Raw genomic sequence first — 72,089 nt, 5'->3', positions numbered from 1 at the left:
TTTAATTCTCTTATTTATCAATCTAACAAAGTTGTTTTTCTTGTTGCGGTGCTTACTTTGTCAAATGTTTGTCTAACAATTACCTCTGGTATGTGATTCTGTAACAGGCATATGTTCAACAACTATAGTCGAGTAGAATAGAGGTAACTCAACTTGAACAAGAACTTTAGAGAGCACGATCTCAGGTTATTATTTTTTCTTTATTATATTGATTACGATTTATATATATTTATATATATTTCTTTCTTCCGTTGTTCTATCTGTTTCAATCGACCCGACTTTGGACTTCTCATATATTTGCTTCCCTACCCTTGATCATTTTCATAACCGAGTTTTGCCTCTATGGGCTTTGAATTACGAGCATTTTATGCGAATTTGATTTTTGTTTTGTTTTATATTTATTTAGCTAAATAAATAATTATGAAAATATTTCTTTTACATCGATAGATCTTTTATATTTCATTCTTTTATATAATGCATGTAAAAGTTGGAATTAAGACAACTGTTTTAAATATTTGTTTTCGTAAATTAACTTTCAATCTTTCAATTCATATTAATATAGATAACATTTTGATGGTAAAAAAATATAATATTTTAAGTCATTATGATAGAAATATAAACTAAATACAATTATATTGATAACTTTAATAGAAATTAATAAAAGGTTTAAAAGCGGATTAGTTATATTGTAATGTTTTAGTAATTGGACGGACATTAAATTGGTGAGCTTTAATCGATTGGTTGTGTTAATAATAATTTAAATATAAAATAAGTAATTTTAATATTAAATGAGTATTGAATATAACAAATATTAAATAAAGAATATTTTCGATTAAATAGTAGAAATTTTGCTGTATCTTCCAAAATACGTATTAACGGTAAAAAGAAACAATTTTCTAAGACCCCAAAATGAAATCATTTAATATATGCCTTTGTTAATTAATGCTTCAGTAATCAATTTGATAGCAGTTTTTTTCCATCAAATTAACTCTTTCTTGTGTTATCTATTACAAATTAATTAAATAATATTATTTTGCCTTGAATAATAAAATGCTATTTCTTTTGTTATCTATTACAAATCAAACTGCTTTTATGAAAAACTAATTTAAATTAAAGAAACAAAGAAAATTGAATACCTCCTAAGTTATTCCACTCTAAATATAATTTATTTATATTCTGAATTATAAAATGCTATTTCTTTTCTCCCATCCGTCAAACCACCGCCAAATTGCAACACATTCCATTCCTTCTTACACTTTCATATATGTCTACTGTTTTAGTTTATTTATATTAAATAATAATATTTAATTTGTTTTTATATTCAATTAAAATTATCACAAATAATTTGGATGAATTTATTTAAATATTATTTAATTAAAATAATTTTTAAAGGAAATAATATTTATCTTAATGTTAAATATATATCATATAATAATTTACAAAACTAACATAATACATAAATATATATCATATAATAACTTACAAAATTTACATAATACATAAATATATATATCATATAATAACTTACATAACTTACAAAACTTACATAATACATAAATATATATCATATAATAATTTACAAGACTTACATAATACATAAATAATATATATCATACAATAACTTACAAAACTTACATAATACATACCTTATATAAATTTATATCATATCATAACTTGCATAACATACAAAACTTACTTAACTTACGTAATACATAAATATGCACTTGAAAATCCCGCAACTTACCTGAAGTAGTTTACATCCATTAGATACTTGATACTTGATATGTATTATCTATTTTAGTAACCGTAATTGATTGTTAACTTTAGAATTCAAGAACTATGAAATGGATAGGAGTTGGATGAATTTGTCAAGGGTAAGCAATGCCTATCGAAATGGAGTACAAACTTTTCTAAATTTTGCATTTCAAAATGCAAGCCAAGAGAATATGATTCTTTGCCCGTGTAAGAAGTGTGGCAACATCAATTGGCATTTTCGTGAAGTTGTCTACGAACATCTAATTGTTGATGGCTTTATTCGGGGGTATAAAAAATAGATTTTTCATGGAGAGTGTACATCTAGTGGAACTTCTTCAATGATTAATCCGACTTATCCTGATACTGCTTACCATCAGAATGTTAGAAAAGATGACATGGAAGGTATGTTGCGGGATGCATTTAATATGCACAGTCATGGTGAGCAATCGTTTCCACCTGACTTTATTGCATCCGATGACTGTAATATTGGTGGGAATGTTTTTGGCAAAACGAGAACAAGTGCACCTTATGAGGAGCCAAATGAAGAAGCGGCGAAGTTCTACAATTTTCTTAATGAAATGAATGAAGAACTTTACGAGGGATCAAAATATTCGAAATTGTCCTTCTGCATTCGTCTATTTCACTTAAAATGTTTGGGAGGGTGGACTGGAAACTCTTTTACAATGCTGCTAGAGTTTCTGAAAGAGATGTTTCCATTTGCAAAAATCCCCCAATCTTGTCAAGATATGAAGAGACTAATAAAAGATTTAGGCCTTGGGTACGATAAAATTCATAGTTGCCCAAATGACTGCATGTTGTACTGGGGTGATCAGAAGAACCAACAGTGTTGTAATGTTTGCGGCAAGTCTAGTTGGATGAATGGGAATACAGAAGATGTGAATGCGGATGAAGGTGAGGCACAGTTAAGAAAGAAGCCAGTCAAGGTTTTGCGATACTTTCCCCTAATACCAAGACTTCAAAGGCTTTTCATGTCGTCAAAGACGGTCGAATTTATAAGGTGGCATAATGATCAACGGACCGATGATGGATTATTAAGACATTCTGCGGATTCTTTAGCGTGGAAATCATTTGACATGAAATTTCCAAGCTTTGCAAGCGATCCTCAAAATGTGAGGCTTGGGCTAGCAGCTGACGGCTTTAATCTATTTAAAATCATGAGTACTTCGTACAGTACTTGGCCTGTGGTACTTGTTCCTTACAATTTGCCTCCATGGATTTGCATGAAGCAATCTTCGTTTATTTTATCAATGGTTATTCCTGGAGAGAAAGGTCCCGGAAATGATATTGACATCTATTTGCAGCCACTTATTGAAGAGTTAAAACAATTATGGTCGGGTGTTGAGACATATGATGTATTCAGAAATAAGAACTTTTATTTATGTGCAACTTTATTGTGGACAATTAATGATTTCTCGGCTTATGCTAATTTATCGGGTTGGAGTACTAAAGGACGTTATGATTGTCCTTGTTGTGCTGCGCAAACTTGTTCGAAGTGGTTGTACAATGGGAAGAAGTTTTCTTACATGGGTCATCGTCGGTGGTTAAATGGAAATCATAAATCTAGATTTCAGAGGACTCTATTTGACGGTACTGAAGAGTACAGAGGAGCTCCTGAGTAGAACGTTGGATCTGAAATCTTGTTTATGTTAAAAGATATCAACTTCAGTTATGGGAAGATGAATCAACCACCTAACACGCAATCAAAGAGAAGATCGAGGGATGAATCTAATGATGAATCTGACGAAGAGGATGATCCTAATAAGGCAGACTTGTGGAAAAAAAGAAGTATTTTTTTTTTAGTTGCCTTATTGGGAGCATAACATTTTACGCCACAATCTTGATGTCATGCATATTGAGAAGAATGTCTGCGAGAACATAATTGGGACAATTTTGAATGTCGATGGAAAATCAAAAGACAATCTTCAGAGTCGAATTGATTAAGTTGACATGAGAATTCGGCGTGATCTTCATCCTCAAGTACTTCCGAATGGGAAATACCTGTTGCCGCTTTCTATTTTTTCAATGTCAATGGAAGAGAAAGAGGTGTTTTGTATGGTGTTGAAGGATATAAAGGTCTCAGATGCATATGCGTCAAATATATCTCGATGTGTGAGTCTTAAAGATCGAAGATTATATTCATTAAAATCACATGATTATCACATCTTGATGCAAGATTTACTCCCAGTTGCTTTACGGTGCTGCATGTCAAAAAATATGACGTCCTGTATAATTGAACTATCCAATATAATGAAAACTATTTGTGGCAAAGTTTTGGATGTTGAAGAACTTAAGAAAGTACAGGATCGAGCTGCTTTGACTTTATGCAATTTGGAGAAGATCTTTCCACCTTCCTTCTTCACTATTATGGTGCACTTGGTAATCCATCTCCCTTACGAAGCAATACTTGGTGGACCGATTTTTTATCGATGGATGTATCCTATAGAAAGGTGCTAATTTATTTGTCAAGTATTTATTTATTCGCGTCTATACATTTAGTTACAACTTTTGATAAATATTGTATATCGTGTTTAGGTTCCTAAGAAAATTGAAATCTTATTGTAGCAATAAGCGTTATCCAGAAGGATTAATTGCTGAAGGCTACTTGGCAGAGGAGTGCATGACATTCTGTTCTAGATATTTAGAAGATGTTGAAACACGATTGAATAGACCAAATAGAAATGCTGGGCTCAATGATCATAACTTGGCCGAAACTTATTTATTCCAAAGTTATGGAGAACCAATCAGCAAAGTTGAAATTGCAGAATTAGATGATATATCGTGGATACAAGCACATCGATATGTACTTTTTCACCACGATTTAGTTGAACCGTTACGCAAGTAAGTTCTAAAATTTCCTCACATATTCGTCGTTTTGATTTGTTTATCTTCTAACCAATTACAATTGTTTTTAACATAGTGAGTACAAACAAATTTTGAGATCTCGTGCACGCTCTCAAAGATTGCAACATCGAGAGATTAATAAGTTGTTCACGGAATCTTTTCATGAATGGTTAAGTCAAACGGTATGTAACTAAAGTTAATAAGTTACATATAATTGCGAAATTTAGTTAATTATTCAATTTACTTTCGATTCAATAGGTTTGGAGTGGAAAGGACGTTAATGACGAAGTTAAACGGCTTTCCCAAGGTCCGAACAGAGTAATAAAAAGATATAGTGCCTTCCTCATCAATGGATACAGATTTCATACAAAGTATCGTGAGAGAATGAGGAGAACTCAAAATTGTGGAGTTGTTGTTAATTCTTCAATTACAAGTTATGCTAGTGCTAGGGACAGTAATCCGGTTGAGGGTAATGTGGAGTATTACGGACTTCTTACCGACATTATTGAGTTAGATTACTATGGCAGATGGAAAGTTGCCTTATTTCGGTGTGATTGGGCTGATGTTAATACTGCTCGAGGAATTAAAGAAGATCAATTTGGTTTTACAATGTTGAATTTCTCTCGCTTGATTCACACTGGACAACAATTGATGGACGAGCCATATGTATTTTCCTCTCAAGTGAAACAAGTTTTTTATTCGAAAGATCCAACTGATGAGGGTTGGTATGTTGTACTCCGGAACACCCCTAGAGACTTGTTTGACATGGGTAATGGAAGTAGAGATGACATCGTCAAAAGATCAGAAACATTACCTTTTCCAGAACAAAACTTAGATGAAAATATCCCTAGTACTAGTACACAACATCAATGGGTTCGACATGATGTGGATGAAGATATTTACGAATAATGATGTAGTAAGATTTTATGATTTTTTAATTATATGTAATATTATAATTTTAATCTTTGTCATGTTATATAATTTAACTATTTTATATGTACTACTATTGTTGTAATTTGTTACTAAAACTTTAACTATTTTATGTGTATTGCAGGAAAAATGCGTAGAAGAAGATTACGATATTTAAGTATTATCCAGAATACTCCAAATTCGGAAGAAAGAAATAGTGAACAGCAGACAGTTGTTGGATCTTCGAATGTGCCGGAGACACTTGATGAGCCTGAAGAATTTCAAAGTAATGTTATGTTCATTTTACATGTGTTGACTTTTATTATTGAATTATTTGTCAATTTTAATATAATAATAGTATATCATTTTTTAGCTGAAAGTGGTGGGACGCGCAGAGTTCGAGGACGTACATTGCTTAGAGATTTATACGACTTAGATCCTGTCGAGCGTGTTAAAGTAAGTATAAATACTCATGGTCAGCCTATTGGATCTGAAGCTCGACTTTTAGCAGGCTATTGGGGCATTTTAGCACGAAATGCAAATATGTTGCCCATCAACTACGAATCATGGCATTACATGCCTGATAGCAACAAAAATCAGGCTCTCGCTAATATTAAGGTAACAAAATGGGAATGTAATTTATAATACTTTGGTTTAAGTTTTATTTATATTTACATTCTAAACTTGTGTTTTTTTAGGAAAGATTTGCTTTAGAAGTCTCCGATGATTATATCAAGAAGGCATTGGGTAAAAGATGGAGAGACAATAAAAGCACTTTAAAGAAACAATATTTTAAGAAAGACATAAGCCTCGAGGAAAAATTGAGAAATGTCCCGCCGGGAATGCTGAGGTATCAACGGAAAGATGCGGTTAGATTTTGGAATTCAAAGAAAGGAGAGGTATTGCGTATTTCCAAACTCTTATATATAGTTTTTACTATATACGTAATAATAATTTTATTATGTAGGACCGTGAGCGAGTTGGAACAAGCAGCAGGCAAAAACAAAAATTCATGCACACGGCAGGGTCGAGAAGTTTTGCTTCTGTAGCTGAGGCCGAGGTATTATGAATTTATTAATTCTTTCAAATATTAATAACTTTCTATTATTAAATAATATTTTTACTACTATATTGTAGGAGGTCAAATCCGGACAAAAAGTTGGACGCCTTCAGCTTTTTGAGATTATGCATAGGAAGAAAGATGGATCTCCTATGACATCCGAAGCTGGAGAAATTATGGTATATTTACTTAATAATATTTGATTTATTCTAAATAATTATAATCTTTAATTATAATTGTTTAATTCAATTCATCATTAGTAGTTTTAAATAGTGTTAAGTTATGTTGCATTCCTTTTTATTATATATTTCGTTTCTAACTCTTTAATTGATTTTTTAGGAGAAACTAAAGGAGAAGAAGGCGGAATATGAAACGATTGCTTCGTCTGATAGTTCTGTTAATCTTGAGAACATTGATAACAGAATTATCACTGAAGTTTTGGGTCCTAAAAGGTACGGTCGTGTTCGATTTCAAGGATTTGGTGTTACCCCGACCCAATATTTTGGATCCGGCTCCCAACAATACATGCCTTCCGGAAGTCAAGCTCAAGCTGAAGTTCAGAGGTTAGGAGACCAGATAGCTCAGATGCAAGCGAACACGGTTGAGCAAATTGCCGAGGTTCAACGAAAATATGAAGAACTCCAGCAACAACTTAGAGCGGAGGCAGCAGTAGCAGCGAGAGAGGCAGAGGCACGAGCGATGGTAGAAGAGTATAGCAAAAAGTACGATGACCTCCAACTACAGCTTCAGCAGATGATGCAGATGTTTCAGCAATCGCAAAAGCCACCATCTTAGACATTAGTTTTCTCATTGTAAGAATGTTTTTAACTTTGTCACGCTTAACATTATTGTAAGAATATTTAAAATTATACTTTATTTATTAATTATATCATATATCTTTAGTTAAATTTGAAGTTTCATTTAGAATTAATGTTTTTGGTTGTATTTTTTATGCTAAATTTGCTGTTTTTGGTTGTATTTTATACTATATTTATTGTATTTGGTTAGATTTTAATGCAGGAAGGGCTAGATATTGGTGAAATAAAATATTGCAAATCTTCCAAAATTAGCGGCGTTTGTGGGAAAAGCGTCGCTAAAAGCCAGAACTTTTAGCGGCGCTTTTTAAACAAACGCCGCTAAAAGCCAGCACTTTTAGCGGCATTTTTTTTCAATAAACGCCACAAATTTTTGTGGCGTTACCTATAATGGCATTTTTTGCAGCGTTTTAAAAAGCGCCGCTAAAAGTTTTAGTGGCGCTTAAAAGCGTCGCTAAAGGCTAAAAAAGCGCCGCTAAAAGTCTATTTTCTTGTAGTGAAAATATTTGGGCATACGCCACATATGTGGTCAATAATATTTCATATCACATTGATAACATAAGTTATCTTTACCCTTTGAAAAGTTATCTTGAGAACTCTCATTGTTATCTTATTTATTATTATGTTCCCACTTTTAGTGGTCCATGAGTATATCTTTTATTTTCTTTATGTTTACATTCACTTCGAGGAATGCAACCAATCTAGTAGGACGGACTTATAAACATCTCAATAGATTCTTTATTTCATAATCACCGTCGCAAACATACGTGAGATTTCAAATCAAAATCCATATATGCATGTTGTCATGATTAGTCTCCAATTATAGTAAACAATAAATACAATATAGTAAAATATACCTGAAGATTTTTAACATCATCGTCATCACTAGAAGGTATGAGATAGTTTGAAAATATTCTTGATTTCATATAGATAACGGTATCAAATCTTTCACCATCCTTAAGAACAAAAAGTAAAATAAGTTAATAATGAAAAATAATAATCAAATATGAAATATTAAATAAAAGAAACTTCCTGTAAAAACTTTGCATCTTACCGTCAAAGAAATTGAAAATCATGGAGGATAATTTTGATCTTCGATAAAAGAAACTATCACTTTAAGCAAGATCGTGCTGATAACGTGTTATAAAATAAAAAGAGATGGAGAAAATAAAGAATAAAGAAAATATGAAAGCAATAGAGAATGTACTTTATTGATCAAAAGGATGATTATAATACTTCATCGAGTCTCTATTTATAAGTATAAGAAGTATAAAAGAAGTATAGATCTAATTCTAATAACTATTAAAATTTAAAGTACATTAAAACTTTATCTTAATCATGATGGACATCCACTTAATAAGATATTCATAATATAAAGAAGTATTTTGAAACTAAAAAACTAACCTAAAACTCAAAATTTATTAAAATACTCATGCTTGTTACTTTATATTACATATATATTAAATTATACATATTAAATTATTAATTAAAGATAAAAATTAGATATATTTATTAAGATGTATTAAGAAAGTATAAAAATAAGGATAGACATTATATAAAGTATATATATGTTTAAAAATATATTAAATTATTAATTAAGGATAAAAAGTTAAGATAAATTATTGATTTTAATTAAGAATAAAAATTACATGATAATAATTAAAGAAATTATATGATTTGTAATCGAAAGTTTTGGGATACTTTTGCTAAATTGATCAATAACTTTATAAGGAATGAAAAATCATATTTTTTTCTTAATTTTCAGTTTTGCTTTCGAATAGATTTAAATCTAACTAAAATGTTGAAAATTAAAAGGAAAAATCTGATTTTTTTTTATTAGATATCATATACAAACAAAATGATATAATAGTGAACTGAGAATATCAGCTACAATTATGGTTTACAAAAGTACACATTAATAGAAAATTTAAATAAAATGTTACACTAAAAAGTGAAATATAAAAGGAAAAACGGCCTTAAGAAACAAGTAGGTCCTCAATATAGCATTGTTTAAGCTAAAGCTAAGCTTGGTCCTCTCTAGTTTGTTTTTTTTTCCCAAGGGAATTGGCCCTCTCTACTTCACAATCACTGTTATATATTTTAATGAAAATAAAAATTTGTAAGAATGTATTAGGGTTCCAAAATTTACATATTAGAATATAATACTTTTGGTTTGTGTTTCAAAGTAAACAAGTTGGAACATTAAAAAATAGAATTGACTAATGATTTGAACTACCTCATCTCAGATTCTCTTTTCTTCACAACCACTAAAACAATCAATACCCTTTTTTTTTCCCGGATAAACCCAAAACATATATATATGATGGAGAATAAGTTTACATATATAATTTCTGAAAATTGAAAAAAGAAGTTTTAGAAATTTATACAGAATTAAGGTTGGTTTGGTTTTAGTTGGTTGGTGCATGAAATTAAGGTTTGGTTCATGCAATTCGATTGTTTATTAGCATGCCCCCTGTTCTCAGCTGTAGCATTCATAAGCCTCTTAATGAAGTGCTTCATATCAAGATAATCTCTTTATTCCTAGTCTATATTCTTGTTATTTTGGTTTGGATTTTAGCTTACAAATGTGATTCTCATGCTACTTTCTTCCAAACAAACCAATATGTCTAAAGTTTCAGGTATTAATAGTGTATATATTTTGATGATGATTATGGGGTGATGAAAATGATATTAGGCATCTTTTATGTTCTTAAACTTTATGTCAATATTACCTTTCTTGAGAACAAGCCACGCACATGTAATATATATCGACATTCTAATTTAATTGACTCCATTAAAGCATGACTTGGACAGTGGGAATGCTTTCAATATTCTTATTTAACTCTTTCTATGTCGACACTATTTCGACATCTCTCAGCATCTCCAAGTCTTCACCGTAATCTCTCATTTCACCCTTTTTATTAGGAAACCCTTTTCTTTTTTTTTAATTATTGAATATTAAGTCCTTGATTTACGATTTCATTGCCATCATAAATTTAATCTTCATTTCTGCTCTCATCCTACCATCAACTATTACCTTCAAATTTGCAATTAATTGTTTCTTCAAATTAAGAAAATAATCTTTTATTCTGTTTTTTACTATTTATCTTTTAGCGTTTATTTAAGAAAGAAAAAAAAAGAGTTTTTAGTTGTAATATTGCATTTATATTTCTTTAGTTGACTTTTCCAAATCAGACTTTTATGTAGCCAAACCAAAACCTGCTGTTTGGAAGTCCATATCATGGGGCCTTAATGATTTCAGATTTCATGTTTTCTTTTCCCTAAACTAGGTATCAAATCTTTACAGGTTTCGGCTTCCATCTCTAAACAATCTCTATCCTCTCCATTATCAGATATATATATATATATATTCACTCCCTCTGCCATCTTCAATATTCAAATTTTGAAACTCTTCACTGAGCTTCTCAATTGAGTTGGGCTCTGTTTTCAGCTGCAGCCATGATCAACTTCAAACAACCTCAGCTTATGACCTTTTTTTGCTGCTTTTTAATCCTGATTCCTTCCCTAGTACAAGGGGAATGTACCTGTGAACCAGAAGATGAAGATCGCAATAAGTCTCTAGCGCTTAAATATAAGATAGCTGCCATAGCCTCCATCCTCGTTGCGGGAGCCATCGGTGTTTGCTTCCCTCTGTTAGGGAAAGTCATCGAGGCTTTACGTCCCGATAAAAATCTTTTTTTCTTAATCAAAGCTTTCGCCGCCGGTGTGATCTTGTCCACCGGCTTCATCCATGTTCTTCCGGATGCCACTGAAAGCTTAACATCTCCTTGCCTCAATGAGAATCCTTGGGGAAAGTTTCCGTTCGCCGGACTGTTGGCTATGACGGCGGCCATTGGCACATTGATGGTTGATGTGTTTGCTACATCTCATTACACCAAATCTCACCTTCACAAAACCCAACAGAACCACGAGGGTGATGAAGAGAAAACAGAGCAAACCGAAAATCATCTGCATGTTCATACTCATGCCACCCATGGCCATTCTCATGGTTCTGTTTCTATGCTTGAGCGTGCAGATTCAGCTCAGCTCCTTCGGCATCGAGTAGTCTCTCAGGTAAATTTTATTTCATCAATCGTGATTTTGGTTTTTGTTATTTTTTTCTATATTTTCTGTAACTGTTTGTCTGATTGATGTTCAAAGGTATTGGAATTGGGCATAGTGGTGCACTCTGTGATCATAGGGATATCATTGGGTGCTTCAGAAAGTCCAAAGACTATAAAACCTTTGGTGGCAGCACTCACCTTTCATCAGTTCTTCGAAGGCATGGGACTTGGTGGATGCATTTCTCAGGTAAATTCAAACCCATGCTTAAGACCTACTCTTCGTCAGGAGTTTGTTGTATTCATTAGCATTGAATGGTTTTTTAAAGGCTAAATTCAAGGGTCGATCGGTTGCAATCATGTCACTGTTTTTCTCGCTGACAACACCAGTAGGAATCGCTATAGGAATAGCAATAACAAATGCATACGATGAGAACAGCCCAACGGCACTGATTGTGGAAGGGTTATTGAACGCGGCATCATCTGGGATCTTAATATACATGGCGTTGGTGGATCTTCTAGCCGCTGATTTCATGAACCCAAAGTTACAAAGCAATGGAATACTTCAAGTTGGAGCCAGTGTTTCTCTTCTCCTTGGGGCTGGTCTTATGTCTCTCTTGGCTATTTGGGCTTAAATTCGGGGTTTTTTTTTTGGTTGCTTTTACATAAAAACATAGTATTGATTAAAAAGTTTGAGTATATGAAAGCAAGAAGTTTATATTTATGTTAATAGAATCACAAGCTTTTCTATTTTTAATTGCAATATTAGCTTCGTATGCACTAACCAAATACCAGGAATTTTGAAACGTGTTTGTTAGGGCGAGTTGGGGCATCCCAAGAGGCATGATGTAATTTTCTATGTCCTCGTTAACTAAAAGTCTCCGCACAGAAAATTATAAGAATGTCAATTTCTAAAATCCAAATAAAAAATTCTGCTGCCTTATACAGTTAGAAACTTGGTACATTTCCATTATCATATTTAGATTCATCCATCAAGTTAATACCCAATCCAATTTTAGTTTCTTCTTTTTATATATCTCAACCTTCATTCTTCTTTGTATAATAAAATTGTAATTTTAAAAAGTTATCTGATTATTTGGGAGTAATTAAAATCAGTTGAAAAGATTTCAACGCAATCTTTTTTCACTTTAGTCCACATGTTATTGTTAATAAACAAAATTAGTAGGTGAATGACGAATATCTTTTGTTAAGTTTAAAGTTAGATATTTTTGTATAAAACTCAAGTTGTGATCTATTAGCCCATGATCACCTTCTTTAAGATTAGTGTAAGTCTGAATTTTCATTTTACCAAAAAATTTACATTATTTTTCTTTAATTACTAAATTATTATACGTTAACGATGTGAGTGAAAAAAAATTATATAATAAAAATATTTATAAAATAATTGAATAAAGAAAAAAAGGAGTGAGGCTTTAGTTAAAATATTAAATCATATTGTTTTAAGTTTAATCTATGTTGCCTCTAATTTTTAAATTTTGTATAATAATATAAAATAAATAAACACCCTTATAATAATATTTTTTTTACTTTAAAAATAATAAATTTTTGGTAATTTTATAGAAAATAAATATCCTTATAATAATATATTTACTAAAGAATAAATAACTGTCAGACACGTCCTAGCTGTACGCCACATCAGGTGGGACCTTAATATTTATTATATGAGTGTCATAATAAATAATTATTTTATTTATTATTTACATAAAATAAATTATGAAAGTCAACATTTGAATTTATAGTAAAGTAAAAAGAAATAGCTTCTATATATCATTAATAATAGGAATTCCCTATTTAAGCTAGTCGTGGAGAAGACGAAAGCCTTTCAGCCTCTTTTTCTTAATTTGTATATGTTTACATTCTTTCATCGGTTTCATACATTAAAAAAGGAAAATTATGGTTTTAAATCCTTATAAAGAAATTCAGGTATCCTTTCATATTAAAATATATATATTTGTAATTAGTTAGTCAGGATAAATTTCAAAACTATGTATGAATTATGATTTAATATATAATTGTATATATGAATTTTGATTTTATACAATTTTTTCATAAAATTTTGATTTGATTCAATTCGATAAATTATTAACACAATTATTATTATAACATCATTTTATTAATTATATTTATCTAATATAAAAATAAATTGATATATTTATTTTTTAAATGTATAATGATTAAACCAAAATTAAAGTTTCAAGTATATATTTGAACCATAATTAGAATTTCACGTTTATAATTACACCAAATTAAAATTTATATATACAATTGCACATTAAATCAAAATTTATGAGTAATTTTAAAATTTATCCCTATTAAAAATCTCTTTAATCACATTGCCCGTAGATTGGGTTATACATTCAATTCCACATGTACTCCCACTTGAAATTAAATTTAAGATTAGCACCTATAAGTGACTTAACTTTTTTTAATGTGGTACTTGTATTTGATAAAATTTATACATTTTGATATTTAAAAGTAACAATGTTAATTTTTAGTAATTAATTCAAGTTCTAGAGTTGATTTGATAAAAATCATTATTAGCTAACAATATTAACAATTAACTTTTATCAAATCCAGATAAAACCCAATTAAATTACATTGACCGGACTATTATTTGACAAAATAAATGTAAATTTAAACGAATTTACAATTAACACTAAATTTATTCTATTAATAAAAATGATGAAAAATTCAAACCTAATAATGTTGGCAATTAATTTTCATCAAAATCAACCTTAAAATCTGAACTAAACACTAAAACATTAACACGAATACCTTTGAATACAAAAATATATAATATTTATCAAATATAAATATCATTTTAAACCAAAAAATGAAACAAATACGATATTAGAAAAAAATGTCAAACTTAAAAGTAGTAAATGATATATTAAACCTTAAAAGCATTTAAATTTAAAGTAAAAATATGTTGAGTTTGTGGGATTCAGTTTCCAAATAGATAAGACGGGAGATAAACTTTAGAAAGAATAGAGATATTTGGGAGCATGTGAAAGTCCAGGGGACATTTGGCAAGTTGTACGAGGGTGGATGCTAATTTGCTAAGCCCATGTTTTGTGTCTAAAATTTAGGATAAGGAATCCCCAATCTAATGCCAATCCCATTTTTGTAAGTGTGTTTTCAGACGGAATTAACATTCATTCTGGTCCGGGAAGGGAAAACAGGTAACTGTCAAACCATTCATTTCCAGTCCACTTTTCTTTCGTATAGGTCTCTCTTAAAAATCATGAAGATGGGTAGTGCTTGTGGAGTGTTATAAACTTGTAACTGTAACCCTTTAAAAGCATTGATGGCTTTCCTCTTATTTCTAGGATCCATGAGCAGTGTGCAGTGTACAATGTCAAAAAGTGGCGTCTCTGAGTTTGTCAGCGCAATTTCATTGTTTATTTAAAAAAGAAAAATTGGAATTTCATTGAAAACTATTGTAAAAAATTATAAATTATAGTGAAATGAAAGGTGGAGGAGAGCAGAGAAAGACAAGTTTGAAAACCTGAGAAAGTAGACAGATGCAGAGATGCAAATTCCTGAAATGGATGATGGCTTGTTCTCCAATTATTTTGTTAATAATTTTTATTATTGCAAAATGAATTTAGAAATTTTATTTACGAGGACAGATAAAATTATACAATTTTGGAAGGGTTAAAAGTTATTATTTTTGTGTTAAAATGTTAAAATTACATATTACTTTTTTTATATTTAGAGAGGAGTTAAATAAAAAGTTTTCATTTAATTAAGGGTAAAACTTTATCTATCTTCTTGACTTTACCAATAACAATAAAGAGTATGCAATTTAAATATATTTAAACGTGTATTCCTTCAATATGAGAATTGAGGGTTATAAGTAAAAGTAAGCATTATATGAAAAATAAATATATATACGAGATGTGTATATATAAATCATTAAATAATATATATTTTCTATCTAAACAATAAATATAAGGAATAACTTACATAAGGATGATCCTAAAATTAAGGTTTTAGGCACTAATAAAATTTTTCCATATCATCAAATTTTAAAGACATGAAATTATTATTATACATCCATCTATAGAGAAATTATTTTATGGACCCTTCTCACCCCATTATTCATGGTCCATTTCTAATTATTTAATTACATTTAACCAATTTTTTTCATGTCATTGACACTTGATTTTGATAATCTCGAACCTTGAATCAAAAATATAAAACCCTAAACCTAAACGTCGAACTCATAATCCAAAACCCTTGAACCTTGAACTCAAACCCTAAACTCTTAAACCATAAACTTGAACCCTAAACTCTAAATTCATGAACCCTAAATTCTAAATCTTAAACCTTAATCCTTAAATCTCAAATCTAAACCCTAAATCTCAGGATTTAATGTTTGAGGTTCAAGCTCAAATCCAAACCCTAAATCTCGGGATTTAATGTTTAAGGTTCAAGGTAAAACAATTGCCTAAATTATGTGTCAATGACATTAAAAAATTGCACAAAAATAAAAAATATTAACTTATGGAAAAAATAAAATGATTAAAATTTGTAAAAGAAGAAAAGATTTGTTTATAATTTAAAAATTAATTATTTTAAATAATTTAATTAAAGTTAAATTAAGTTGGAGAAGACATTAGATACATATGAGTGTATAATAATATTTTATCTTTAAAATTTAATGACATGGCATTATTTTTTAGCGCCTAAAAACTATACTTTTAAGATGATCTTAATATAATATATTCTCTGAATATAAATGTGAAACTTGTAGATTAAAAGGTGCGATTTTATTTTTACTCGTGTAAAAATAGTTCCAATTGTTTAGTTTTTTCGGGAAAGAAAATGCAGCAAAACATGAGCATCTAAGAGTAAAATTAAATTATCTGAAAAGTTAGATATTGTTTAATAAATTAAAAGAATAATTATTTGAGAAATATGATGAAAATTTAAGATAGTTACGAAATATAATTAAATTATTTGATAAATATAAGATATTTTAGTTTACATTTAAATAATTCATTTTATTTCAAACAAAATCAAAGTTTATTTCATTTAAGAATTCGTGTACCTATGTATTTTTATTTAATAAGTATATTTATAGTGCTCATTTATTTATATAAACTCTAAAATATTAACGAATTGGTATCATTATATCATTCATATCATGTTGATTTTATTATTTGTGGCAAGTAATATTTATCATTGATGCTTTAGTAACAGTCCAAATATGCTCCAACTCCACTTGTTGGCTTTGTATTGCTAGCAAGAGATGTTGAAATCGCTTAATCATCGGCCTCAATCGTAACTGTGTCTTGTTTTTTTCTTTTAAAGACGAGTATCCACCCAGTTTGAGTTTGGAATTTCAACATATGCAATTATATGTTGTAAAGCATAGAAAAGACAGCACTGAAGTGTTTTCTTACCCATGTTTGTTTTTTTCTACATACATACAGAGTCGAAATTAGAAAGTACAAGTGAAAGACAGGCTTGCAAATTATGATCAAAACGCTTTTGTTACACTATTGCTTCCACATTCAAGTCATTCAACTTATAACTCTAAACACACCACCATCTTCATCATGATCAACTTATAACTAGTTGCACACTTTTTTTTATTATTAAAAATAGTACATGGAGCTAGTGGATTAATTCAACTTGCACATGTAACAGATATCGTAAGCTAATAGGAAAATTCAAAGTTGAACTATTGCAAGTTATTTCTATTATTGCTCAACACACTTTGAGTGGCAAGAAAAAAAGAATGCACATGGAAATGTTTCAACAGGGTGGTGGGGTGGCTCACAAACTCCTCCACCATTGGTGTGTCTCTGCTAGCTGTCGGGATTCCCGAGTTCCTTAGAACTATGATCATGGTAGCCATATCTTCTTCTTTTTCTATGCAGATCCTATGAAATGGTGTTTCCAATCAGAAGTTTAAGCCAGTTAGAGGGATCAGACATGGTTATCCACTATCGCCCTATCTCTTTGTTCTTTGTATGAAATTGTTAGGTTATATTATTCGTGCAGAAATTGATACTAGTAAGTGAAATCTAAATTGTTTCTCAAGATTGGGTTCGATTTTATCTCATCTATTTTTTACGGTTAACCTAGTCATTTTTTTGCAAAGCGGAGATATAGTAAATTTATCTCTTAAAATGGATTTTAAAACACTCGTATGAATTGAAAGAATTGAAATTAGTTAATTGATGCAATGCAATGCAAATAAGGTTTGGTTTTAGTTGGTTCATGCAATTCTTGTACTGAATTTGATTGTTTATTAGCATGCCCCTTGTTCTCAGCTGTAGCATTCAGAAGCCTCTTAATGAAGAGCTTCATATCAAGATAATCTCTTTATTTCTATTCTATATTCTTGTTATTTTGGTTTGGATTTTGGCTTACAAATGTGACTCTCATGCAAATCTATTTTCTATGTCTAAATTTTCAGGTATTAATAGTGTATATATTTTGATAGATATTATGAAATTTTGAACATCCAGGAATTTTGGATGCATGATTACAAATACCCATTCAAATTAAAAGAGATGTAGGAAATCAAACTAGAATAGTTTAGGATTACGTTACGGTTGTGTTCAAGAACATAAAAAGGGCCTAATATCATTTTCATCACCTTCCTTTCCTTACTAGAGAAACCCCATAATAAAAACATATATAAAATAGCACCATTTCTTTATATATATATTAGTTTTTAGTTGCAATATTGCATATATATTTATTTCTTTAGTTGACTTTTCCAAATCAGATTTTTATGTAGCCAAACCAAATTGGTTGGAGTGAATGTATGTTCCTCTTATTTATTGAATGATAAATTATTTCTTGATTTAATTGAACGTAATACTTATTTAATGAAATATTTATTCTTTCTTTATTTCTTAATTTCTCGTAATAATTATTTTTAGTATTCAACCTTAAATAATAAAACAAAATTGATTTCGAGATTAATCTTTTAAATTTTGGATTCAAAAATGTAAAAATAAAATATTTGAATATAATTTAATATTAAATTAACTCAATATAAAATATTTTATTTCAAAATATAATTTAAAATAAAATATTTTAATATAAAATAATTATATTAAGAATGTTCTTAAATTATATTTAATAATAATTGTGTTAAAATATAATTAAATTATTATTTTTATTAAATTATAGTTAATAATGATCATATTAAATTATTTATTTCAATGAACCAAAAGTGTACATGAACCAAACATGCGCCGTTAATGATTTCGGATTTCATGTTTTCTTTCCCTTCACTTGTATCACATCTTTATGGCTTCCATCTCTAAACAATCTCTATCATCTCCACTTGTCATATATATTTATATATATATATATATTCACTCCCTCTCCCATCTTCAATATTCAAACTTTGAAACTTTTCACTGAGTCTCTCAGTTGGGTTGGGCTCTATTTTCAGTTGCAGCTATGATCAACTTCAAACAACCTCCGGTTTTGACTTTTTTTTTTTTGCTGCTTTTTAATCCTGATTCCTTCCCTAGTACAAGGGGAATATACCTGTGAACAAGAAGATGAATATATCGCAATAAGTCTCTAGCGCTTAAATATAAGATAGATGTTATAACCTCCATCCTCGTTGCGGGAGCCATCGGTGTTTGCTTCCCTCTGCTCGGGAAAGTCATCGAGGCTTTACGTCCAGATAAATTTCTTAATCAAAGCTTTCGTTGCCGGTGTGATGTTGTCCACCAGGTTCATCCATGTTCTTCCGGATGCCACTGAAAGCTTAAAATCTCCTTATCTCAATAAGAATCCTTAGGGAAAGTTTACGTTCGTCGGATAGTTGGCCAGGGATTTAAATAGCGGTCGGATAGCGGAATAACGATCACTATATAGTGGTAGTGGCGCCGTCCGAAATAGCTATTGCTGAAAATAGCAATGTGAAGTAGAATCACACCAATAGCGGTGGATCGCGGCCGCAATTTAACAAGTAACGGCCAATTGTGGTAATAACAGGCCGCTATTTTCGTTGTTGATCCGTTACAGTAAAATTTTTAAAAAAAATCCAATTTAAAAAAAATCAAAAGAAATATAATGAGACGAAAAAGAATATTCACCTGCAAAATCAGATAATTTTCAATCAAAAAAAGAAAAGTAATCCAACATCAACAGAAAAAAAAAAGTCCAAAAGCAATAGAAAAATATGAAATTCTCATATTTCACTCTCCAAACTCCAAATCAAACAAAATCACAACACAATCACAAAAATCTCTAAATAAAATCTCACTTGCACTCTCAGAAATTCATAATTTTCAAGTAAGTACCTGAATTTTTTTTGTCTTGATTCTTGTTTCTTTTTGTTGTAACATGCAAATATTGTTGTAACATGGAGAGTGCCCGAGAAGCAATTGATAGAGATAAGAGCAAAGGAAGGGTATTAGTGTCTTGAATCTGCAGAGATGTTCTTTGGGTTAGAGATGAGAAATCGTTTTGGAGAAGGGGAAAAGTTTTGGAAGGATCTGGATTAGTGCTTTGAATGAATTTTGAAAATATTTTTGAGGTTCCCAACGTTTTTGCTGTTTTTGTTCAGGAGATTATGCATTTACTGATGACTGTTGAGGGCTAAAGCTTTTGAGTTTTTTCTACTATTTGTTTTTCATAATATAGGATTTTTTTTCCTTATAGCCCATTTTGGACTTGTGGATTCCTATTTGGTTTTTGTTGGGTTTGGGGTCTATTTTAATTTTTGTTTCTTGGCCTCTAGAATTCTCATTGCTGCCTATTCTCTATATTCAACAATTAACTTCTAAAAACCCCTCAAACCATCCTACAACTAAAATACATACTTCAATAACAATACGGCAGTATGTACCTTTTTCCTCACTATATAGTATATTCATTCAAAAGATTGCAATTTATCCAACCCTAAACTATTTTTAGCAAAAAATTATAACAAATATTAACACTGAAGCTTTGCGTTTAAAAAAACCTATAAAACGCGCATAGTGATTTCTTTTGCCCCAATCACAAATATTACAGTTTATACAGTAGCTTAGTCTACTATGGAGTAGTTAGTTAAAGTTAGTTGGTGAGCAAAGTTGTTAGATGGTAATTTAGCTTAGGCTAGATTGTATTGCTTTGTAATTGTTTTTAAGGTTTCTTTTCTCTAATAAAAAGTTTTAGCTATATTTAAAGAAAAAAACAAAGGGACTGGGGCTTGAGGGGATTTGGGGAACTTTTTATTTTAATTTTAATTTTTGGGTTTTGGGTGAGCAGGTAATAATGGGTTATGGTGTGTTGTTATTTTTTTAAAAAAAGTTTATGTATTATGCAATAAGTTTAATTTTTCAATGTTAGTGACGTTTACATTTTTTTTGTATTATATTGTTGATAATATAAGTAATGAATTGTTTATATTTCTAAATATAATTTTATGTTTCTTGTATATAAATAAAAATAAAGCACGTGAAAAGTTCTCGACTAAAGGATTGGAGGGTGCACCAAGTAATAATACAGGTTGGCACTTTGGAACTCTAGTGTCAAATACAAAAGGAAATGTCGAATGTAAACTTTGTGGTAAAGTTGTAAAATGAGGAATAGCACGATTTAAAGAGCACGTTGCTTATAAAACCAGCAATGTTGCACCATGCCCTAATGTTACTGGTATGTGATACTTTATTTTTTTTTAAATGTTATTATAAATTTATCAATAAATATTATACATAATTGATAATAATATAAAGTGTGAATTATATTAACAGGTGTCATTAGAGAAAGTATGATGAATATATTGAAAGAAAGCAACACAAAGAAAATAGACAAAAAAATGATAACAGATGAATTCTTATCTCAATTAAGAGTAGAGGAGGATGAACACGAGGAATTCATTGATAAGGTTTCTGCTATAAGGCAAGCAACTTGAGAAAGTATCCAATTACAACACGAATGGCATAGAAGGGAAGAATTCAAACGAAGTACTAGTGGTTGGAGTAACATTTATGAAGAAGGGCGATCTTCTCATGGATCAACTGGAGAATATCATGGAGAAAGAACAAGTAAATTCATCCCAAGTGAGTCTGAGTTTACCTTAAGGGGAGCTATACATGAATTGGCTAGAAGCAAAAGCAACCAAAGATCAGTGGCTCTTTTTTAAAGACTTTACGCAGGAAGATAAGTGAAGCGATATCTAAATTTTTAATATATGAACGACTTATTTTTCAATTAGCAAGCTCTCCATGGTTGTATAACTTAATTCAAGTGTCAATAGAAGTTGGCCAAGGTGTAAAGCTCCCAACACCTTATAAGGTTTCAGATATGTATTTGGAGTCAGAGCATCAACGGGTTCGTGATTGGGTAAATTGCTAAAGACTCATTGGAAAGAATTGGGTGCAACTCTAATGTGTGATGGCTGGACCAACAATTTGAATCAAATGCACATCATTAATTTCTTTGTTTATTGTAGTAAAGGAACCATTTTTTAGAAATTTGTGGATGTCTCGAATGTTCGTAGTAGAGATGTTGAATTCTACTACAATTTATTAGATTCAGTTGTAGAAGAAATTGGAGAAAGTTACATTGTCCAAATAGTAACTAATAATGAGGCAGCAATGAAACCCACTGGAAAAAAATTAATGTTGAGAAGAAAGCATCTATATGGACCTCATGTGCAGCTCACTGTTTAGATTTATGCCTTGAAGATATTGGGAAAAAGCTTAGTGTAGCAAAAGTGTTAGATGAGGCAAAGAAAGTGACTCGCTTTATATACAATCACATTTGGACTGTTGATTTGATAAAGAAATATACATAAGGGAAACAAATACTTTGACCCGCTCTTACTCGATTTGCAACTCATTTCATTCAACTTGAAGAGATAATAAGGCAAAAGCAAGGTCTGAGAGAAATGTTTAATTCAAATGTCAGTATTTTATAATTAGTTAATATAATTACTTAAATATAGCAACCTTTAATGATTTTATTAGTTCCAAATGATTTAAATTATATTATTTTAAAAATTTTCTTATGAATATATAGGAATTTAAAGAATCAAAATAGGGACAACAGAAGTCAGGGTCTGCTTATGAAGTCAAAAAACTTGTTTTGGGAAAAGATTTTGGAAAAAAGCCAAGACCTTATACAAGTTTACGAGCCCCTAGTAAAAGTATTGAGACTTGTGGATGGTAACAAAAAACTAACAATGGGCTTTATTTATGAGGCTGTTGATAGAGCTAAACGAGCAATTCAACAAGATTGTCAATATTTCACCGAGTATGAAAAGATTATTGACAATAGATGGAATTTTATGCTTTCGGACTTGCATTCAGTTGGTAAGATAAAATGTTTCATATAATTAAAAACTATTTTTATATTTTATTATTTTAAGCTTTAGATTATTGTTATTTGATGGTATTCTTATAAATTATACTTAGGTTATTTTCTCAATCTTCAATTTCAATTTGAGGTGGAACAGTCTGATAATGTACTAATAGAAACATCAGAAGGCACAAAATTAGTAATTGAAATATTAGAACCTTCTCTTGATACTCAAGTCAAAATGGTTAATCAGGTTAGATTCAAGTACTAGTATTTGCAACTTAGTTACATAATTTGAAATGGAATTATTTTTTTCATTTTTACTCTATCTTTTATTTAAGCAATTGTTAATATTTAGAGATAAACATGAAATATTCGGTACTCCACAAGCACAAAAAGCTTGGAAGCAAATGAATTCGGATAAATAGTTAATTAAATTATTTAATTTAATTTATATTATTCAATCATATTGTACATTTTGAAATTATTTTAAAATTTAAATAATATTATGCAACTGAGTGGTGGATAATATATGGCACATTGTTCCTAAGTTACAAAAATTAGCAATTAAAGTGCTTAGTCAAACAACTTCTACATCAAATTGGGAACGAAATTGGAGCACATTTAGTTATATTCACATCAAGGCAAGAAATAGGTTGAAGTATAAAAAACTTGAGAAACTAGTGTTTATCTACTATAATATGAGGTTTCAGATAAGGCATAAAAACGAATGAGCATTGATTATATAAATGCTAGTTTCAGTCCTATCAGCATTGATCTTATCTTTGAAGATGTTGATCAACTATCAGAATGGTTTCAAGAGAAAGAGAATCCTTGTAGATGGTGAAAATGTCGGTGTGTTGCTTGTGGATACCTCTGATGATGAAATGAATGTTGATCAATCTCAACAACAAAATTTCTCTCATTCAAGTTCTAGTGCAATGCCAAGTCTGAGTGGCGATGGACCCGATGGTAATGGTTTAAGTCCAATTGATGACGATGATGGGCATAGTGGTGATAGAGGTGAAATTAGGTCTTCTAGTCGATATAGAGGATAATATGAGGTTGGTACCACTAGTGGACATTTCCGTGATAGATCAGAATTTGATGGAAATATGTTTCCTAAACCTAGAAGAGATAGAAGTGAACCTAGAGCTCCATCAAAAGGAAAAGGCAATAAGCATACTTCTGTAGGTTCTTCATCTGGTCGGGGATCGAGTTCTAATAACCTTGGGTATAGTGATTCATCTACTAGCACTCAAGGTTTTTATCCGCCAGAACAACTTTTATATTTTCAACCTTCACATGTTTATCCACAACCATATAGTTACTATCCACAATTTCCTAATTGTGATATGTCATATTAGCCTCAAATGCATCCTCCACCACTAATATATCACCCACCTCCACCTCTCATGTATCCTCCTCCTCAAATATATCCTCCATATCAATTATATGATAACCAAGGTGAAAATGTTACTTTTTTTATTATATATTTTTGGAGAAAGACCAAGAGAATCAAGTCAAGAACACTCTCAAAGTAAAGGTGAAGGATTTGATCATCCTCCTCATTTCACTAATTGGTGAAAACTAAATCGTACCACTATCACTATTTGTAAGGTATGTTTTTTTTAAAGAAAACTTTTGTTAATTTTTTTGATTTTAATGATATTAAAATATTTAAAATATATCTTTAGATAAATGAACGGAGTATATTTTATTAAAAGATAATTAAAAATTGAAGCATGTTAAACTATATATGAAAGTAGAATGAGAGTGAGAATAAATGGTTGGAAATCGAATAATTAATAAGAATCTATAAATTTATCTATTCCTTTTTTCCTTTTGTAGCATTGGATGTTTTGATATATTTACCATCTTCAAAGTGTCAATAAATATTGAAGACCTCTCTCATGTATGAATTTTCAATTATTTTATCTATAAAAACTTTCAAACTTATTAAATATGATAAGTGTTTTAATATGTCCTATTTTTTACTTTGTTATTAGTTAATATAATATTCTTAAAAATTAAGTAAATAAATATGTGAATAATCAAAGATTGTAAAAATTGTGTTCTCATATTAACAAAAGTTCATAAGTGTTAGAAAACACCCTAAAAACCATTAAAAGTGACTTTTTATAATTATAATTATAATTATTATGTTTTATAATAAGTCGTGCGAATATTAAAAAAAATTCACGACCACGATATCCACAGTGACCGCAATAACATCCGTTATGTTCGCAACCGCGATAAACGCAACGCGACTGAAAACGCAGCCGCAACCACAATTTAAATCCCTGCTGATGGCTGTGACGGCTGCCATTGGCACGGTTGATGTGTTTGCTACATCTCATTACACCAAATCTCACCTTCACAAAACCCAAGAGAGCCACGAGGGTGATGAAGAGAAAACAGAGCAAACCGAAAATCATCTGCATGTTCATACTCCTGACAACACCAGCAGGAACTGCTGTAGGAATAGCAATAACAAATGCATACGATGAGAACAGCCCAACTGCACTGATTGTGGAAGGATTATTGAACGCGGCATCATCTGGGATCTTAATATACATGGCGTTGGTGGATCTTCCAGCAGCTGATTTCATGAATCCAAAGTTACAAAACAATGGAATACTTCAAGTTGGAGCCAGTGTTTCCCTTCTCCTTGGGCTTGGTCTTAGTCTCTCTTGGCTATTTGGGCTTAAAAAAAGTTTCCAAGAAAAACGAAGTTCCAATTAAAGGATTAGACTATATGAAAGCAAGGAATTAAGCTCTATTTATCACAAATTTTTCTATTTTTAGTATTTTAATATTTTTGTACTTTGGCAATATTAGCTTCTTATGCGCTAACCAAATAGCAGAATCCCCAAGGTATTCTTGTATATATATATATAACCCTTAATCTAGTACTGCATGTCATGTAGCGAACATGTTAGTTTAAAATTTATACAAATACGATATTAGAAAAAAGAATGTTAAATGATATATTAAAGCTTAAAGTAGAAATATGTTTAGTTTACATGTATGTGTATGCGGGATTGAATTTCCATGGGTGATAAACTTGAGAAAGAAGAGAGATATCTGGGAGCATGTGAAAGTGCACTGACCTTTGATAAGTTGTATGAGGGTGGATGCTAATTTGCTAAGCCCATGTTTTGTGTCTTAACATTTAGGATAATCCCCAATCTAATGCCAAACCCTTTTGTGTGTGTTTTCAGACTGAATTAAACATTCATTCTGGTCCGGGAAGGGAAAACAGGTCATTGTCAAACCATTCATTTCCAGTCCACTTTTCATTTTTTTTTTTTTTGAAAGATATTCTTAAAAAATTTCTATTATTTTGTGAACAATAATTTGAGACCATTGGCACAGGACATCTCAATTTCTGGATTGCACTAAAGCTGTTAGTTACTTTGAATTGTGAAATATCACAAAATTCGATTTCTCTTAAATCATTGAGAATATAAAATTAATATTGGAAGAGTTTGACTACTGCTTAATTTTCAATCCAATTTTATGCAACTACAGACTAGAAAATAAATCATGACGAAGGGTAGTGCTTTTTGAGACTTGTAATTGGAGCCCTTTAAGAGCATTGATGAGATTTAGTTCTGAGGATCTATGAAATAAAAAAAAGTCATTGCTTGAAAATTTTAAAAGTTATTGCAATGCAACTACCAGGTAGCTTCTCATCACTTTTGAAACAAAAATATATCATCTTTTCGAGGAAGCTTGCAAATTCAATGCTTCACATGGATGATGGTTGCATTGTCTTCCAATTTTGTATCAGCCATTAAATAATATATATTTTTTATTCAAACAATATATATAAAGCACACTTCTACATGTAAGGTCACTAATCTATTAATAAGATTATATTTTAGTTATTAAACTATTTAGAAGTTTTAATATAAGTCAGCGGACTGTTAAATCTTTATTATCTAGTCTTCTCTATTTGCAACGTTAAACGTCATGAATCTGCAAACAAAAATTTAAATAACTTTGTTGTCTAATCGAATCAACTTGGATCTAAGATATGTTCTTCCACTCATTGAATAGTACTAATACACTATATCAATCATCGAATCGTTACTTAGAGCTCACTAAACGAACTTTTAAAAGAAAAATGCCTAACAACACTGTGAGTTAAATAAAAATTTCTTAATAGTTTAGTAACTAAATTAAAATCTTAAAATAATTCAATGACCATTTCATAATTTTTTAAAGTTGAGTGAGTAAAACGTAAACTTACTAATAATTTAGTAGTAAAATTTACCCTTAATATAAATATGGATATCAAACTTTTAGATTAAAAGGTTTGTCTTTCTATAATCTTAGTACAAAATAATTCCAATCTCTGAGTTTTGCTTAACCCCAACAGTTTATTCGCGACATTGATATTTCACAACAATGGAACTAAAAATTAAACTCAGGTATTCTTACAGTCACAGTTTTAAAAGATGAGCATCCAACAAGTTTTGAGTTTTGAATTTGAATCTCTGCAATATGTTGCTAAGCATAGAAACCACATGGCAACGAATATAATTGTCTTCTTACCGATGTTTGTTTTTTCTACATAGATACAGTGTTCAAATTAACACTTCAGGTTCCTTTGGTAAAAACCAAAAAAAAAAAAAAAAAAAACCACAAACTAGAAAGTACAACTGAAAAACAGGCTTTCAAGTTAAGATAAAAACGCTTTTGTAACACTACCGCTTGCTTTGTCCATAGTTCACAACAACTTCGCCAAATCCATTTATTAAGACCAAATAAAAATCATCTTTTGGACTTCCCTCAGCAACTGTTGGCACAATGTCAGAAAAATGATAGATGAAACTGATTGTTACTAACGAACACTTAGAAGGGGCTTCATATCTTTGAAAGAGCACATGATTATACGAGAACGAGTGTGACATATAAACCACCCATTACCCTTTGTCAATGCCATACACATCACAGGAAGCTGAACCATTAATTCAGCCTTCCTCCCAATCTACATCATCCTCATCATCTCCAGATTCTTCTGCTTCCACATTCAAATCATTGACCTTATAACTCTCAATTGTATTGCCTGAAACACACCAACATCTTCATCATGATGAACTTATAACTAGTTGAACACATTTTGTATTAAAAATAATACATGGAGCATTAGGATTGAACTTGTATCAACTTGCATATATAACTAATATCGAAAGGTAATAGGAAAATTCAAGTTGAACTATTGCAAGTTATTTCTATCATTGCTTGACACACTTTGAATGGCAATAAAACTCGTAAAAAATGCACATGGAGATGGATTAAATGTTTCAACAGGGTGGTAGCTGACAAACTTTCCCCCACCAGTAGGCATAATGCATAATCCTATTGTAATATGTATCTATGGATATAGAACTGATTGGGGATTACACCGGAATAGGCAGTGAACCAACTACGAAAATAACTATCCAAGTAATTATGCACACCTTAAATAGCACAAATATGAGACTTTTGTGGCCAGAAGAATGCAAAACTTTCTTAGAGTTAGAAAAATAATGATGTTATCAGGTCATTCTACACTTGGCATGTCACAGATATTCCCACAATACGAATCCTTTATGTTTTAGATATTGATTAGTATGATTATTAGCAAGCAGCAATTCTAGTGCAATCAAAATATGATGCCACCAATTAAACTGAGAATTTGCACCCACAATAAGTACTACTCCCTCATTCTTATCGGATGTCCACATTTATGTATTTTGTTCCTTGCTTCCCCAGTTTTAACCATAAAGTAACTCAAAAGCTGGATACTGGCTCACCCAAAATTGTATTTCAATGAAAGGCAACACAGGAGAAAGGCAAACATGCAACTTGAAACAAAAAGTACTACAGTATTTATTATAGATTAGGGTACCATATCTTGGTATGTATGTTGTTGATATTTAAGAATTGAATTTAATTAAAAATCTTAGAGAACAATAAACACTGAAGTTTAAATAAATAGTAGATTACGTTTCCACTCTATACATATGATACTCTGATTTGTTTATAAAATATGAGAATAGGTATACAAAAATATGAATTACAATGGAACACAGGAAAAGGGAATTAAATTATATTGATGGCTTGTAAAACTTTGGAAATGGCTGAATGCATTCTATATTCAGCACAGTAAGTTCTCTGGCAAGGTTTTAATATCTTTTTGCATGTTAAATATTCTTTTAAATGTTGCATAAGAACGGATAAGCATGACTACAAGTTTAAGTAATTTGAACAATTAATTCTGAACAGTTTTCATAGTCATCAAAGAGAAACAAGTTATATTCCGAATACATAAGAAAAAGTGGCACTTACCAGTAACAGGAGCTTCTTCCCAATCAATATCATCTTCTCCCTCATTGTCATCACGTTTAGCTTTCATACCAACTTGACGATTGGAAGAGTCAGAAAGACCAGTGGCTAGAGGAATGTCTGATAATTCTTGTTGTTTCTTAGCAGCTTCTTCTAGTTCTTGTTGTTTCTTATACAAAGCAGCATAATAAGCTTTAAGATACTCGTCCTGTAATACAACAGGAAAGAAATTCTTGTAAGTTAAACTGGATGGCATGGACAGAAAGAAGGAAAGAATAATAATACATCTCATTATACATACCTGTATCTTCTTCTTATCATCATTTTCAACAGTGGACTTTTTGTCATCTGAAAATTCTGGTTGTGCTGAGCTGCCATCTGGCTTTGACTCTTGCTTGACCTCTCCACGTTGTTCCTTCGTCAGGTTCATACCTTGCTTTATCATCCAAGGTGGCAAAACTTTCAGGGATGTGCTAGCACTTTCAGACTTGACATCTTCCTTGCCATCAAGACCAGAAAAGGCAACTTCAACCTGCCAGGCAAGCCCAAAAAGCTTTAAAAACAATCGTTGATGGTAAGATATCCAACATTTGAAATTAAGAAATGCATGGCGAACACTGTAGAGGAGAATCTCCAGTAAAAGTAAAAAGAATATAAAATCCACACTTCAAGAAACAATACTAACCACTGAGCATTAAAAATAAATGGATTGTTTGGTTTAAGAACAATGATTTATGACAGTAATAAAACTCAACTGACTATTCAGTATAGTGGTGGTCTAAGTGGAAATCTGTTTCAGCATAAATGGTTGGCTATATAAGCAGCAAGGGCTTACTAGCTTTCATAAAGGTACCAGGTGCAATAGTTAAGTTAGAGTGTTGCATGAAAATTCATGAATATTTCATTTAAGATTTTGGGAAATTTTGAACCTCCAAGAATTGTGGATGCATGACTGCAAATACCCATTCAAATGAAAAGAGATCCAGGAAATTAAACTACAATAATTCAGGCTGAAGAAATATGCCCAAGTCTAGCATCAATATTCCATGACTATTAGTAACAGGGACTTAAGTGGCAGTGTCAAAATCGTGTTTTCGGTCATGCTGCTGTTATCGTGATTGCGGACGTAATAGATATTATCGCGGTCATTAACATCATTGCAGTCATGAATTTTTTTCAAATTTACACAATTTCTTATAAAACATAAAAATAGTTCTAAGCATGAAACTTTATTGTTAATTATTTTTAAAGTGCTTATAACATTTTATAGTATTTTATTTATATGTTAAAAATATTCACAAACAAATCAAGAAAATAAGAAACGAAGCTATTTGACTAAACCTAGATAAGATTAGAAGAAAAGTAGATGTAGTTTCAAGCCAGGATGATCAAAGACTCTTATTGTTAAACAAGAGGGAAGTTGGAAATGTAGAGAGAGGAGAAAAATCAGAGGTTTGCTACGTTCTGTCGCATTTCTGCAGTTCCTTTATCTTTTCTTAACTTTTTTCCTTTCCTTTGTTGTGCAGATTTAGTCACTAGCCTGCTCTTCCCTTCTCACCTCGTCTCATCCCAATCTCATTGTTCAAGAGAAGAGTTCTTTCTAAAAGTACCAAGATAGTGGGAATAACGGCTATTAAAGCCGCAATTTTCCGTTAGGCTGCTTTTCACGGCCGTGATTGGCTGTTTTTGCTGTGAAAATATTCACACCGCTATTTGAGCTTTTATCGGTGGCAGATGGTGCCGCCACCGCAAAATAGCAACCACTCTTCTATGATGCCATCGCTACTTGAAACCCACCTCATTAGAACAAAGAACAAAGAGAAATACAGTTTAAGTAAACTCTTACCTTTGTCTCCCCAAGAAATGGCATAGGTGTGCCACCATAACCCTGAGAATTTTTGGAAGGATCATTAGAACCAGAATCACCATTTACAGCACGCCCAGCAGCACTTGCTCGAGCTTCCCATGCTTGGAGACTTCCAAATTCTGGAATAGGCATATCTTTTACTCTGTTGAGTTGTTCCATTAATGGTTTAAGCTGTACCTGCAGTCATTTCATTGTGTCAAATGTCAATTTCAAAAAACGGCATGCTAAATTTACACAATGGAAAGAATGAAGTCAAAAGGGCTTGGATATTTCTATAAACATATACCACAAAACAAATATATAGGGAAATAAGTTAAAACGAAATGGAGTTTGAAGGACTGATATGATGATCAAAATTGGCTATTACAGCTATTTGCAAGTAAATTTTGGTACAGTGAAAGAGATCAACAATCTAAGGACAAGACAGTTGTGCAAGCCCATCTCCCTCATCCCCCCAGGAGGTAGTCAATAACCACGTCAAAATTTTATCTATATTTAAAATTTTTCACGGTTTAAGCTTAACCGTCTCTAGCTGTTTGATAGTAAGATCAACATTGACAGAAAGAAATGAAGTGCATGCTAGCACTGAACTGAGGCTTATGGAATGACATTTAACACAGTAATCTTCAAACTACTTTTTTCTGAAGTCATCAGTGTTTAGTTTCAAGTTAGGTAGTCACTCTTGTCTTCAAAATGCATAGCTGCCAGTACTCTAGCCATCTTTCAAACAGAAACAAGAACAAAATCACATTTGCGACTTCATTCAGCTTTGAATATAATGCCGTTCAGGTCTACCAACTCCCATTGGGACTTCTAATGCTAGGTCATTAACTCCCCCAATAGACTAGCAGTCTAACCTCTACAAAAGTGTGCAACATTAGAAAGGGGAGAAGGTTGCATTCCTTAATTCATATCTTTCCAACAGGGCTTTATCTGGTGTGTTTGAACTTCTATCAGCACAAAGGTGTTGACGATAGTTCTAGTTCTAGTGACTAGGGCAATTTGCAAACCTCCTTCAGGATTTTTCTCACTACAACTCGTATGGCTCAAGATGCTATTAATAAGAGATTGAAAAAGTAACTTGTTGCATGAAGGGAATAACAATCTAGGGGCCAATGAGTGATGCCGTCAGAAGTTAATGAAGTACTTGAAAGCACGAAGTTAGGGAAAAATATCATTTGATGAGGTACAAACAATGAGTTTAAATATCACCCGATCAGCTGAGAATGAGAATGATGTAAGACAGTGAAGGCATGTTATCCAGAAAGTGAGAATTGCAGGAGCAGTAGTACGCCACCATTGTTCCAAATGCTAGGTAGCATAGAAGCAGGCAATTAAAACTTGATAAGAAGCTTTTGCAGGAAACATCTTCTGAAGTTTATCACAGAGGAAAGGCTTTTGTTTGGAAGATATTTGGAGTGGAAAATGTAGGGGGAGGATTGAAGTGAAAGGTGAATTCACTGATTTATTCAGGTGGAAGATATGGAAACTTCAAAGTTCTGCTCTTTAGTTAGTGTCTATGAAGGTACGGCAATGATCAACTATTTCTTTATATCAAATATAAAGTCAAGAATATTACATAAACATCATTAAGAAGTGCAGACATAAAGTTTTCCGACTACATGGTGAAGCACCCGACTACAACATTAAGTTTAAATCATTAGCACAAAGGGAATAAGCATTTCAATATTACAGAAATCTCAGTTACAGTTGACAAAGTCCAAACCATGTAAAGCCACAATCACAGGTCAACCAGACAATTTGCTATTGAATTATGCTCATATGCAAATCAATTGGGCGTAAAGGAAGTGATAAAATACAAAACTTAGATAGCATAAACACAATGAAAAAAAGAATCAACAAAGTTTTAATAGGAAAGATTAATTAGCAGAAACTAGAATCATTTGCTTTGCATACAAAGCAAAGCTTGATGCTTGCGGCCTTTGGTCCACCACTTTGAGCAACTAGCTTTCAAGGAAATACAAAAGCTACGCTTCTAGATTTATGTTCACTTACTAGCTTAAAGCTTTAGTAACTTTAAAAATGCATTAAAAAAATGGGGGCCTAAATGATCACTGCCATCTGATGTGGCAGAATCAACCAGTAAAAACTAGAACAGAACATTTCATGATAGGCAAAGCAAAACTGTTCCTCTATCCCCCAGAAAATTGATAAAATAACGCGTTTCCTATACTATATAGACATAACAGCCTATCATCTTTATGGGCTTCATTGAGAAGAATTATTATTTTGATAACTATGTTTCTTTTTTCCTTTTAAGAAGAATTCAAGAAAAACACATCCCTTCATAATCAGAAGCCAAGGGCAAGGTACTAAGCCGAATTAGAATGGACCTCACTGATTTGCCCAATGTTAATATTTCAACCTCTAATCAAGTCCCAATGACATCCAAAGAATTTAGGGCTGGTAAAAAAGGATCTTACTTAAATTACATCCTTTTTATAATATGTCTTGAAAAATGTTGTAAACATACTATACTATTTTGTTAATTTATGATAAAAGGGATTAACTTTCTAATTTCAATAGATTCACATTCTAGATCAAGCACAAATGAATATGCTTTATAAGGCAATAAATAGGAACTTTAAAGAGAAAAATTACCTCCATTTTCTGAAGCATGTCCTTCAACTTTTCACGCCGCCGTCGTCGTGCATTGTCATCTCCATCTCCTACATCTTGCGCGGCTAACTTGTCACTCTCTGCCACCAATTCTCCATTACATCTTTCACAGTGAAAATATTCATCCTCCAAAGAAACTAATCTCAATGCATCCAAAGCATTGTATCTGAAAACATGGTAACAGGACACCTTCAATTTTTCATTGCTACTAATTCACTAGACAAATATACTTTTCAAACAACCCCAGGAAAGAAAAAAGAGGAGGAGGACAAAAGAGAGAAGCAATGGCAGAAACCTTTTCCCACAGCCAGGGCAGACATACTCCTGAACAGTATTCTTGTCCTCAAGTTCATCCTTTATTTTTTTCTTCATACGATGCATTCTATACCTAACAACATCATATATCTAAAAAGACACATTGCTTAGTCAGAATCAGCTCTGGACATAATAAAACGGATTGAAAAAAAGGCAAAAGAGATTATATGAAGGCAGTCATAACCATATGGCATAGGCATATAGTTTTTGTTTTGTATTGCTACGTACCAATAACAGTGTGTTTTGACTACCTTTTATCTGTACTTTTAAATATTTTTCACATATATATAGCTCATTATTTAATGCTCTAATTAAACATGAAAATACACTTCCACTTCATACCTCTGTGCAGAGAAATTCAAATATAAAATTTTAAAATCATAAATATTTAGTATGCAAAAATTCTAAACATAAAATAAATATAAAAAGAAGGTAAATCGTTACTAATCAAGTTCAATAGCATGATTGAATGAACATATTTTCTAGTATGGGGTCATACAGCTGGAACAGACTGATACAGAGCTGTAAAGACTTGTACAAAAAACTAAAAGAGTACATTGCTGGTAAAATAGCAAACTTTCTCCAAATCAGGTCAGTACTAACCGAAACCACCGATACCAGTTAAGTACCATATGAATAGCTCTAGGGCTTGTGCCTTTTCTATCTAGTCCATTATTAACAAATCAATCTATGCATATTAGAATTGGAGAAATATAGAATGGAATAAATAAAAGTAGTAACCTGTGCATAATCTAGACAACAGTAAGAGTGAGTGTGCAATTTAATCTTCTCCTCTCCCTCTTTCCCACCCATTTGAGTATCAGCCGTCGCAGCAACTGCAGCACTATAAATCTTTGCCCCTTTAGCCGTCTGTGACCAAATAGAACATAAGTATGCAAGCAAAAACAAAAAGGTTTAATAATCACATCCAAAAACTGTTCCAACAATTCATGAAACATATAAAATGCAAATGGAAACCAGACTTTTTGGTCACTAACACCATCACTATGCCTCAATTCTATGTGAAAATAAGAAACAATTGAAGATAGAAAACAAAGGAAAAGAAAGAGAGCTTCAATCATTTGATATGCACAGTAATTGTTCTAGATTAATAGAGAATAGAGGATTGTAGTATTTGTTCTAAATTAATAGAGAATAGGAAAACAATGATTAACTAACAGATACAGAAGGAATACTTACGGACAAAACCACAAAGAGTGACAACTAAAAAAACATTATTCCAAAGGAAGAGAAAAGAAAAAGAGCTATAGCAGTCTGACCTCTCTTCTATGATCACGGGTAACTAATTTTTCTTCCTCAAATAGCCGTAAAATCCGCCGAAGTTGCTTTGAATGGAGTTTCAACTCCTTTGCCAAATCTTCTTCCCTAACCCATTGTCTCCTGGAAATGAAAGCAAGCAAAAAAGAGAATGTGCCTCAGATATTGTAAGCCTGAAGCCAGCATGATTATTGCATGCAACCAGAACACATTTGCAAGCAGGCATAATAAGTTCTTGGAAATAAACATATTTGCCATCCTATTGAAAGACATCTTATTGAAGTGGGAAAAAACCACTTGCCAAAGTAGTCAACTCAGTTTCAACATATTATACCAATTACAAAATAGCTCCAATACTCCCATTTCTCCAGCAAACAAAACCAGTTCTCATTTACACGCTATCAAATGCAAAACAATTTTTAATTCTTCCATGAATAAAGGATAAAGAATCAGTACCTTGTAAGAGCATCAAGAACTACAACAGCAATCCCTCTATTATCCCCTCGACCCGTCTTTGGCTGATTGTCTCCTTTTGTTGTCACGTCATCATAAAACGCCCGAGCAGCAAGTTTAACCAACCTGATTTCCCATTACGATATCAATAAATAATTACATAGGCAAAATTTACAAAACCCAGTTTGAGAAACCCTCTACGGCCCTGATTTAAGGTAAAAGAAAAGGCAAACCTGTTAAATGGCTCGATGCTCATATTGTTAAGTGATTGGTGTTAAACAACTTCCTCGTAATTTTCCAAACTAATTTGCATCACATAATATGCTTCCGCAAGAAGAACTACATCATCACATAATTAAAGTAAAAAAATTATTGGTTTCCAGATCTAGAGTGATGGAGTTAGAAAGAAAGGATGGGGCTGGTAGTAAATAAAGCAGGGTCGAGGGAGAAGCAGTGGAGCAGGATTTGGAGAAAACCCAGATTGCGATTTTTGTAGAGACAAACAGAGTACAAGCAATGAGTTCATAGTATCAAAGATTGGAGAACTACCTGTTGAAAAGATGATTGAGGCGAAAATTGATAGAAAAAGGTGAGCCAAAGAGTAAAGAAAACAGCGTTCAGCAAGTAAGCGCAGCGGAGCTTTTCTTGGAGAACCAAACGATATGTGCGCGATGATGTGCCTGCAAAGAAGGAGAAGGCGTGTCTGCGCTAGTTTACACACTTACCTTCATAAATATATTAGTATTCTTTTTCCATAAATTATGTTTGGCTCATACTTAATACAATGGGATAACATAATTTTTGGACCCTAAACTTGGTGATTAGATTCATTTTGGTATCTTTACTCTCTCTTTTTTTACTATCTAATCTTGGTAACTAGATCTATTTTTGTCTCTAGACTTGAAAAATATAAATGTTTGATGACTTGGCACTCTAAAATTATGCCACATCATCACTTGAGAATTAAAAAATTATAAAAAATCCGCGTGATGACGTGATACAATCTTAAATTATCACATACAGTATTTTGATAACCGATCGTATCACTAGTTTCAGATTCAATCGGTTTGATCGGTTTCAACTACTAGACCAAATATAATTAAATAAATAATAAAAAACAATTTTTTTATTAAACTGATTCAACTTGTTTAACAATTGATTTTTGTCCTAGTTTCGTGTAGTTTCTAATTCAATTAGTTCAACCTCTTTGTTTGGACCAATATACCTATTGGTTCTCGATCCAATTAGTCCGACTAACCAATCCATTCCTATTTCCAGAACATTGGTCATATAATCAAATCTTAATATAATCTTAAGGACCAAAATAGACCTAATTACCAAGTTTAAGGGCAAAAAATTATAATATCCCTAATATAATATATATTGGTTAAAGATATATTATTTGGAGTTTCTTTGATGAAGTTAAAAACTATAAGGGTTTTGTTTTTAATTAAAATCTTGATTATTTATTGTTTGAGTGTGTTTTTTGGTATTATAAATTATAGTTGTAATTGGGATGCGATGAGGATGTTAACTATATGAAAATTATTTTATAATATTTGATATATATGATTAAAATATCATAAATTGATATAAATTTTAAAAATTTAAATCAACTGAAAATTAATATTTTAATGATTTAATTTATATATATATATATTTGATAATTTAAAATAAAACAATTTGATAGATTTTTTGTCTATAAAAAAGTGTAGAGAATATTTTTAATTAATTAAATTTATTTATTTTAATATTATATATTATTTTATAAAAACTTTATATTTAAAATTTGATTTTTGTTTAGAATAAAGTGAAATATTTAAAATTTAAGGATAAGATGTAAAATATATATATTTTATAATTTAAAATGAATATTTATTAAACAGTCTAATTATATTTTATAATTAATTTTAAGTAATATATTAAGTAAATTTATTACTTAAATTTTTAATATTTAATTTTTCAATTGATTTACTAAACAAATATTTTAGAAAGAGATAATAATTTACAAGATTATCCTTAGTGATGAAAAGAATATATTATTAAGATAGGTTGGCGTTAAATGTGTAATAATAAAAATATAAATTAATAAATTTTAAAATGATCATTTTAAGTTATAATTTTATCGACACAAATATGTTTCATTCTTCTACAATTAAATAGAGTAATTAATAGTTCATTTTTCTTTCAAGTAACATATAAATGTACATGTTTTAAATATAACCATTCACACATACATACATACATACATACATACATACATATATGCAATTTGAAGAGTGGGAGGAGGAAGTATATATTTTGATCCTTTAGATTTTTGCATGAAAAGCCAAGAATTAATACCTACAAACCAAAGTAAGGGTAATGTTATCTTAATTAATATTTTGTTTTTAGTTATAAAATTACTTGGATTATGTTTTGATATACGAATGAGGCCTTATTTATTGCCCACCATAAAGGAATTCATATTGATGCATTTATGGAAATCATATGAGAGCTAGGCTGTTGAGGTTATATCCAAGGTTTTCTCTTAACCTTGTGTCTAGTTGTTTTTTAGTTTAAAAAAGGATTGCTGCTTCTTCTCTTTCCCCCAAAGAAAAATTAGTATTGCTTCTTTCATTTTTATTACATATATCACTTCAATCTTAAAATTTTTAAATCACATGAAATAAATATGAACTAATACGTACTTATTATATTTTCTATATTTAAATATATTAAATATTATATAAATTAAAAGATTAAAAATTTATTTTAAGAGTATTTAAGTCTTTATTTTTAAATTAAAATCCAATTTTATCTATCTTTTCTTGCTAAAAATAAATGTACTTCAGTTCTTTTATTTTTCCTTTTTATATTTAAATATCTATATAAATTTAAAACTATTATATAATTAAATATTTATTATTTCACTATATGTATTATGGGTATTCATATATAATTAAATAATAGTACTTATTTATAATTTTTTCTATACAATATGTAGCACTATCTGCAATTCCTCTTCAACATTTAAATAAAAGAATAAATACATTCCCACGTGCTCAAGTTTACATCATTTTGCATTGGCATCAATGTCGAAACCAACCAAATTAAGACTCATACGATAATATTATTTATAGTTACATATTTATGATTTTTGTTATTTATATTATCATTAATATTCAAATGATATTTCTCAATTTTTTATATGTATGTATATAATTTTACTCCAAAAACTTCAGATAATAATTTAATTACGTAATATTTTCTAAAAGAAACTATAAGTTAATAAACCAAAATTTAAAATGAAGATAATCCTTAACCATGTATTTGATTAGGGAAGGTCATATTGTTTGTTAAATAATGTCAAGTGCATGTTAGGTTTTCACTTTTTAGATTTTTTGCCTTATATTTATACTATGTTTAAGTTCGATTTAGATAAGATATATAAGGTTTAAAAGTTAAAATTGTTGATTGAGTTTTAGTTTAGTTGGTATCGGTATTATTGTCAGTGTAAGAGGACATGGGTTCAAGTGTATTAAAACATATTATTATCTTATTTAACGATTGGGGAAGGGCTATGGGTAATTTTAAGTATTGTATAAAAAAAAAGACTAAGAATCATGATGCTACACTTATATGAAAAGAAATAAAATAAAATTGATATTAACCGCCTTTAAAAGCTTTAAGCATTTAGCAAAGGCAAAATTAATGGTGGTAGGGGCAGACCCCCTAAAATTAAAATTTTTTCATTTAGGTCATTCAAAATTTTTAAATAAAAATAAAATTATACTCATATATTAATGAAATGTAATTCAAAAATAATCACATAAAATAAAAAGGATATATTAAGATCCAAGTGAATAGAATTACCTCATACCATGAATATAAAAAATTCAACCATGAGTACATAGTACATACACAATAAAGTTATACCTTCATAAAAGAATGCAGTATCATATAAATTTGTGTAGGTATCCAATGACTATCACAATCATATTATCAATCCAATATATGACTGTGAATGTTTTTGCATAAAATGAGAACATATATTTTAGAATTTGACACTTCAAATAAATACATAAGCATTAAAAACTTTAATTTGAGTGGATTAAACATAAGATATGATTGAAGTACTGAGTACCCACACTATAACAACGTGTTGTGAATATAACTTACTTTTGGGATTGTCAAATTAATTAAAATAAAAATTCATTAATCAAATCAAATATAATCACTAACTTCAATCTTATATCACATTAATTTAAATGATTACAAAATTGACTACACCATTCAATCTCATTTACATCAAAAACAGTTACAAATTTCTATATATATTAAACAAAATTATTTTTCTCTATACCTATCACACACATTAATTCAATTTATCAAAAACATTAATTTTTAAGGGTTAATATGTAGTTTGTCCTCTGGATTTATTTAAAATTACCTAGTTGGTATATGAACTTATCCAAAAGTATCTAGTTGATACTTAAATTTGTCCAAAATATGTTACTTTTTAAAAATCAATTTATACTTTTAAAATATTTTTAATTTTTAATTTATGTTTTCACATGTCATACTAAGAAGCTATCACATGCCACTATAAGATTAGCAATCATGCCATGTCAACACAAACTAATGGTGTTACCATCCCAAGTAATGGAATACAAGTTCAAGTACCAACTATATATTTTGGACAAATTCAAAGAACAAACTACATATTAACCTATTTCATAAACAACCTATATTTTAACAAATTAATCCATATGTATATATATGTAAGTTAATATACTTTAATTCTACATAATTTCATCTTACTTTTACAACATTATAAGCTAGTCCAAACTAGGTCATTAAAATTGATTTTAACAGAATTAGTAATTAATCTCAACATTGAAATATTGAGCAAACTCATATAAGCAAAAAGTCTCAAATATCTTTCATCATGAGACATATAATTGTCATTATAAATAAAAACAAAAATTCCAACAGTAGTGATTAATATTGACATAATAGAGCTAAGTGAATCAATAAAGTAGCCAAACTCGAAAGAAAAATCATTATTTATGGTCCAAGACCATACATATTGATAAATAGGACTTCCATTGATTTGCTGAATAGACAGATGGATCAAAAAAATTATAACTATACTTGACACTAAAATATTGAGAAAAGCCCACATATGACGAAGATTTTTTGTTGTCGTCGGAAAAAGTAGGAGTCCCATTCCTATTAAAATAGGAATGGTTGTAGGGCATTCTCTATCAGCATTACTTATACCAATCGAAAGTTATTGTTCCTCCTCTTTTCTATAATTTAATTTTTTTCATGAAATATTTTTAAATGTCAAGAATCTATAGACCAAAATCCAAATAGTTTTTTTCTCCGATCTTTGACATTAACAATCAGATTGACTTGGATCTAAGTTATGTTTATCTACTTATCAATGGGTGATCCACCATACCAATTATCAATTTGTCGCTTAAAGCTTGCTAGTCAAACTTTTTTTTTTAATTTAACAACTCAGTGACTTAAATAAAAACTTTCGAATAATTTAATGATCATTTTATAACTTTTTAAAGTTGATTGATCAAAACGTAAATTCAACAAAAGGTTAGTTACATAGGGTAAAGTTTACCCCATAGAAAAAATTACAATCAAACAACTTAATTCAGTAAAGAAATCAAAATGCTGTGGAAATGAAAGCAAGGTTAAGGAAAAGAGTGGAAGCTGCAGTTGATATTCTCATGTCACCAAAATGCTAGATTTGTTTAGAGTTGAAATGAATGTGTCGAATAAGAGTACATACATGCTGGAGGAATATTGCATGCCTTTATCTTTTAAACTCTAAAAACAATGAACAATAATTCATATATGTGAATCTCTCAAATAGTTTGGGATCTTCATGTGGACCGTCGACTCTTTCTTCTTCCTCTTGAAATGCTTCGATGCAGCTTTCAGCATCTTGCTCCACCCCTGTATATGGTACACACCACAAAATCATCAGAGCAAAAAAAAAAAAAACAGCATCTTACTCTGTTTTTCGCTGTCATTTCCATTATAACAATGAAGGATGAAAAAACAAATAGCAGTTTACCATGGTAAAAATGGGGGCACAGCTGCCCTTGACAGGAGTTGGAGAAAACTCAGAAGCCATGTTCTTCCTTTTCTTGTTTTTGTTTCTCAAAAGATTGAGACTAATGTTGAAAGCAGCGCTGGCTATCTTCTTCTTGATGTGGTTGGGTCTGAGCTGTTTGGCACTGCAATTGCTTTTCTCCATTTTCAATCCAAACCCAAACCCGAACTCATCATCGGAAGCGAGGTTACGAGGTGTGATGATGGGACCAAACTCCATATCTGCAGGGCTGTAAGGGCGGGGGACCAAAGGAGACCAAAGCGTGCTTTGGGTGTAGTCGAAATCGAAAGCAGAGTTGTCTGGGAACTTGCAAAGAAGCTCCCTTGACATCAACGGCTCCAAATACTCCACCACTTTGGCTGAAGCCATGATCAAAGTCTCTTGCTCCTCTTTCTCATTCATGGTTGGATTTTGCATTTACAGCTTCTTTTTTAAAAGGAATGTCGTGTTTTTATTTTCTGGTACTTCAGAGCATATGAAGCAGAAGAAGCAGGAAGAAGACATTAAAAAAAGCTCAAAAAAGTAACCGTTGCAAGGACTTTTGTCCGATTGTCCCCACTAAACATTTTAGCCCCTCTTATTTTTACAATGGTATGCCTCAATTATCCCTGTCATTTTATTCTCTTTCCCGTTCTACCCTCGATGTTGCTTTCTTTTTAGTTTTTGGATGGAGGTTTCCTTATATTGTATTTCGGTTTTTTAACTGAAAACAAAATTAATTCTTATACATTTTAAAATATGAAAATTATTTTCTCTATTAAAATTTATCTAATAAGTGATTAGGTGGAACGTAATTAGATCACTAAATTATAGTTAAAATATTATTAAAATTTTTTAAAAAATTTTAATAATAATTTTAAAAATTTTAAATGTACCCATTCTAATAAAATCATAATTTTGTTACTGTTAAAATACAATCAAACCAAATAAACAACACATTTATAATGAACAAAATCTTTTGATTTTGCATCTCTTTTTGGCGATGAAGAAGATGAAGACAAGGAGCTCACGAAAATTCCATTTTTTTATCTTTTATTTCTTCTCATAAATTGAAAACATTATTTTCTAAAATTTTAAAACCCGTGAAGTCCTTGTTTAGAACCAAGAAATTTATATTAAAAATTCAAAACTTAGAAATTGTTAAATCTAGTAACTTAAATATTAAAGCTTTTTAGGGTATTAAACAATAAAATCTTCAAAATAGAAAAGTTTGTAATAGCTAAGGGGATGCAAAAATGAGTAATCAAAATCTTATAACAATAATTACACACCATCAAGAGATACAAAAGTATAGAAGATGTGAAAATGAGTATTAACTAAAGTAGAAAAAAGTAAACATTAAATAATTTTTATGTATCTTTTAATTGAAAGCATAAGCGATGAAAATGAAACGAACATTAACAAAAGCATTAGAAATTTAAAAGTGAGTAATCAAAACTTTTAGTTAATTTATTTTTTCTTCAGTCAAGTTTTTATTTATTTATAGTTTCGATAAAGCGTGTGAAATCTTTTTAATTTTTCTGAGTTTTGTATAATAGAGAAGAAAGACTTATAAAAAAATATAGTTTTGGGCTTCAAGTTGAAAGTTTGATAAAAAAAATAAGACTTTTAATTTTTTTTTACATTTTGTACATATATATTTTGAATTTTTAAAATTTTATTTATAATTTTATTTTTAAAATATTTTAACCTAATTGTTAATATTTTTAATAATATTTATTTTTATTTTTTAAATTATTGTTAAGAAAAATTTTAAAAATTAAAACAATATTTTAATTACAATTTAGGGATCAAAATAATAATTAATCATTTAAATTAACTTCCCATATCATCATTTAATATATAAAATTTAATAGAGGAACAAAATGATGATTTCTTAAATTTGTTTTACCACTCCTATGCAATATACGTGATAAATATGGACGTTGAATAATAGAGATGACTTACAATAAAATAATAATTATTTTCATATAATAATAGAGAGAACTTAAATTGGTTTGGGCAAACAAAGGGTAGCCATTAATGAAGGTTGAAGGAGGTGTACCTAGTCTTTTTACATATACATATGTTAACGTGGCGGTTGGTCCAGGTTACAAACATTTATGGCCCGCAAAATTAGAGGTATGTGTTTTGAGGTATTCGGCGACGAGTGGTAAGAGGTATTTCAATGAAATAATGGAGGGGTTTAGTGTAGGGGTATTTATAATTTGATAAAAAATTAAATTAATTGATTTAATTTGATTAATTAATGGTGATAGAATTTAGTTTGGTCGAAGGTCAGTTAATAATTTTTTAAATTTTTTTATCGATTAATTTGATTTAAAATCTGGTAATTAATTGAATTAACCAATTAATTGAAATAAGTAATATATATTATATATAATTGTTAATTTTCAAGATTTATGTAGTGTTTCTGTTAATAATAGTTAAGAAAAACCCTAAATTTTTTTCTCCAAGTCATTTGCTTATTATATTTTGTTTTACTCAGTGACGATATCAGCCTTCAGGCTAGTTATTGCCCGCCTTTTTCTTCTCCCATAAATCATTTCTTTCTTTATTTTTCTTATTCACTACACATGTCTTCTTTATTTTTAGTTTGCAAATCTATTTTGTGAGTATTTTTGTTGTCTTCATAAGTTGTGATGGATAAATGACGATGTCTGTCGTTCGCTAAAACTCCACGGGCCACCAGTAGTTTTTCTTGGAAAGTCGATGACTTTTTGTCAACTTTTTAATCTGTTTTTGTTTTGAGAGTATTTTAGAATAATAAATTATTTCATGTGTCGATTTAGACCCGTGTTATCTTAAGTTTTATATTTTTTTGTTTGTTTTTCCAATGTTTAATAAGTATTTAGTTTTAGAAGTTTTTGTCTGCTCTTGTAGCATGTTTTTTAGACTTGCTTATGCATGTAATAGTAGTTTTACAAGTGCTTTTAGGGATGATTTTATTTTTATCCTCTCTAGTTCGGTGAATGCTCGATTCTTTTGTCGATTTTTTCTCACTGCTTTGGACCATCTAGGGTTGATTTTCCTATTGTATTAAGTGCTTACAATCACTCTAGATATATCGTACTTCAGTTGTGATAAAGCCAATTGTCAACGTCTTATAATCTTCTATTGATGTTAAGACTAAAGCATTTGTTATATTGATGGAGCTTCTCCTTCACCATCTATGACAAGCGTTTATTATTATTTTTCTTTGAATTGTATGGTTCCATTCATTGAATGAATTAATTTAACTTACAAAAAAAAAAAAGATTTATGTAGCACTTTTAATATCTTATTTGTTGTTTTCACCTTCATTTAAAGTTTTTTGAACTATTTAAGAAAATGACCGTTAGTAATGTATTTTTCTATACGTTTTATATTTATTTTAATCAAAAGACAAAAATATATAAATTTTTGACTGAATTAACCAAAATATTTCAATTCAATTAATTTATTTTAAAAAATTTAATTCAATTAACAATTAAAATTTTTACATTTGAATAATTCGATTCGAATATTAACCAAACCGATTGTTTCAATACCAGTAATAAATATATTAATGGGGATAGGATTACCTCAATATTTATGTTGGGAGCTCTTTGATTGGTTTGAGTTAGTATCTTTGGTTTAGCAGGATTGTATCTGTTCATCTTATTTTTTTTGACCAATCACAAATTTTATTGTTTGGCTAATACTTTCTTTTGTCCTAACTCAAGTTTTTCTTTTTCTTTTTTTTTTTTTAAAGAATTTTAATTTTAGTAAATATATATCTTTTAGTACTGTTATGTGGTTTTTCTTTATATATTTCTAAACATAAATAACTGAATTTTATATTATATTATAATATAATATATTTAAATTTTGTATGATATAAAATATATATAAAATAAAAAATAACATATTATAAAATTAAAATGGGTTGGGTTGAATTTGATATTTGAATATTGAAGCCTAAATGTTAAGATTTGTGCCCTTAGTGTAGTGATTTCATTATGACTATACTTGTAATTTATTCGAAATGATTGAATAAAAACCTACAACATGCTCATTTAACTAATTTTTATATGAATGTCCTCGATGGTTTTTGTATTAGAAGCAAAATGTATAAGCAAAAATTAACTAATTAATTATCTCGGTTTAACCAATAATAAGATGTATTATATGGATGAATTATAATGTGAGAAAATAAATTATATTAGTAGGTAATCTAATTTGTCTGTAGTTCGTAAAATCATATTGAGCAAATGATTCAAATTTTAGGAGACAATTATGTTGTTTATAAGTTCAGTTGGGAGATAGCTTATCTTGACTATCAGAGTTGGTTTCATTCCTAAAATAAAGATGTGATAATTCGGTTTTCAATAGTGTTAAAAATTAAATTTTGGACTAAATATATGGAATTGAGTTCAATAGAAAATTAAAATAGAATAATTATATGTCGAGTTAAAATGGAGAGGTTAAATTATTAAGTGTTATTTAATTAAATGGGTTAATAAAAATAATAAAATACTAAATTGGTTAGTGATTAAAATGTGAAATTAAACTAAGTTCATATATACTAACCATTAAACCATATATAATTTAGGAGGCATGATTAATTACTAATGGTGTCATCATTCTCCACTAATTAATGTTAATCTTATTAAGCCATTTGAGTAGTAATTAATTAATTATCTAATTACCTCTCAATATGTGTGTGTAAAGTAAATGGGAGAGAGAAGATTATATCTTTCTCCATTCTCTTTCACCGTCTACCAAGAAAAGAAAGAAACAATTTTCCTTCTTCAATTGGAAAAATTTGGTGAGTTGTATTTTCAATTTTAGTTGCATTATTGATAGATAATAAAAAGTCCATATAATGAATCCATGAATTAATAGGTTTTAAGTTGAGTTCTCATTGTTAGGAAGGTTTTAGACCTTTGATGTGAATAGATTAAGTTCTTGGTCAAATTTAAGGAAGAGCATTTTAAAAATGTGGTGGGTGATAGTGAGTTAAATTTGAATTATTTGATAATTTATGTGTTTAGGATTAAATTTTGATGTTTGATATTAAATAATTGTAACTTGAGATTTCATACTATAATTATAAAATGGGATTTAGAATTGTTCTGGTAAATTGTGAGATATAAGCAATTCAGATATTAAGATTTTAATGGATCAAATTGTAAAATATGTATTCATAATTGAATTGATGTCTATGTTTTTGTTAATTGTAAATTAATGTCGTTTCTATGATTGGATTTATCATACATAGTTAAAGATGACACTAAAATCTCGAAGACGAAAAAAAAGAGAGAACGACGAACAATTAGATTTTTCAGGTTGTGCTAACTTAATTTAATTCTATTATTTGACTTCATTAAGTAAGTAGATTTAATGAATGATTAATAATGAAAGGTATGTAAATGTGTGTATATATATTGTCCTGTTTAAATAGCAAGTGAATAGTAACAACTAAGCTCATTGAATGGTTTATAATTAAGGTGAGCATAAGTGTGTCATGCCGTGTTGAAGTGGAATTTAAATGATATTGATAATGGAATTTATTTATATTATTATATGCTAGTGACTTTGAACATGTTATTAAAACAAGTTAAGTACATATTTGCATGTTTGAGATATGAATTGGAAATGGAGATGTAATGAAAGATATATGCATAAATGTTATTAGCACTGAGAACGTAGCACTTTAATGTTGGGTGTAAATCATCAGATAGTTTCCCTTAAGAACGTAGCACTTTAGCATTGGGTATAAATTATTAAATAGTTTCCCTAGAGCATTGGGTGTTCGGGGGAATGTATTGATAGTTCTCGAAAGCACTAATTGTTCGTGAGAATGTATAATTAGCTCTAGAGCACTAGGTGTCTATGGAAACTAACGCTAGCTTCAGAGTCTTGAGGGTCCATGAGTGTATATTGATATAATGATCCTTGTATCTAATCGTGACTAGAAATTAGGTAATACAATGCCACAAGTATGAAAATTTTCAATTGGTTATTTGATTTACGCCGTATTTTAAAATTGAATACATATGTTAAAGTGATGAGTGATGTCATGGGAATTGTGAATTATGAACTTAAGGCTGATGATGCTATGAAAACAAATGGATATATATTTATATAATGTTATTATAAAATGTTGTAGGCAATATAGAAATGAAACCGTGACGATTATTGCATTTTAGTGAGATGTTAGATATGGTGGTGTACAACTTTAAAAGCACATAGAGATGACAGTGTGCATGGTTTAAATCGAATACGAAATTCCATAGGCAAGCATTACATGGTGAATTTGGGACAAAGATGCTCCTTATAAGCATGTTTATATATGAATTATAATTAGTTTATAAGCTATATTTGATCATGCATTGTTATCAATTTATGTTAGCACCACTGAGTATACATTACTCAATGCACGGTTTGTTATTTATGTGCTCATGTTTCAACAAAGCTTAGTAGATAAAATTGAAAGCATCTAAGACTTAGCGATTTAGCTCGAACCAAGTTTTACGTATTTTGTATGTCTATAGTAAATAACATGTACCTAGAAAGAGTCTTATGGTTTAATACTAATTTTGTTGGTTTTGGTAACATGACTCATAGTATTTAAGTGATGCATTTTAATGCCTGGTTAGTGGAAAATGATGCATGATTATAGGTGTTTAATGATGCAACTTGCCTTGTTATGTTGTAGTGCATGAAATGCTATGTTTGAGTAATGATTGAATAGGCTATCATGTGATATATTGCTGTAATTGTGTGTGGTATAAGTTTGATTAAGTTACGGATGTTTTCGCTATGGTTTGAAAGCATTAAAATGTGCATATTAGGTTATTTAACCGTTAAGTTCTGAGACTGCAAGAGCATGTAATGATAATTGAATTATTTTTAAGTCTATAATATTCGTTTTAGAGGTTTTTTAGAGACATGAAATTTAATTTGAAGATATTATTAATTTATTTTAGAAATATTGATGAAGCATGTACTTGATCTTAACTTTTTTATAAAAGATTTGTTCTATTTTTAATTTATTATTGGATTGTATTAAATGATAATTTCTTTATTTCTCATACATACTAGTTCTTCAACAACATTTTCAAGATTTTTTTTTAGAACTTTTTCTAGATTTTTTATTTTAAAATTATTTTCTATTTTTATAATTTTTATATAGAATTAGAGTTAAATTAATAAAAATTATAAAAATTAAAGAATAATAATATTATTATATCAATTAAAAATGCCACACCAACAAATAATTACAAAAGATTTAATAATTGTAATTTTTTAATTAGGTGAATTTCCCCATTAATTTTTAGTGATTTGACTAAGGACGCCTAAAAGTTAGGGTTTTATATATGGCGCAAGATTAAGAAAACCCTAGAAAGAGGGCAGTCTAAATTCATAAAACATCCCCTTCCCGTCTTCAGCCGGAGGTGCTCCTCCGCCTTTTCTATTTTCGTTTCTTCTTCCCATCTGTCTTTTAGGTTTCTTATAATAATTTGATAATTTTTGTTCTGTTTTTTTGCATTGATATGACAGGTAAGTCATGGTTAAGCATAACAACGTTGTGCCAAATGGGCACTTCAAAAAGCACTGGCAGAACTATGTGAAAACCTGGTTCAATCAGCCAGCAAGAAAGGCTAGAAGAAGGATTGGTGAGTATTATTTTCTGGGTTGCCTTTCTTAAGAGCGATGATGTTTGTGTGAGTGGCTTAAATTTGTGTAATTGAGGGTTTTGGGGACGTTTCCAGCAAGGCAAAAGAAGGCGGTAAGGATCTTTCCAAGACCAACTTCTGGACCTCTTCGCCCAATCGTCCATGGCCAAACTTTGAAGTACAACATGAAGTTGAGAGCTGGCAAGGGTTTCACTCTTGAAGAGCTTAAGGTATGACGTTCTATTTTCTCAATTTCTTTCATACACTTTTTGGGGCTTATTTTTTAGATGTCTTTTTCTAGTACCAAAATTGATCTATCAGGGTTTCAGGTTTTCTATTTTAATTCTTATATAAACGCATGGATTTGTGGATTAGACTCTTAATGAATTTGGTTTTAATTGTTATATATATTGAATGCTTTGGTACTCTGCCTGTGATTGCTTAAGAATCAAAATGAGAAAAAAAGGGCATAGATTTCTTTTGGGGCTTTTATGAATGTCTAGATGTTTTCTTATAGTTGATTTCATCAGATAATGTTGATTTACTTTGTATGTTCTTGTATCTATTCAGGCTGCTGGTATTTCAAAGAAACTTGCACCTACCATTGGTATTGCAGTCGATCACCGTCGTAAGAACAAGTCCCTTGAAGGTCTTCAAGCCAATGTTCAGAGGCTTAAAACTTACAAGGCCAAACTTGTTGTCTTCCCAAGACGAGCTCGCAAGTTTAAGGTGAATTTTGAGTTTCCTATTGGCTGTGAGAAATTGTTAAATCCTTGCTGTTGTTTCTTCCAAATGTTGTTTGTTCTGTGTGATGGTATAGGCTGGTGATTCAACTGCTGAGGAGCTTGCAACTGCAACCCAAGTCCAGGGATCATACATGCCTATTTCTCGTGAGAAGCCTTCCGTGGAGCTTGTGAAGGTCACAGAGGAGATGAAGTTATTCAAGGCCTATAACAAGCTTCGTGTGGAACGTACAAATGAACGACACATTGGTGCCCGATTGAAGAAAGCTGCTGAGGCTGAGAAGGAAGACAAGAAGTAAGGTTGCTTTCTTTGAGGACTATGTTTTGGTATTTGACTTGTTAAAGACATTAGTTTTTGTTTTTGGATTGTCAGGTGAGTTTAAAGCCAGCTTTAGTTATCTTTTCATATTTTGTTCAAAATCCTGTTTTTGAGCCATTTTTTTTATTGAGAAGTTTCTTCCAACTCCTTAACATGGTATCGGCGTTATGAAACTAAAAATGATGGCAAGTTGTTTAATTTTGTTCTGATAACTTGGTTATGGCTATTTGGTTTATTGTTTTATTGCCGTTATGCGGAAAAGGTGATTGCATTAACCAATTGGTCAAAGTCAATTTGAAATTATGCGTTCCTGTCATTCTTAAGTCGGAATTAAATAACAAAAATGTCACGAGATATCACTCCCCCGCGGCGATTAAACAGCCCGGAGGCTGCTGATAAATAACAAAATAGCTAGTAGAAAATGTAAAATATGATTTTGAGGGATTTGGAAAGTTGCTTCCTAATGTCCCCACTGCATCTGTACAATGATTATCCACCTTAAACGTGTGTTTTAACTGATAATGCTGGAGCTGATTAAGCAGAGTCCTGCATTCATAAACCATGGTATATAATAATGGGTTAGAGACGTCAATTTTGATTTAGACTAATGACACTCGTAGCATTGATCTCTATAATTAAGCTAGAGATATTGGCCTCCTTAGCAAGTTTAAGGTGATACTAAAGCACCCTAAGTTCAGATTGTGCACGTTGCATAGGGATTGTGCCCATAAGCCTCAATAACCCAATCACCATCACTCTCTCTAATTTTCATACCAGCTCTAGCTTAGCCAGGATTAGTGATGGCAGAGCCATCAATATTAGGTTTTAACTACCTCGGGTGGCGGTTGCCACGTGATCTGATAATAACCTGAGAGGGTCCAGACGTGGCAAAAATTCCACAGCCTTGCTCGTAGTTGGCTGGACTACTCGACTGTGGTCATTTTGGTTTTTGAAGATTCTTGCATTTTAAGGCAAGCAAGATTTGCCAAATAATAAAGGAGAAAAAGACTTTCCATGGCACTTTGTGAACATGATGCCAGGCTTTTGGAGCTAAGTTCCACGCCATCCATTCCTTAAAATTGAGATGATTCGATGGAGTAGTTAAGTTCGTAGGCCAACCTGTTGACCACCACTGCTGCGAGCAATCCTTTAATACATGAGCCAATACTACTGTTGTTCACAAAAATGGACAAATATGTAAATTTATACATAACACAGGACAGATAGCAAAATTTTGCCAATAAGATTTATGGTAATATATGATACTATAATGTAAGCACTAAAAAAATAAAATGACTATAAAATTTTAATGAATGAAAAATACATAAAATACTAAATATTAGATTAAATATAAAATAACTTTTTTAAAAAATAAAATAAAATAGACTTAAGATGAATTTAGACAAAATTTTAAATGCATATTTCAAATTAAGTCGAGTTTGAAAAAACATAAAATCTATTTACAACATGCTTAATTCTAAAGTTGAATCTTGCCAATAACACCTCTTATCGTGAGCTATGCTTGTTACTGTCGGCTCTAGTAACTCACAAATCTGTACTTTTCGAATCATATTTGGTTCCACTTCATAATGTCTACTGCATGCAAAGAATTTTGTAATTAAAACGTGACAGGTTATGCTAAGTGCTGAAGCTAGAAATGAAGAGAAATAGACCTCAACCTCAGGTCGGCAGCTTTTCAATTTAGAAGTTCGTTTATATGATTGTTATATGCATACTCGCCTCACGATCTACGAGATGCTTTGTAAGCTTAAATTACTTACGAGAGTAAGATCTTATCAACCCAAATTTCGTCAATCCTTAACGTTGTGGATTAATAGTAAGGCAAACATTGTAACACATGTTATAATAACCACACTCTTAACAATGACACGATACTTATCATTCCTACATCCATTTATCTATTGTTCTAACAACATAATTTATATTTAGGTGTAAAAACCGTCAATAGATTGACTAACTTTAAGAATCGAAATATTTCTCTTTTCCTCTCATTCTCACCAGCTTTCTCACCTGTGAAAGTCTTTCTTCTTCTTCCCTAACTCTTAACTCCACTCACTAATTAAACCATCGCCGCAATCCCAACTTGGTAGCAACAAAAATCTATATTTAATACACCTGTAATATAGTGATTAAACTATAAGACACCATTTGGTCAAAATATAGCTTTTTATTTACTTTTAATATAATTTATTGATTATATATACACTCATACAGAAATATAAATGGGTAATTTTACCACCTAAAATCTAGATCAATAATTTATATATACACTCTATTTGTTCTTTTAGATTCAACCTTTGACGTAATTTATATTTTTAATTTTTATTCTAAACTTTTATTATACTTAACTGTTACATAACAATCAGCTAAGATTGTATAAAAAGAGGTAGTAAAATATTAAAGTAAAATATATGAAATAATGTTAAATAATTACAAAAGAAGATTTTCTAATTTTATTTTGACCAATCACCGACTACCTTTTTTGTATTTTGGTTTTAATAGGAAGAAGGTTGGGATTTATGAAGACAATTACAAAGCCCATTGTTTAGTGTTCAAACCCTAAGACTAGATGAGATGTTTACCTGTCCGTGGGTGGGGTATGGGCTGCTGCAACCTCTGTCCTCCATACGGCTTACGTACCAATTATTAACAAATTTATCTCTCTTTTTAACAATATATTTTTCAAAATTTTCTCACCCTAACTAATTTTTTTTTAAATTAATCATAATTTTTTAAAACAAATAAGGTAGAGTATAAGAGAAATCCGACAACAAAGACAACTCTCTATTATATTTTTTCAAATCTATATTTATAAATATAAGAAGTATAAATTATATACAATTTTATCTCGTTAAACATTGGAGTTCTAATTTATGTCAAACTCTTTTATTTTAATAGACATCCACTTCTATAATAGTAAAATATTTATAACACTCTCCTTTGGATGTTCATTAATAGATAATGTGTATCGTTAAGACCTTACTAAAATAAAAATTTCATGAGAAAAATAAATCTTAGGAATGAAAAATAATACACATATCTATAATACACATAATATGAACTTTACTAGAAAAATCCAATTGGACAAAGCCTAATGGAAAAAGTGACAACACTACATAATATCTCATATTCTACGTATTCAATATTCAATATTAGCTTTTCAAATTATTACTTGAATGAATTTGATAAATGTTTATATTATCATTTTTTTGAAAGTTATGAGTGAGACATAATTTTGGGTAAATATATTTTGATCTCTTCAGGAGTTTCAACAATAATCATAGTAAACTTTAACCATGATCCTTTTATACATGAGCATGTTACATCATTATACAATCTTCTTTCAATAATTATTCATTGAGTCAAATTTACCACATATGTTCAAATCATTTTAATTTTTATAAATAATTACTCAAACATATAAAACAATTTCCCAAGAATATCTATATGTTTTCAGCATTCTAAATCCTTCAAGGATTATCATTAGATGCTTGTCAAATTTTCATGCACTGTCAAACAAATGAGATATATATATAAAAGTTTTTGCATCCACCACAAAAGAACATTTTTTTTCAAAATCAATACCAGAACTTAGTGAAAAATTTATTATTTCTTAATTCACTTCATCTAACCATTATTTCTCCCCCCCTAATATTGAGAAAACTATCAAAATTAAAGTTGTGATCACCAAATCATGTCATAATTGAATTTCCAATTCGACCAGAACATATAATAACAAAAGGAGACTAATAATTAATATGTCCCAACTTTCTTTGAATGTCCATTTTGTGCATTGTGGTGGAGCAAGTTGAACATACATCACACATTCTAAACTGTTTAAAATAGGTTTTATTTGGCTCCTAACCAAAAGTCAATTTTAATGAGAAGCATTTATCATAATTTATTGACATGATGCAAACAAATGGCGATTCATGTAAAATATCATATCCTTATACATATATACAAAAAGGTTTTGTTCTCAAAAGATATGGTTTAGCTACTAGCTGAAGGCATTGAATTATTAATTCTACTAAACCATTTTATACACATAAACATCAGACTTTGCAATACTTGTACCGAATATCTAGCATAAAGTAATAATTGAAAGCCTGAGTAATAAATTGACAAACATTAGTAAAAATTGTCTCGATTGTATAATCTAAAAATTTTGTTCTTAAACTAACCTCACAAGCGACAGATTGCGATTTAATAACTCACATGTGATTATCTTGTAGATGCATCTAACAAAATCATATCATAACATCCACTTGTTGGATAAATGGATCCATATTTCTTTGAAAAATGGAAAATATTCAATCTCAACTTTTGCTAGTGAGGTTCTATAACAATCTTCTTTGGAAACAAAGAACACCTGAGAAATTTTTAAAATGAAGAATCTCTAGATTCTTTAATAAATATCTATGTAAATTTTTATTTGTTGCATCATTACTGATTAGGATGGTTTAACAGATCATGCCAACTAATTAATATATTTGGTCTAGTTTACTATACATGTAATTAGTCGTACCAATATAGAGTATAAACTAGAGAAAATATAAATAATTTCACATATTGGCATTGTATCGAAGAATTCATAAATTATGTTCAAGTTATTAGGTATATTTAAATTGTCGTAAAATTATTGAGTTTAATTTGCTTGGATTTTTATTTAATTACTTTTGTTAATTTACAATTATATATTGTTATTTATAAATAAATTTGATTTAAAATTAAAATTTTTGTTTGAATTTATATTATTTTGCATATTTGAATTCAAATTTTGTAGATTTGAAAATCCGAAAGATAGTGATATTTAATTTCGATTTGGATAGTAATACTGCATACTTTGCTAATTCGAGTTTTTAAATATATTTATAGATTCAATTAATCCAAAAATAACAGATATTCAATTCCCGTTGTTATTCCTAATTTTTAACCTAATGGTAAAAGACTTTAATAAAATATAAATATAAATAATTTTAGTTTTAATAAAATAATATGGTTTTTGAGTACATGTTATAATTTATAAATGGAAAAAGAGAATGATAATAACAAAATTTTAACTTTAATTCATGATTTACGAATAAAAAAGTTTTAAGCACTACTTTCTTTTTTGGGTACATTTAACCATGACTCGTTTTAAACTCTTAACAAATAATAATAATATGATCTGCTTCAAAATTATACGCTTTGACTACATTTATATAAAAGGAAAATTTGAGATTCAGTCAGCAATACCTTGCAGCTGATTTTGACAATGAGATACAGAGCCAAAATTATGAACATCGGATTTTGGACTTTAGTCTGATGGTCCCTTACATTACATGTGCCCCATTCTTGATTTTACCCCCAAAATTCATCATCAATATCTTGACTTAAAACCTACTCCACTTATTGGCTCTCCATTGATATTTATTAACAGCAGCTGGAAAATCAATGAATGAAATATTGAGAATATTTCTTTTTCATTCCGGTTTTGGATAGCCAATGATAAAATATGTCCCCTCCAGGATTTGAAAAAGAGTTACTCTGGAGGAAATGCTTGATGGATGTTGGGTTTAAGTTACAACACTCACAATGTTTTTAATCTGATGCTGTTCATTGAAGTTGCTTATGTATCACAATATTTTTGTTATAGGTATTTTAAAAACAATAGTCTAATTTATAGATCCCTTACGTAGTGCACTGGACTGTTTGTTTGTACTTGTTTGGGCGACAATGGAACATGGCTCAGTGGCCTAATCAGGCAAGGGCTCCCGCTCTCGTACGTATTAGTTATGTGAATGAAAAAAAAAAGGGAATATATTGCGGGTGACATTGAGGAGTGGACATGTGGCTGCCAATGTGAAATCGATTGTTTGTAGTCTTATGCAAAATGAGATTTTTTTTTTTTTTTTTGAGGAAAAGAAAAATCAAATGCAAGTAGCAAATCACGGGTCCGACACTCCAACTGGGTACTAGGAGTTAAAAAATGTCCTCAATCAAGCATATGGTTTCTCCATTCCCTTTTCCTTCAAAATTCGTGCCATAAAATATATAAATCGGAATATTATCCCTTGTTGGTAATGAAATCAGCATAAAAGTTGGGTCTAGATTTTGCAAAGTTGGAAGTTGTGAGTAATCTCACTTCATCAAAGTCAAGGCTCTAATAAATTATCAGGAAATATGCTAATTTGCATGATGGATACACCTCGCCTTCCTTTTGTCTGCACACTGCATGATGGATCTATAAATGAATCATTTGGATGAAGCTGGGAAAATGAACTAAGCTCTCTTTTAAGCAGGGAGGAAAGTAGCAAGTTCAGTGATGGGGAACTATAGTTTACCCAATCTCGTTGTCCTGCTTCTGAACTTGGGAGCTTTGCTTGCTTCTTTTGCTTGTCCTGAATGTCCCCGTCCAACTCCTCCGCCCAACTGTCCTCCAACTTTCCCACCCAAACATCCTCCCATTGTGAAGCCCCCATTTCACCCCAAACCACCAAAACATCCGCCTCGTCATCCTCCCAAGCCTCCCGTCGTAAAGCCTCCTCATGTACCCAAACCTCCTGTCGTTAATCCCCCACCACCTCACTATCCTAAACCCCCAGTCATTTCACCACCACCAAAGCGTCCCGTCTACCCCAGTCCTCCTATTGTAAAGCCGCCAGCGCCAAAGCCTCCCGTCTACCCCAGTCCTCCCATTGTGAAGCCGCCACTTCCAAAGCCTCCTGTATACCCAAGTCCTCCCATTGCGAAGCCGCCAGTTCCAAAGCCTCCTGTATACCCAAGTCCTCCCATTGTGAAGCCGCCAACACCAACCCCTCCTGTATACCCAAGTCCTCCCATTGTGAAGCCGCCAACGCCAACGCCAACGCCTCCTGTATACCCAAGTCCTCCAGTTGTGAAGCCACCTCCAGTGGAGACCCCTTGTCCACCACCACCACCTCTGCTATATCCACCACCCCCGGCACAGCAAACATGCCCGATTGACACTCTCAAGCTAGGCGCATGTGTTGATGTGTTAGGTGGCTTAGTGCACATTGGTATCGGCAGCAGCGCCAAGGATACATGTTGCCCAGTGCTTCAAGGGTTGCTAGACTTGGATGCTGCTATCTGTCTTTGTACCACAATCAAGGCCAAGCTTTTAAACATCAATATCATAATACCAATTGGCCTTCAGGTCCTCATCGACTGTGGCAAGACTCCACCTCCAGGATTCCAGTGTCCAGCATAAGGATAGTACCCCTTTTTGGACAATAACATCATGTTCATCTCATGACAAGAAGTTATAATTGTCGAAAATTTCGAGTTTCCCCGTAAAGATATATTGAGGCATGACAAGATGTGCTAATGTATTTCTTAGTAAGTAGTGTTCCAAGTTCCTAGGGAGGATTTGTGCTTCCAAGTTTTCTATTATGTTTTTAATTTGATTTAATCACCACCTAGATTTGTGGTGCTGTTTTTTCTTTCAATGTTATTTCGATGATACAATAAAGTGTTCAAAAATAGGCATTCTATAAAGTCCCATGTTTAAAATTAAATTTCATATGTAAATGTTCTAAGGGCTCATTACTGTAAGTGCTCGAAGGGCTTCTTTCAATTACGCGCGTCGCAATTCATGATGGTAAAATTTCAGTTTTTTATCCTTTTACTATGTTCACATTTGGGATTTAGAACTTATCTTTTAATTTAACATATTATGATCTTTTACATTTGCAATGATATTAGTTAGTCCAAATAGTTAATGTCTTGTTGGTTAAAATGATATGAATTTTTAACACATTTCTAGCATACTTACACACAATAAACTTATTTTTGGCATGATAAATTGAGATGTGTATTTTAAGAGAAATTGACCTCAACATCTTTACTAGAAAAATTAAGTATGTCAACTATTTTAACTAACTAATGATATTATAAAAATACATGAATCAAATTAAAGTATAAATTCAAAAATTTAAATTTAAATAGAACAAAAGACTATAACCATAATTTGACCTAAAATAAATCTTGCCTATTTAATAAGAAGTTCGGTGTATTTTAAAAAAAAAGAATATTTTATATCTTTTAAGTTAAAGTCTAAAAGTTATAATCCACGTGGCAGAAAATGGTTGGAGGGACACCAAAAAGAGCAGAAGAATTTTTTTTTTGAGGGACAAAAAGAGCAGAAGAATTTTGTTCAAACAAGACGGTGAATTCATAATTTGCAGCAAGTCCTCTTTTTAACCTACCTGACATTGTTACATCAATCAAGAGCTCAAGCTCAAAGCCCAAGACAATCAACAGGTTAGAAGGCCCAAATCCCACAAATAAATATGAGTAGATAACAAGAAGTTGTTAAAACCTAGCAATGACACTTGAGGATAGTCAGTTAACAGACTAAACAAAGAGGTTGAAGGCACAATCTTGACGGATCAAGGACAAATGCCCCGACTAATCATGTGTTAATCCCCACATATCTAAAAACAATCAAAGCACCAAAGACATCGCGATTACTCTATTATTTATCGTATTTTGAGATAAGCATTAGAGCATCCTAGAGCATAAGTTCTACAAGCCTTCAACCAAGATGTTAACAACAACAAAATATAGTAACTAGCATTTATATAACCTTTTTTTTTTTTAATTGTATAAAGTAAAACTTATTTTTTTAAAATTTTAATAAGATATTATAACCTAATATATTAATAAGACATAAATATATAATAGGAGTATATTATATATATCCTTAGGGTTAATTATATTAAACATACTCAAATTATAGTTAAAATTTTAAAGTAGTCCCCTAAATTTTAAAATGCTTTGATTAAGTCCTCAAAATTTCAATATTGTATCAATGGGTTCTTCCATCAACCTAATGTTTGCTTAACCATTAAATGCCAACTTAGATCTGACATGTAGCATGTTTAAAACACGTGGATTAAATTTTTAACACTCTAGATCCAAGTAATTCATGTCATATGTATAAACATGTCTAAAATTTGATCCAAGTGTTTTAAATATGGTTTACATCATATTCAAGCTAACATTTAATACTAAAAAATGATGAATAGGCTGAATTAAAAACATGATTGATGCAATATTAATACTAAAACAACTCAATTAAAACGCTTTATAAGCTTAAGGATTAATTTAAGATCTAGACTATAATTTGGGGACATATAATTAATCCTATCCCTTATTCAAATCTCTTCACTTATTTATATCATATCCAATAATATTATCATTAATTTAAGATTATCTTTTATCTTTTTATAAATCAAGTAATAATTTAAATTTTACCTATTTTTTATTTGGAGTTGTATTCTAAAAATAAAACAACTAGTGAAAGGCCAAATTATGAATATTAAAAAATTCTCTCATATTTAAAAGATAAAGCGTGAATAATAGAAACTTAACAATTGAGAGTGGTATTAGCAATCCATCGCTTAAAACCTAATCACTCAAAACCATTTTAATTCGATTATTTCATTTAATTGAATCCCAACTTTTAGTTAATTCACCAAAATTGTTCGCTCCATATCCACTTTGTGAGATTGAATTGTAAGAACCACTTGTTAATAGTGATAGTGATAGTGATTTGTTCCGGTAAATGTTGTATATTTATCCAAAAAAAATATTTCATTTAATTACTTTTAAAATATAATATTAATAAACATTAAAAAAAAAATACACTAAAGTCAAACGAAACAATGAAGAACAAAATGAGAATGAGGGCGAACTAAAAGATAAGGTGTACTTTGGTGCTGCAGGTCGCCCATCTATATGCTGGATAAAATGTAATTTAGTTGATTGAGCTTAGCTTGTTAATATTCCACAGTGGTAGGGGCATTTTCCCAGGCAGCCAACTTTAGTTTTGCAATCCATTAGTTTGTTCCCATTTTTATTAAAACTCCATGTTAAATAAGCTTAAATTTTAAATTTCTATATTTGCAATCTTTTTTCTACTCTCAAACTATGATCGCTTTTTCCCTTCAAATGTACATGTCAATGTTTTGGTCTATAAAAGATTGCGGGCCGAGTAAAGCCAGCCGGTACAAACCAACCCATTTCCTCCAATGCCGAAACGAGGAAATGTATATTGGTACAAATAGAGCCCAAAAACTAACAAGAACTAATTTGTAATTTTCTTCCTTAAACAAAAATATATATATATATAGTCGAAAAGTTTTCATATAAATGTTGGGATTATGTGTTTGAGTTTATTATAATTGCATATAAATGTTAATTTTGCATCCATTTTCATTTCATCATACACATTAAACATTAATGTATTAATTTATTAGGCTTATTGTAGAAATAATTTGTATTTAGAAAAGAAAAAAGGGGGGAATGGGAATATTAAAGATGAAATATAAAAAATAGGGAGAATATTGCAACGGTTGCGTGACGAAATGTACATCATAAATATTGATGAACCCCAAAGCAAACTACTACTCATAATAACCTGATGGCCATGGCCATGGATGGATCTTCTCTCTCCATCCTCTCTTGCGCTGTCCACTGTCATTTCCTGTCTTTTTGGACCATTTCTTCATACACAATTCAATTATTTTATTTGATGTAATTAAAAAACTTGCAACCACATATATTAAAAAATCGAAAAACAAATATGTGTGTGTAATTCTATGCTAAACCAACACTGGAAGTATTATAATGAATCCTAACAGCTGATCTCAAACTTTGCTCAACATATAGTATGGTGTAGTTAACGCAAAATTCTGCACTTAGCTGCTTGCCAATTTTTCTCCTGTCCTTATGTACTAATCAGTAAAGTCCCAATTAGGTATATATGTAGAAAAAAAATTATTTGGTAAAATAGATTGATTTTGGAAAGAGTGTGTGAAAGCACATTTAGTTGGATGTGTTTTGTGCATAGTTGACAGAAATGCATGTTCAATTGTACATGTTTTTCCTTTAAGTTGCATATTCTGACTTTTTAAATATAATTAGTACCTCTTTGGATGGGCAGTGCGGTGCGGTGCATTTAGTTTTTTTTTTGTCTCATACTATAGTATTGCTACAGTATTTAATCTTACCGTCATCGTTATTTTTACACTGACCGCAGGTAAACGCATCACCTATCCAAGCCCACACTTAGTTTCTTTGGTTGGATGGTTAAATGTGAGTGGTTTTGTCCTTCAATCCTAGATTCGATTCCTCTTTCACTCATATTTGTATTTTTTATTTCATGTTGTTTTAAGTTTTTTATTATTTTTAATTAATGTTTTTAACATATTTGCTCATTTAGTTAAATGGATGAATAAGAATGATTTCATTCCTAAGTCCCAGGTTCTACTTCCCTTCTTAACACATATGTAATTTTTATTTCATGTTGTTTCAATTTTTTTAAATTAATAAATATATTTCTCTTTGGTGTTATTTTCTCCATCTTGTACTCTTCATTGGTTTATTGACTAGTGAAATTTTCTTTGTCCGTATTTTTTATCTTTTTCGGAGGAATTTTTCACGTAAATATTTATGTATTCAATCTTCTCTAATTTTCCATTTCATTGTTTATTCGGGTCAATATAAATTAATTTTCAGTGCAACAATAACAAGCATGATTAAAAGAAAATGAGGTTATGACATTGTATGAACAAGTTTGAAAGCAATATTAAACATGATATAGGGTGGTCCTTGGATGCACATATGCTTACGACAAAATGATAATGTTAAAAAAAGAAAAAGAAACCTAACAATTTTATGAAGATTTGAATATATAGTTTTGTTACCCATGAAAAGAGTGGGTCACAACTCGCAGTCGCAGGCATTGATGAATAAAGAGACATGCGAGAAAAGAAAGTTGTACATAATTAATTGATAAATGGTGAGGTGTTATATTGTAATGTATGTAATGTAGGAGTGGGATGCATGCTTTTGGCAAACCCAGTAAGAAAATGAATCATCTGTTTCCAATCAAATGCTTTCCCCACTCAATTTAAACATAAGGATGTGTGCTACATGCCCCATGTGCATCCCTCTTTCTTCAATGTGTTTAATATATTAATAGTACCTTCAAAGCATTCTATAAAAAAAATATATCCAAATCAAGTTTATTTGCTCCCAATATTATCTAAGAATTCCAGTTACAAAATTTTAAATTGAACCCACAGATTGCTTTCTTTTTCTAAAAAAAAAAATATTTTTTAAATAAAAATATTGACTAAAACTTTTAATTTTTAACGTTGTTTATATGACAATTCATATGGCGGTTCATATGCACATCATGCTAACATAATTCATTTATCGTATATGTCACATTAACAAATAATACAAAAAGTATAAAATTAAAAATATAAACTTTTGGAATAATAACATAAAGTTAATATGGATTGTCATGTAAGTTGTCACATTAAAAAAATAGTATTTTAATTAGTATTCTCATTAAGAAAATATCATTTTCACTCTTTTTTAAAAAATTGATAATCAAATTTAAATCTTTTAAAAATTGAGAGTAAAATTTAACTAAAAAATCAAATTAATAAAAAATTTAAGAATTAAATTTGACAAGTAGAACTATTATTTATAAATTAATGAGATTTAAAATAAAAATCATCAACAGGAGAGACTGAAATAGTTGGGCCAAAAGAGATTAAAGTTAAAAGGGTTAGGGTAGCTAGGGTTTAAGGTTAATTTAGAGAAGAATAAATAAAGTGTTAAAAGGAAAAGTAAACATCAAACTTGGAACACTTCTCAACTTATTTTGATACAAGAAGATTAATATGATTAAAGGAGCAGAATTCAAAAGTATAAGGAGAGATCCATTTAACAATCCAATCCAATTATGAGTAAAAAGTAGAATGTTTCTGAAAATTTTATATAAAAATGGGTAAACTATACTATTTAATTCCTCAATTTTCTGTTAGCAAAAAGAAAAGGGGGGTAGTGTAAGTAATTTTGAAGCTATACTTTTGCAGAGTGCAGCAAATGTTGTGGCTGAAAAAGGTGAATCTGAGGATGGGAAGCGTGAGAAAGGCAAAGCTAAAAGTGGAGAATATACATACATCAAAATCAACAACAAAATAAAATAAAAACTATGGGGTCAATCTGTAGGTAGGACAGGTTATTCTTTTAACATCCTAAGTGTCGCAATCTGTACGATAATGATCCAACAATCCTAATTTTATACAATTTCATTTATTATAAGTTTATCCCTTACTTTTTTTGGCCTCTTCTAATCTTGATTTCACTACATGAAGCTATGTAATCATTGTTATTTTAGAATTTGGATTGAGATAAATGATAATCATTTTGATTCCATATAAAAAAAACTTATATTTTAAGTTTTTTTTTTCAATTCAAATTTTCACAAATTATTAGGTCTCAAGACTCCTTGATTTGGTTTTAGCTCTTTCATATTTTGGTTTTGTCAAAATTTTGATTTAGGGGTTTTGGTTTGTGTGAATTGCTCTCTCCATTTCACAAAATGGATTGTGCTTGGTGTTTACAGGTTTTTAAAGTTAATGGTCTTTTATGAACTTTAGTCGAATTTGGAGGTTGGAGGTCATCGCTTAGCCTCGACTAGCGCTTTTGTCAATTTGTTTGACACGAAACAAATCAAAAGGGTTTGTTGTATGATTTATGCTTTGTTATGGACGTTGGAATCTAGTGTTTTAGTGTAGTTTTTTGTCCTATGTAATGCTAATTTTTCGAATAAAATTTCGTCATTCGCATTAATATCTTTTGTATTTATCCTTAACAATTTTTTGCACACAAAACAAAATAAATAAGCTAATATTAGCTCATTGATTACTTAATATTAAATTACATTATGTGGTTAGATCATAATGCAAGAAGACAACAATTGAGCAAATTGATTAAAATACTATTATGTCATCTATTAAGTCCAAGTGGAGATACCTTGTCTTAGGTATCGGAGCGGATAACTTCCAAAAAATAGAGAAATAGATGTGATTGTTTGGACTAACAATACATCGAACTGGACCCAAGCAGAATAAATCTTAGATTCATTTATGATTTTATTCATTTGTGACATTCATAGTGTAACTTACCTCAATACTGAGTAAGTGACAGGTTATGTGAGCGTAACTCATATACTTTGATGTATTGAAAGCTTAAGTTCAATTGGTTATAGATCCGATAGCTGGTATGTTGGGTATACGATTTCCGTATGACATAACTTCACTTATGATAGTGGAATTCATAGCCCAAGTAAAGGGTAAATGGTATCATCTCATTAGCATTACATGACAAATGAAAAATTAACATGGTTATAATTCATTTGTCTAGAATGAATGATTTAATTACTACATATTAGTAATTTGACTTTTCCACGAAGGAAAATGTAATGGCTACTATGAGATAAAATAGGATCAGACTGGGTGAACAAATCTAATCCAAAGAGATTAAGGATATCCTACTAGGGTAATACATATATGACAAGGCCATTAGATGAGCACTTGATAAGTAGCTTTTGTGATGGTATATAATAGGGAAAGCTTAGTCATGGTACTTTAGTGTAATGACTCCATGACTAAATAATCTTGTAATTACTAGACGAAAAGTTGAAACTTAATTACAAATTATTTGAGCCCTAATTATATATGTTCAGTCAGACTCTCTGCTAGCTCGGTATAACTTTGATGGCTTGCATTTAAATTGATAAGATAAAAAAAAATGAAAATGACAAATTAGAGAATATATTGCATATACCACTATTATCAATGAATGCATTTTCTCATTGTGAGCAAGAGATGGCTTAGAGATTAGATTTTTTTAAAACTATTATTTAATTGATTGTAATTAAATAATTAAAATTCAAAGTGAAAATTAAATTAATTAGTCATCACAGTTTTATTGAACAAGAAAATTAAATTTATTTACTCAAGTTCGGTACAATAAAGTTGTCATGACTTTAATGGAATTTAAATTAGGTTGAGAAAATAATTTAATTGAGTGAATTAATTAAATTTATTTTAAATAAATAATATTTTGGGAATAGAAAGCAAGTTATTGAGTTGGCAAAATTATATACGTTGGTTTAAAGACTAGATAACATATATAATTGAACATGATATAATAAAAGATCCAATAAGCCCAGAATACATAGGATAGACGGCACGCAAAATTCCCAAAAGGGGTGTGTGTTGTTCACCCCTAATAGTCCTAGTATGATTTTCTCTATAAATAGAGACTATTGGCTAGGTCAAACTGGCACCATACTAAGCATCAAGACTCTGTCAAATTTCAATAAAATATATTCTTCCAAATAAATTCTAATTTTGAAGAAGAGTTTTTTTTTTTTTTTTTAGATTTCTAGCCTTTGAGAGTTATCGATATTTCCATTGAATATCAATAGAAAGTTTTCATAGTGTTCATCGGTTCATGAGTTAAAGTATACGAGTCATGCATACATAGTTCGTCATCCACTTAGGATTTAGGTATGCCACACTATGAACATCACAAGTGAATAAAACAATAAACAGATTCAAGATCTATTCTTCTTGGATCCAGTTCGATGTATTGCCAGTCCAGCCAGTCACCTTTATATCTCTATCTTCTTGGAGTCATCTGCTCCGATGCCCAAGGCAAAACATCTCCCCAATTGGACTTAATAGACGACATATTAGTCTTTAAATCTGTTTCCTCATTTCTTATTAGACTAAGGACATGTTTAGGTTCGTCTACTAATATAAGTTGTCTTTCCGCATTACAATTCGACAATGTAATACCGCTTAATATTAGTTTAAACATTAGACAACTAGTGAGCAGCATTTGCTTCTATTTTGTTTTGTGTGCAAAAACCACATGAGGATAATCATACAAACTATATTAATGTAATCAATGAATTTGTTTTATTAATCAATCTGTTCAAAAAAGTTACAAGTTTACAAATGAATATACTACACTCAGAGTACCAAATCCAACAGAGATTATTAAATCCCTAAAGCAAATGCACCCAAATAAGTCACATTAACCCAGCAATATGTCTGCTTTAATATACCAACATTATTGGCATATTATTAAAAGTGATCTCATTTATGCTTGGGGGGTTTCAGCGAAGAAAATTCCTTAGCTAGTTGCAACTACACCTATATTAGCCATTTCTTAAAAGCCTATTCCTAAACAAATATCCTAGTTTTGATTGATTAGTTTATACAATATAATATTGTTGTGGGGGGTCAACTCCTTTAGGAGAAGTCTCCAAAGTGTTGTCCATCGGGCATTTGATTAGGCTCTAAACAATTGAATATATTGTCTCAAGCCCAATATGGTGTAAGTTTTGTCTCCCAACTTCGCAGAGAGCCCCGAGGGTTTACAAAATAAGAGCACCTTGGTTAGTGGAGAGAGTACGTACCTGAAGGATGTGTAGACAATTAATTGTGAAGAATGCATGCATATTGAATATAACCACCAACCAATGAATAAGTAGCCTTTTCAAGGAGACAAGTGCTTCCACTGTATGAACCCTTAGGGTTTTTAGTAGATTCAGGAGACAAAACTCAGACTATACCATGCCCGGGATAATACCTTCAATTTTTGAGGGCTTAGTCCACTACCCAACGAACGGCACTTCGGAAACTTCTCCCGAAAAACTCAACCCCCTTAACAAATATATAACATAATCTCCAAAGTTTTGACCAATCATTTCAAGACTATTTTACTTGTTCGTGTGAGCAAGAACCATAGTCTGTTTGTTCATAATTATTTGATAGTAGATAATGTTGGTGTTGCTTATGAATTTTCAAGGTTTTTTGATCAAAATATGTCAACCAAACATGGAATGTAACAGTCCGTTTTTTGTCAAATCGGAACAGTGGTTTCGAGACTACAAATTTGAGGTTGAAATAATTATTTTAAAATTTTATTATTATTTTAATGTTTACAGCATGATAATATGATTGTGTGAAATTTTCGTTAAGAAATTTTATTGTTTGACTGCTTAATTTAATAAAAAAGGACTAAATCGCGTAAAGTGTAAAACTTGTGTTCTAATAGCTAAAGGTGTCTAATAGCTATGGAACCTTAAATTGGAGGTCCTTATGTGATAATTAGACCATTTATGTTAACATTGGATGTACATGGCATGGTATAAGTGAAAATTTAAATGTTTTTAAAGGTTATAATAGTAATTGAGTCATTTATGTTAAAACAAATAAAACCAAAACATTTTATCATCTTTTAGTTTCTTATCCAACCGAAAATAATTGGTCAAACTCCATTTTTGAACATTCGACATTCGATCAAGCTTATTTGTGCAATTGGTGAGTGATTTTTGTCCTGTTTTTAATGATTTCTATGTTTTTAAGTCGTTGCAGCTTAATCTAGCTAGCCCAGGGACTATTTTGCAAAATTGTTAAAGGTTTAGAGTTCTTATATTGATGAATCTATGTTTATTTTGATGTTTTATGATATAAAATGCATGCTTGTTTTTAGATAAACAACATTTGTAAAGTGATTTTTGACAAAATTGTCATTTAGGGATTAAATTGAGAAATATTGAAATTTTGTGGTTAAATTGTGAAATAAATGAAAAATATGGGCTGCTAGGGACTTAATTGAAATTTGGCTAGCATGGGTATAGGTTGAACTACATGAATTTGTATTTTTATAAGATAATGACTAAATTGTAAAAATGTTAAAATACTAGGGGTAAAAGTGTAAAATTCTCTTAATGTGTATTTTGGACTAAATTGAATAGAATGATAATTAAATAAGTTAATTTTGATTACATTTAGATCAAGAAAAGCGAAATTTAGATTTAGATAGGGGGAAAAATAAAGTATCAGACTAATTAACTTACTTCGCCGTCTTTGTAGTCAAGGTAAGCTCGTATGTAATAAGCGTTGTTATATTTGTGTTTTAAATGCTTTAATATTGTATAAATTGTGAGTATGATCTTGCGGACCTATTCGGCGATGATTTGACAAATGTGAAATCCCGGTTGAACCTTAGGAATAAATTAAAATACGAAGGACATGTCGTTAGGGATTAGCTGATTTGGGTGTTGGTCTGTACGTCCTACTAGTGGCTGAGTTATCCGGCATGTGTTGCAGATACTCATCAGCTTGTGTGAGCAGCACCGTGTAGCTTCGTCATGACCGTCAGCTTGTATGAGCAGACCCGTTGATAGCTCAAGAGTGAGCATTATACGTGATATGACATTGAAATAGCTTTGGCTATATATGTGGCACTTAGGGTGCGAGTTTCCCGGGTATCCAATAGTATTCCGAATGGTTCAATAGGTGTATGAAAGATATGGATGAGTATGAGATTGATACAAGATAATACAGGTATGTACATGAACCGTATAAGCTTTAAATCAAAGAAACTTCTGAAGTTCACATCTAACCTTGTGATTGAATGTTTGATAGGTTTGTATTTTTATATAAGTTGTATATTCATATGACCAAATGTTTGAATTGTATATTTTGGGTAAGTTGAGTTATTTTCATACGAGCTTACTAAGCTTTATAGCTTACTCTGTTTATTTTTCGTGTTTTATAATGAAATCAAAGCTAGCTCGGATTCGGGAATCGTCGGAGACCTCATCACACTATCAAGCTATCATTTTGGTGCTTGTAAATCTATGTTTTTGGGATATATGGCATGTATAGGAGGTTTAGTCATTTTGGTATATATTTTGGTAATGAATTTAGCTATTTGAATTGGCTTGTAAATGATATGTATTTGGTTTTGTTTATAACCATGCGAATTGGCTTATTTTGTCATGCTTGGTGATGTATATATATGCGCTAATGGCCTTGGTTATGCGATTGGTATTTGTTATATAAATTCTTGTGGTGAAAGGTTGAATTGTGAGATATGGCATATTTGTGGTAATTACCAAGTAATATATGTTTGAAAGTGACCATATGGATGTTTTGTGAATATGCACTTGATATGAAATTGAATGACAAATAATGATACTTGTGTGACTTTTGGATGATGGTATAGAATTGGCATGAATTAAGCTTAGTTGAGATTGATTTGAATGCATATTTATGTCTTGTTTGGTTCCATTTGGTTTGATGTAGGTGTATGCAAATTTGGGTGGCAAGTTGGCTCGGTAAATAGCCTATTTTTGTCCACATGAGCAGAAACACGAGTGTATGTCTCAGCCATGTGTGACACAAGGTCAGATTACACGGCCGTGTGTCCTCTGGTGTTGAATTAAAAATCAAGTCAGTATGTTCCACACGGCCTAGTACACGGGCGTGTGACTTGGCCGTGTGGCATAAGTCAGTATACCCTACAGGTTTGGCACGGCCTAGCATACGGCCTGTCACACGGGCGTGTGGTTGGCCGTGTGACCCAAGTCAGAAAGTTACATGGGGTCGGACACAGGCTGGGACATGGCCATGTAAACCCATTTCGAATGTCCATACGGTCGGGCCACACGGGCGTGTGTCCCCTGTATTTTGTAAATTTTTTTAAGTTTTTTAGAAATTTCATAATTTATCGATTTAGTCCCAAATTACCCCAAATAGATGTTTTGGGCCTTGTAGGCTCGTATTAGGGACAATGGGAATGATTTTGAATGATGTTTATTTGAAATTTGAATATGCATGTGAAATGTATGGTTATTTGCAAATTAAGTTCGTTAATGCTCTGTAACCTTATTTCGGCGTTGAATACAAGTGAGGGGTGTTACATAGAAAGTTACATTGGTCTACCAAATGCAAGCTAAGTTTCAACTAAAGTTATATCTGGCCCATGTAATTGGCACTAATAGGGCCATGAGATCACTTACCATCCTCATTTATGCCCAGGGATCTGTGGTGGTAGTGGTTTTCCTTAGTAAAATTAAGTAACTGTGAGTCTTTTTATATTCTACTAGAATTTCCAATACCTAGTTTCCAACCCACCCAATTTATAATCAACTTTGGTGTCCCAACCACCCTTTCAAGTAAAAAAAGGATTCTTGCCCAAATATGCTTCTTGAAAGTTTGAGGCAAATAGAGTAAGAATCCTCCACCCATGTTTGCTTAGCTCCTTCAACTGTACACACCTCTCAGCATTGTAGCCAACTAGTGCCCCTTCTGATTTTGCTATGTCTCCACCAGTAGCTATTAATAATCTTGGTAGTCTCAACTGTAAAAGACCTGAGTAATTGAAAATAATCCATAGAAATAAGTAAGGATGACTTGTGAAATTGCCTTAATAAAGACTTCCTTACCCCTACTAGATGGCCTTCTAATGCTCCAAGTTATGATTTTAGCTCTCAGCTTATACAATAGTATATGAAAAGTTCTTCTTGTGCTCTTTTCTACTATGATTGGTAAACCTAAGCATCTCCTAAGGGCACTGGTTTGTTGAACCTCTAGTTTCTTTTTGACATTAACTTCAGCTCTAGTGTTGTATTAGAACTAAAAAAGACCTCGAATTTATCAAAATCAACTTGTTGATCTAAACAAGTTGTATAAGACTAAATAATCCTTTTAATTCTTGTTGCCCTTACTAAAGTAACTTCTTCGAAGATAACACTATCATTAGCAAAAAAACTAGATGTGTCGCACAGTCCATTCTTGCTTACTTGTAAACCTTAAATTTTTTTATCCCTATCGCTTTTTCTAATAATGCAAAAAAAAAAATCTTCACTACAAAATAAAAATAGAAACGATGAAAGCAGATCTCCTTAGTGAAGACCTTTCCCTAACTGAAAGCTATTGGTATGATATCCATTAACCACCACAGTTAAGATACTAAGGTGACACATCTCATAGCGAATCTAACCTAGTTGTTTGCAAAACCATTTTGTGCATGTTATACTATCCAAAAATCCCCATTCTACTAGGTTAGCGCAAATAAACCATCCCCCTTTCTTTGTTTTTCATAGGATGCATCATTTCAAAAGCTATTAGCACATTATCAAAGATTAGTTGTCATGACATAAAAGCACTTTAGGCCTAGATAAAACAATCACAGATGGCATGCCTTAGTCTATTAACCAAAACCTTTGAAATTATTTTTTATAAAACATTATAAAGACTTATAAGATGAAATTGGCTAATAAACTTAGGATTCTTGACCTTAGGAATAAGAACAATATTTATAGAGTAAATATAAGGCAAATCCCTCCCTTCATTAAACACCCCCAAGCGAAAATTTATAACCCCACTTTCAACTAAATGTCAATAGTTCTAAAAAAGCGTAGTAGGCATACTGTCGAGTCCAAGAGGTTTTGGTGGGATGCATATTTTTAAGGCAGCCACCTCCTCGTCTTCTTAAAAGGATGAAGTCAAGTAGTTATCCATTTCTTCGATTACTTTGCTTGATACCCCATCGAGAATTTATGTAGAATTAGACTATCCTTGTGAGCTGAACAAATTTTGAAAATAGTCTAGAGCAAATTGCAAAAATTCTTCATCTTCAAAATCATTGTTAGAATTAAGTGATCCGAATCCTTATTTAAAAAAAAATACAGTGGTAAAATAAAATAAAAGTAAAACCCAGAACTACACTTCTTTTATTTTATTTTAGAATAAGGTTTTTTAAATCTTATTAAACTCCATCTATTTGATATTGATTAGAATAAGGTGTTTCAATCTTACTACACTTCTATTAGAATATGGTTTTACAAGCCTATAAATAGACATAGTCTATTACTCTTGTAATTATTCAAACTCGACATAGTAAATTTTCTTCTC

At 30.7% G+C, this 72,089-nt stretch overlaps 5 protein-coding genes and 1 long non-coding RNA gene across 6 annotated transcripts; 4 read left to right on the top strand and 2 right to left on the bottom strand.

The window, feature by feature from the left end:
* The first annotated feature begins 10,612 nt into the window (after window positions 1–10,612).
* On the top strand, window positions 10,613–12,197 carry LOC108471151 (zinc transporter 5-like). Its single transcript, XM_017772741.2, has 3 exons — window positions 10,613–11,475; window positions 11,563–11,712; window positions 11,792–12,197. Exons 1-3 carry the CDS (start codon window positions 10,861–10,863, stop codon window positions 12,095–12,097), a joined length of 1,071 nt encoding a protein of 356 aa, XP_017628230.1. The 5' UTR covers window positions 10,613–10,860; the 3' UTR covers window positions 12,098–12,197.
* A 2,228-nt stretch (window positions 12,198–14,425) lies between these two features.
* On the top strand, window positions 14,426–14,990 carry LOC128283559 (uncharacterized). The gene is made up of 2 exons (XR_008273930.1): window positions 14,426–14,665; window positions 14,813–14,990. It is a non-coding gene; the product is annotated as an uncharacterized LOC128283559 (long non-coding RNA).
* Window positions 14,991–27,230: 12,240 nt separating this feature from the next.
* On the bottom strand, window positions 27,231–36,415 carry LOC108473849 (transcription initiation factor IIE subunit alpha). The gene is made up of 11 exons (XM_017775638.2): window positions 36,199–36,415; window positions 35,883–35,988; window positions 35,653–35,775; window positions 35,199–35,319; window positions 34,660–34,788; window positions 33,899–34,008; window positions 33,586–33,769; window positions 30,943–31,140; window positions 29,398–29,628; window positions 29,100–29,304; window positions 27,231–27,834 (listed from the first exon to the last, which is right to left on the bottom strand). Exons 2-11 carry the CDS (start codon window positions 35,903–35,905, stop codon window positions 27,740–27,742), a joined length of 1,419 nt encoding a protein of 472 aa, XP_017631127.1. The 5' UTR covers window positions 35,906–35,988; window positions 36,199–36,415; the 3' UTR covers window positions 27,231–27,739.
* Window positions 36,416–41,384: 4,969 nt separating this feature from the next.
* On the bottom strand, window positions 41,385–42,333 carry LOC108472887 (uncharacterized). Its single transcript, XM_017774446.2, has 2 exons — window positions 41,732–42,333; window positions 41,385–41,610 (listed from the first exon to the last, which is right to left on the bottom strand). Exons 1-2 carry the CDS (start codon window positions 42,185–42,187, stop codon window positions 41,503–41,505), a joined length of 564 nt encoding a protein of 187 aa, XP_017629935.1. The 5' UTR covers window positions 42,188–42,333; the 3' UTR covers window positions 41,385–41,502.
* A 6,721-nt stretch (window positions 42,334–49,054) lies between these two features.
* Window positions 49,055–50,655, top strand: LOC108470898 (60S ribosomal protein L13-1). Its single transcript, XM_017772415.2, has 5 exons — window positions 49,055–49,191; window positions 49,298–49,413; window positions 49,510–49,643; window positions 49,984–50,142; window positions 50,234–50,655. The coding sequence occupies exons 2-5, from the start codon at window positions 49,305–49,307 to the stop codon at window positions 50,453–50,455; spliced, it is 624 nt and encodes a 207-aa protein (XP_017627904.1). The 5' UTR covers window positions 49,055–49,191; window positions 49,298–49,304; the 3' UTR covers window positions 50,456–50,655.
* A 5,995-nt stretch (window positions 50,656–56,650) lies between these two features.
* Window positions 56,651–57,996, top strand: LOC108470753 (36.4 kDa proline-rich protein). Its single transcript, XM_017772200.2, has one exon. The coding sequence runs from the start codon at window positions 56,804–56,806 to the stop codon at window positions 57,707–57,709; it is 906 nt and encodes a 301-aa protein (XP_017627689.1). The 5' UTR covers window positions 56,651–56,803; the 3' UTR covers window positions 57,710–57,996.
* Window positions 57,997–72,089: the final 14,093 nt, after the last annotated feature.

This window comes from Gossypium arboreum, chromosome 11, assembly GCF_025698485.1.
Source record: "Gossypium arboreum isolate Shixiya-1 chromosome 11, ASM2569848v2, whole genome shotgun sequence".
NCBI classification, from domain to species: Eukaryota; Viridiplantae; Streptophyta; class Magnoliopsida; order Malvales; family Malvaceae; genus Gossypium; species Gossypium arboreum.
This window is presented reverse-complemented; position numbering and strand designations above follow the sequence as displayed.

What these genes read in the sequence shown, in the direction of transcription:
- LOC108471151 (XM_017772741.2), top strand. Translation starts at nt 10,861, where the DNA reads ATGATCAACTTCAAACAACCTCAGCTTATGACCTTTTTTTGCTGCTTT. An exon ending in GGCATCGAGTAGTCTCTCAG is followed by an intron (nt 11,476 to 11,562) that starts GTAAATTTTATT and finishes TGATGTTCAAAG; the next exon opens with GTATTGGAATTGGGCATAGT. An exon ending in TTGGTGGATGCATTTCTCAG is followed by an intron (nt 11,713 to 11,791) that starts GTAAATTCAAAC and finishes GGTTTTTTAAAG; the next exon opens with GCTAAATTCAAGGGTCGATC.
- LOC108473849 (XM_017775638.2), bottom strand. Translation starts at nt 35,905, where the DNA reads ATGAGCATCGAGCCATTTAACAG. An exon ending in CCCGTGATCATAGAAGAGAG is followed by an intron (nt 34,789 to 35,198) that starts GTCAGACTGCTA and finishes ATTTGGTCACAG; the next exon opens with ACGGCTAAAGGGGCAAAGAT. An exon ending in ACATGCTTCAGAAAATGGAG is followed by an intron (nt 31,141 to 33,585) that starts GTAATTTTTCTC and finishes AAATGACTGCAG; the next exon opens with GTACAGCTTAAACCATTAAT.
- LOC108472887 (XM_017774446.2), bottom strand. Translation starts at nt 42,187, where the DNA reads ATGCAAAATCCAACCATGAATGAGAAAGAGGAGCAAGAGACTTTGATC. An exon ending in GTGCCCCCATTTTTACCATG is followed by an intron (nt 41,611 to 41,731) that starts GTAAACTGCTAT and finishes TACCATATACAG; the next exon opens with GGGTGGAGCAAGATGCTGAA.
- LOC108470898 (XM_017772415.2), top strand. Translation starts at nt 49,305, where the DNA reads ATGGTTAAGCATAACAACGTTGTGCCAAATGGGCACTTCAAAAAGCAC. An exon ending in TCACTCTTGAAGAGCTTAAG is followed by an intron (nt 49,644 to 49,983) that starts GTATGACGTTCT and finishes GTATCTATTCAG; the next exon opens with GCTGCTGGTATTTCAAAGAA. An exon ending in GACGAGCTCGCAAGTTTAAG is followed by an intron (nt 50,143 to 50,233) that starts GTGAATTTTGAG and finishes GTGATGGTATAG; the next exon opens with GCTGGTGATTCAACTGCTGA.
- LOC108470753 (XM_017772200.2), top strand. Translation starts at nt 56,804, where the DNA reads ATGGGGAACTATAGTTTACCCAATCTCGTTGTCCTGCTTCTGAACTTG.